Here is a 65,564-nt window from a genome sequence, read left to right as displayed (position 1 = left end):
TCCACAGTGACTGCTTTTCTTTGCTTCCGGGAAAATTGTCTTTCTCATCCAATTAGTAGCTCTCCTCAGAGACACTCGTCACCGAACCAATATCGACCAATCCCCTGCCAGTTCCATTCCTGTCCTGCCGTAACCTTCTTCAACAAATGTTTACGCCTAGCCTGATGTGTGTTTCAGGCTCGCCGGTCCGAGCACAGGCTGGAGACGGCCGAGAGGTCAGCAGCCCGGCCGGCCACATCCCGGCCGCATCCCAGAAGCCCCCCCCGCCAGCCGCTGTCCTATCAGGAGTGGGTGTGTCATCAGAACGGCGCCGACCGCGTGTACATCAACCACCGGGAGCACTACGTGTGACGGACGCCGTCGCAAGCCCCTCCCACCCTGTGACCTGTCAATCATCCAGCCCGACCAATACCAAGCTTGTCGAGTCCACTCTCTCCACTGTGTTGAACACGAGCAGCCAACCAGCAGGTGCCATGACAGGACAGCCTCTCTCTTTAACCTTCACACACCTGGTCCTCGCCTCTCCCCCGCCTCAGCAGAGAGCAGAGAAATGCCGTAGCGGCGGAAAAAAAAAACTAGCCACTCTTTCGGGGCACTTCGAAATGGCCCACTTTGAGCTCTGTAATGCCCATCAGCAGTGAGGAAAGCTGTTGTGGTTGTGGTGTTATGTTCTTTGCTGTAATTCTATCAGACATGGTAACATTGTCTGAAGGAGCTAAAACAAGTGTTACTGTATCTGAGAGTCAAACAAGGCAGTGTTTGGATTAGCACAGAAGCAAAATGTATTCGCTGTTATCTCTAAAATGTGAAAATCTGCCTGCATGTACTGTATATATACTGTAGCCGACGTGCTTGAAAAGTCTAAACTGAGTGATAGAAAAAGAAAACTCCTGCACTTGAAATTGAAATGTGAATTGTTTTTTTTTGTTATTCAAATGTTATTTTACTGTGATAATATAGAATTTCTTTCAACTGATTACGTGCCATATTGATATTAGTGGGGTTCCTTTGGTGTAGATACAATCATCTTTTATATATTTTTTTCCATTGCGTGCACTGTAGATAATATGCATGTTTTCTTGTTTGATTTTTATATTAAATAGTAAATTATACATACGGTGAGCGTTTCCGCCTCTTGTATAGCATGTTTCCATGTGGTAGCTTTGAGTGGCAGCAAGCTCATCCTGCCATCCCATAATAACAAGGTGACACTGAATTCCAACCAGGCATCTGCTTGGCCCCCTAGGATGGACCCAGTCCGTCACAACAGTGTTAATGAGCAAGGCCTCACCAGCGAGCTCTGGGACTCTCCTGGCTAGCCTACTAGGGAACCAGCCTGGCTCCAAACCACAATCAGGCCATTGTTTGTTTCCCTGTCTCTGGTGATTAAGCTGTCAGGAATGTGTTAACTATTGAAATATAAAAATGTGTCAGTTCCTGGCCAATGTCCCCCTGTTTCCACCAGTGAACTAACTCTGGGGCTCCACGGGGGGACTGTGGAGTTGTTAATGTCTGTGTGTGTCTGTGTTGAAGGGAGTTCAGGACTCTGACCTCATGGGTTTGCGGACAGTTCGATTCGAGAGTGGAGAACTGGGTTATTTAATCGGGAGAATGGTTTTGGGTGGCGAAGCATTTTTCATGCACATCACCTGTGTGTGCGTGTGTGTGTGTGTGCATGCGTGCTTATGTGTGTGTGTGTGTGTGTAAAGGTTTTGCGTTAGGGGTTTCTAGCCCCAGCAGATTAGAGCACATCCTGCTCGAGGCATCTTATGAATAGTTAAACCTAATGTTTCATTCTGGCTGGCCTTAAAGGGCAAGGAGATCCTTCAGGAATGTAACATACCAATGGAAGTGGATGAATATACATGTACTGTATGTAGTCTGTACATTTCCAGCACTCCCAACACCAGCACTGTCCCCTGCGCTCTGGGTTTCAGGAACCCTCTGTGATGGTTGATGTCATCCTCCAGACTACAGCTTCAGAGTTTTATTTATTCATTTATCCGAAGCCACGTACAAACGGCAGAGAATCTCCAGGCAGTGTAAGGAACGAGCCACGATAGAATGGACGCACTGCGCAGCAGCAGGATGGAATTTTCATTTCTGAGGTGAACCCACGATCCAGTGTGCACAAGGCACAGTACAGAATGAGGTGGCCCACTGTGCCTTATCGCAGTGGGCCACCCAGGAGCTTCATCTCATGATAGGAAGGCCTGGGAGGGCGGCGACTCTGCTCCAGAATGGTGATACAGCTGGTGTATGGAGAGGCATCATTAACAGCTCCACGTCTGCAGAGACGCCGAGGGGAGCCCTGCGTATGACAGGCGGCCGGCTCCCTGTCTGGGAGAGAGATAACCTCCCTTGATCAGGTCAGTGAAAGGCTCTCGTCACACCCGCCCACGTCAGTCTGGGGCCACGTAAGATTCCAGCAGTGAAAGACACACAGCGGTAAAATGGTGATGGTGATGATGAAATATGTGGCCCACAGCACAGGACCTTTGAAGGGCTGTAAAACTAACTGTCGACATATTTCCGTGCCGATGACTCAACCTGAGATGTTGGCGTGGTGCTGGACAGCCAGCAATGACTGTCTGCTTAACTTCATTATGACTATGGCCTTTAAAAGTTTATCCCTGTTTTTAAAACACCTCTTTCTCTCTCTCTCTCTCTCTCTCTCTCTCTCTCTCTCTCTCTCTCTCTCTCTCTCTCTCTCTCTCTCTCTCTCTTTCTCTCTGTCTCTCTCTCTTTCTCTCTTGCTCTCTCTCGCTCTCCCCCTTTCTCTCTCTTTCAGATGGTCGACGTCTGTTTCCCTTTGTTGCTCTCTCTGTCTTTCAGGCTCTGTCTGTCTGTTGGCCGAGACATTGTCCTTAGTGGCTGCACTGGCCACCTGCCATCCTTTCCTCCTGTCAGACTCTCAGTGTGCGTGCAGGCCAGTGGGTGAGGGTGGGGGGAGGGGATTTAGAGTACTGTGGGGAGAAGAGGGGAAGGGGGGAGGGGTGGGGGTTGGGGTTGGGGGTGGGGTGGGATAGGATGGTGGACAAGGGGGCTAAGCACAGGCAGATTTACTGCCCCAAAGGGGAGGGGCTGGCCCCCTTTCTTCTCCCCCCCTGAGCAGTTTGTCACATCGTTTGCTTTACGTCTGAAGGTGGATAAAGAACTACAGTACCATGGAGATGGGGCTGGGCTCTGGAATAATAGATGGCTCTGTGGAAAAGCGGCGAGGCAGACAGAAGGGAGGGGATGAAGAGAGGGGCATGGCTTCAATGGCTTCTCTGCAATTCAGTGGTGATCATGGGCAACATAGTTTGTGATGTGCCATCTGTTGGGTGTGTGTGTGTGTGTGTGTGCGTGTGTGAGAGAGAGAGAGAGAAAGACAGTGTGTGTGTGTGTGTGTGTGTGTGTGAGAGAGAGAGAGAGAGAGTGTGTGTGTGTGTGTGCGTTGCTCTGCGGGTGATAGCATGTGTGGTTGCCTGATGCATTGAGCTGGTTGTACTCACATGGCACCCTCTGGATGACTCAATCAGCCACCCTGAGAGCCAGCCCCACTCCTCCATCAGCCGGGCCGCGTCAGGGAAGAGCTAGGAGAGACCACAGCGCCGCACCAAAGTCACATCAATTATGAGTCCATCTCAGTATTGATCTCCGCCAGTTAACCAGTGACGTGTCGTTCAACAGGAGCGAAAGGACTTTGCACAGACAACGCCACAGCAGGGAGGCTAACGCCACTAGCCAAGTCCAGCTCAGGACATCTCTGTGGAGGAGGACATTGTTTACGACGGCTTATCTAGACACCACAGGCACATACCAAAACATAACAGCTGCGAAAGCTCAATTGGGTGATAGGAAAGTCATTCAACAAGGCTTGGACATGTACTGTGTGTATGGCATTCCATTGGGTCTAAGTTCCTCGTCTACAATTATACAGTGCTTAGAAAATGGAAAGACTGAGGAAAATAAACGTTTAAATACAGCAACATATTTACTGGAGTATGCTACCAACCGTTAACCTTCTGAGAGGTCATGTTGGTTGTTTAAGGACATACTAGCAACAGGAATATGAGTGCACAGAGAGGTGTCTGAGAACCTTCCAGTTAAGCAATGAGACATGTTGCCCAGGCTTTTCCCAAATCATTATTTATGAGTCTAGGCCCAGACTCATGCTGTACAGTGAGGAAAAAAGTGCCTTTTCACAGGAGTACAAAAATAGCTGCCATTATTCTTTGTTAGTGCGTGTCTAGACATTTGCAAGATCTACACAACATCTTATTGAGGCCCAGTGTGCATGTGTTTGTGTGTGTGTGTGTATGATTGTATGTACGTGTGTGTTTATTTATCAGAGGATTGATTCTGTGTAGTTGGACCATCCATCACTATCGTCATACCTCCATGTCTCCCTTAACCCCGTTATCTCATGCTCCCTTCTTCCTCCCTCTCTGTCTCTTTTCATATCCTTTCATGTCCCCCCCCACCCCCCACCCACCAGCTCCCGTCTGTGATAGCCCACCACACTCATTCACCTCTGTTACTCCGAGCTACAACACAGCAGAGGAACGTTTATGCTTGTTTCTGCTTGCCGTACAATTCTCTGCTGCTGTTAGGTGCCGGCTGAGTTCTTGTATATGCCTCTGTGCCTGCTGCCTACAATCACACTCAGTCAGTCCTTCACAGCCCCTTGAGGGAGTACATGAGATGTGGAAATCTACCTCCCCAACCCATCGTTCCTCCCCGAGGCCTCATCATGTATTTATGACAGCTGAGCTGAACTCTTCGTCTGGGTGTTAAGCGGACAACCGCACAGACCAAGGCCTGAGAGGCTGAGCCGCCCAGCCGCACGGTGTCATTTCTCTTCCCTGGTGACGTGGAGGTGGCGGCGTCGTGATCAGAGCAGGATTGGTGTGGCTCTGCTCAGACGTCTCCATACATCAGCGGGGGAGAGGGCAGTGATTCTCTCCCTCCTGCTGGAGCCTCATCTCTGGCTTAGATGCCAGCCATGAGACTGGACCATCTTCTTTCCGTCTCATATGTCACTCTGTCTGTGTGTGTTTATGAGTGTGTGCGTGTGTTTGTGTGTATTTCCATGCGGTTGGATGTGATTTATGAGAGTTTCCAGTTGCAGCATGTAATAACTGAATGTGAAATGGGGAGTTATTTGTATTTTTTTGGTTCTGTGTCAAATTTGAGGTTTTTCATGAAACTGCAGACAGCATTTTTGACAGTTTTCATGACAATTTGTGTTATTTTACAAGATGTTCCAAGGTCATCAGTGATCCAGCCAACGTTTCTAGAAGAGATCAGGCGAAGGTTGATGAGTTTTGGCTAACGTTGAAGAGATAAAAATCTGTCAACAGCCCCAACACATGAATCATAAAAATTCAGGCCTAGACGCATAACTACAAAAGTAGGACAACCAATATTTTCAGCCTTTGTAAAAAAAAAAAAAAAACTTTTAAACAAAGACTAAGTTTGAGTGTCTGTTGGCAGAAACAGCAGGCCTCTATGTCTCATCTTTAGCCAGCCATCCTGTGCAGTGTGTTCACGAGGTATCAAATCTCGGCAGGAATGAGTCATTGTGTGTGTGTGTGTGTGTTTAAACTGAACAGCAATGAGGCAACGTTGACAGGATACAGGACACAAAAAGCTGGAAATAACACAAACATACTGGTCACACAATTTAGTTTTTCACATGGTTTTAATATGCCATTAATGAATATTTGATGTGAAGGCATTCCTCACTGTAAAATGCTACAATGCCTCAATGAAGTGATTGTTTTGCTATTTTTCCATCTAAGTTTTGGATGATTCTGATAAACATTGGTTCCTAATTCTAAGCAGCGTGTCATGACCACATGAGGTACACTGGGAATCAGATAGTAACATGAGTTCAAACTCAGGCTTTCACAAACTGTTGCAGATATACCACATATGAATGAATCTCCTAGATTTTGTTCACCTACTGCCTCATCACGGCCGTTAGTGGCCCCTCCTCGTGTGTGTCTGTGTGTGTGTGTGTCTGTGTGTTCTTGTGCACGTGCGATCAGCGAAGGCTGACTCAGCAGAGCTGCGGCCCAGCTGTCGTCTAGTCGCTTGCACCCATCCCTTTGGATCTTCACAGGTCAGAGGTCATGATACGAGTCCTGCTGGGCTCCCTTTCAAGGACACACAAACACACACACACTAGAATGGTAATTATGTTTGTAACGTCACACACCAATGATCCAAAGCCATTAGGGCTCAGTTACTGAGTGTGGTTAGTGCTCTAGTGATTTCTGCTTCCATTTACACTTCAGGGGATCAGATATCAATGAAGACGATCATGTGATGAATATAGCTCCATCTTATCTGATCTAAATTGCATCTAAATGGAAGCCTGGGAAAGATTCAAAAAAGACTCAAATGTGAATCCATTTAACAGTCCCATTTTTCATACAAGTTCTGAAATATCAGCAGTGTATCCATGCTTATGATTTGACAGTGCTAACTGTATCAATGATGGCCTAACTGCAACAGCCACACCTACCTGTGGTAAAGTAATGGAATGTTGCTACGATCAACATTGTATGGTCAACTTTTACAACGCAAACTCTGGCCTTTGGAGCGATATTAACGCCGCCAATAAAGTTTATAACATCAAAACATTTGAATGCTACACAATTACTTGTTTCAGTTGACCTTTAACCCTCAACTGCAACACTGTTGCCTGTAGGTGGAAGATGCAACAAAAACAGTCAGTAAACCATGTGTGGTTGATTGTAGTGGTCTTACTGCACCCTCTAGTGGTAGCGAGGGAACAGCAGTGCAAAGACAAGCCAATCGTCGTTCCACTGAACTATTATTAAACCAAAAATTGCCATTAAGGACAAACGTTCTCGTAAAAAGTATTTGTTTATTATTATATTTAATTCTATATCACAGACTTTCAGTGGCAGTTCACCAGTTCAGCATCATGAAGTTACATCTACTACACACACTGATGCATTTCACAGATAGGCAGGTCACATGTAAGATGATATTCCACATATATGCATCTAACAACAACATACTCACAAACACATTTGAAAAATGTAATTATATGAAATTTCTTAAATATGAATTATTCATTATTGTGCTTTACAGTGAGTACACACTGTAGTCAACTCAACCGTTGGAGTGCATCACTATACCATCATTCAATATGCGTCTATTGTATAATTTACACACATGGCCTTAATAATGCTTCAACAGTCACTGCACAATACCGTCCACGTGAAGACAAAGTACAGCACGCGCTTGCCCTAATATCAGGTAAGCAATGGCCATCAAATCGATTGCACACTTTGTACTTTATATATAATAGACATTGCTTACAATGAAAATGTTCAGTCAGTAAACACAGATTCATATGATTTAAGCATGACCCAAACTGATCTCAGTCAGTTGACACATATAACATATTCATACCACGCTGTCGTGGTAGTACGCCCTCTGAATAATGTTTCTGGGGACTATAGTAGCTACACAAGTCTGCTTCTCTATGAAGCCTTTTTAAAATATCTGACATCAATATCACATATGTTACTGTATACTTCTGTTGGATTTATATCTACATTATCGCACTGTTTTCTCAGCAGGATCAATAAATAGACTGCACTGTCGGGTCACATCCTGTGGTAGACTTAGTGCTCCCTGCCTCTGCCTTCAGAGACGATCCCCATCTCTCCATTACCAACCCTCCTCACCGGGGCCTCCGAGGTGAGAGCAGGGAACAAAAACAACAAATCAAACTCCTGATGTACTGTAAGTGTCTGTGGGCCGAGCTCTGATTGGCCGGGCGTTTATGTCATCTGTCGTCCCCAGGGCAACCCAGAGCAGAGTGCTAAGTCAGAAAGGGCCAGGAGGAGAGTGCCTCAGTGACCCGACCCAGGCGCCATGTCCACCACAGCTCCCGATCACCATGCTTATCTAGCCAAAAAGCCCACACGGGGTTTCCCCAGCCGTCGTTCAGGGGGCAGGGGGGGTCAAAGGTTACGGAGGCAATCCTCCTTAGGCCGGAGCGCGAGGAGACAACGGTAGCAGAGCTGCACACCAGGCTCTGCGGGAGTCTAAAACCGGGGAACAGGAAGTCTCAGTTAACAACAGGAGACCCATCCCTCCGACACACAACACAGCCATGAGGAGGAGCTAGGCATGTTACCTGAAAACTGAGGCAGTGTGTATCTTGGGGAGGGGGGACTGTTAACCTTCCTAACAGTTGCACTGCTCCCGGGCCTGTGCTGAGGCTCCCTGAGGCGACTGGCGCAGGTGTCTCACCGTCGTGTCTCCGTACTGGATCCCCGAGCCCATCCTCTCTGGGTCCAGCTCACCTACGGCAGGGACACATCCACGCGCGGGTGAGAACGCCCCCAACGCTGACCCCCCCCCCCCCCCCCCCTTCGCTCGCGCACGTCGGGAGGACAAAGGTCTGCGCGAGGGCAGCTCGGCGGGTTACCTGACTCGATCTTGTTGAGGATGGTGCGGGCGCATTTGAGGAAGGCCTCCTCCACGTTCTCTCCGGTGAGCGCGCTCGTCTCCAGGAACATCAGCTCTGTGGAGACAACAAGGCACAGGCACGCGCCGTCACCCGCCCGCTCTCGTCCTCGCCGAGGCCAAGCCTCGTCCAGCCTGCCTGCCCGGTGTCGGGCCGCGCCACGTTACCGTTCTCCTGGGCGAAGCGGGACGCCTCCAGGAAGGTGACCTCTCGCTCGGCCTCCAGGTCCTTCTTGTTCCCGCAGAGGATGATGACGATGTTGGGACTGGCCAGCGTCCGTGCGTCCGTCAGCCAGTTCGTTAGCGCGTTGTAGGTTTCCCGACTTGACGACAGACAGACAGACAGACCAGAGATTAGGATGGCTGGATAGATAGATTCGGGCTGGATAGTAGGTTCATAGCAGGGCACACGACATTTGAACTGGAGCCATGTCTTACCTGGTGATGTCATAAACCAGCAGAGCCCCTGCTGCTCCTCTGTAGTAGCTGCGCGTCACAGACCTGGGAGGCCAAGAGCAGACTACCACTCAGAACACTCTGCCAACACGTAACAACCAAGGGTGCAAGAGCCTCTATGGTACACATCATCAGACACTACCTGAATCGCTCCTGGCCAGCTGTGTCCCAGATCTGCAGTTTGACCGTCTTGCCAGCCACCATCACCACACGTGAGCCAAACTCCACTCCGATGGTGTGGCTAGAGTCCTGCTTGACTACATGGACAACAATGCAAACAACAGGTCAGTGTGGACCGCCTTGCGGAGATTAGCCTCGGGTAGGCTTGTGTGAGTATTGTGAGCGTGTGATTCTAAATTCTACAGCTAGTGCTGGTATCTTACACTTGTTCTCTATGAACTGGTGGAGTATACAGGATTTCCCTGATCCAGCACTTCCAATCACCAAGAACTTGAAAAGGAAATCTGAAGAGGAGGGAATGATTTAATAAACATGAAAGGCACAGACATTAGCATGTGGCTAGAGGTCAGGCTAGATGGGCTCTCTGAGAGAAGTTTCTTATTTCCAGAGTCAAGGCCTCGTCCTTTGCATGAACTATCACTCTACTGCTAACACTCTAAGATGGCAAGCTAGCAAGGTAGATTTAGCTTCGTATTCGAAAGCTTTAACCAGCTAGCTACTGTAGCTGGGTACCAATTGAATTGAGGAGAGGATAGGCAATATTGGCTGCTGATGTCGAATTTCATTCACTTTTAGAGAACCCCAATGACACAATGACGACGCGACAAACAACAAATACGAAAACATAGCAAGTTAACTTTGCTCGGCTATGACGGTATATCTCCAGACGTAAGCGTAAAAATAATTGACTGCCAAGACGTGTCTATTTTGCTAGCCAGCTTATAGGCTATCGCGAAATAAACAAGCTCGAGTCAGGCTGCACACTAATACTTTCCTTACCATATGTCTCTGTCATTATCCTTGCCGGATTCAAGTTCACCAGTGGCTGAAACGTTATTTGTGAAGAGCAAAAACGATGTATAGTTAGCTCGATAGCAACTGTGTCTGATATTATTTGGCGTTTATTCTGTGGGACTCATACATCTCTGGCTAGCTAGCTGAATAGCTACATTACATTGGCCAGGACAGGAGTTAGCGCAGGCTTGATGGGACGTGATGACGATATTGCGACGTTGCATGAGTCTATTTTACCTACAACCTTTTAAAGAAGTGTTAAATGAGGTATCATCTTCCTGTGGATGAGCTAATGCTAAATTACATTTGAAGCTCTGTGTTCACCTGTTCAGCAACTCAGCAGCAGATATTCAGTAAAACGGTATGCAAGAAATGTTCAGATATTTATTCAATCAGAATGGTTTGCACAAATGGAAGAAACGTGAACAAATGCAGTTTAACACGCGTTTGTTTCAGTTACAGTAACCACACAATCAGATTTAGTCCAGCCATTCAGTATTTTGTGATTGCGATTGATTTGTGATATAAAAATCTCCCTGACCCATTTGACCAAGTGCCTTCCACTCCAAATATTGCATCTTCTTGGAGCGTAAGTAGCCTATGTGCCGAGACCAAAATCAGAGTTTTCATTCTTGCTCCCGTTAATAGACAAATATGGGAAAATGGTAACAAAAGCACTTCCATCAAACCTCCCCCCTCCCCCATTAGGTCCCTATAGCCTTATCCAGAGCAGTCCAGGACAGTCCAGGTGGCCCGATAAGACATGTGAGTGACCCCTTCCTCTGCTGCAGCCCCTTCTACTCATCACTTGGACTTCAGTTTTGGTTTGGGGGCGGGGGCGGGGGCGGGGGCGGGGGCAGGGGCAGGGGCTGGCACAGGGGCAAGGGCAGCGGCAGGGTCAGAGTCAGGAGCAGGGACAGAAACGGGTCTGATCTTTCTGTACATCCTCTTAAACCTGTGAAAACAATAAACGAGAAATATAGGCTTGAAAATGACAGTTAATGTCATGAGATTAGTAGTCTTTCATCCATGGCATCTAGAATTGTTGGACTGTTTTGACCTGAATTTTGGAAAACTGAATATTTAATGTCCCTATAGGGTGTGCGCCTACAAATAAACATGAGAAAAACTAGAACATCTTCACAGTCAAATGGGCTCACATGTTTTTGATTCTCCTCAGGAAACCCTTGACCACTCTCACCAGCCTCTTTATCCGTCCCTGTTACCCAAAACAAGAGCTAGTTAGCAAACTTCCCAGTGGATGCTGTCAAACAGTGCTTCTTAGATGTGTCCCAGTCATGGCTTCCAGGGTCGACGATGACCATTCTGCAGCCTTACCTGCTGCTTTTTGTAAAGTAGCGGAAAAGAGAAGAGGCAGATGACACCTGAGAAAAGAGAATGAATTGATGAGTCATCTGTGTGAGTCATCTGTGAGGAAAGGAATATCATATGTAGATGTGGACCGGTTGAGTCTTACCAGCAATCACCAGGGTCAGTCCATTGGTCAGTATTCCCACATGGGACAACAGGTACAACAACACTGCAAACTGAAGAACAACAAAGTGGGGAAGATAGTTTGATTTCATATGTGGAACAGACTTGTGGACCACTGAGTCTAACACGCTCCTGAAACACCAAACATCCAAATCCTTTAAGGGTACTACAGTAGAAGATGTGATCGGTGACCTCTGACCTTCACTGAATCCGTGATGCTGCCAATAAACAGCAGGCGTTTGAGCTCCGTAAGAGCAAACGCAATCAGCAGCACCGCCTTCTCCACCAACACCACTGTATCTTCATTCGTCAGAGAGCTGTCCTCATCCAGGTAGGACCTAAGGGAAACACAAACACACTCAAGTATGTACTCTAAATGAATGATACGACACTCTAAACAACAGCATGGTGGTTTCTCCTCAAGGACAGAGGTCTGGACTCACTGGAAGGGCTGTTCCTTTTCAGGGTTCCAGCGAAGGAGCTCCAACAACTTGTAGTAGAAGCGCAGGGGGAAGGTGACACACAGGATGCCCAGGCCCAGGTAGGACAGCACTGTGAGGGCACTGAGCTGGAACAGGCTGGCCAAGCCTACCACCAGCCCAGTGAACACCACTCCTGTCTTCCCCATGTTCTTCCAGTACACCAGCTCCACAACTAGCCACAGGCAATATGGGTTTATGAATGAGAGAGCAAATGAAAAGTGGCCCTGACTGTTTTGAATGAATCTATAGTGATCTAGGGAGACAGACTGATGTACTGTTGTGTAGGCACAGTTCAAGGATTTAGCATGGAATGCTTTTGTTTTTGTTTGTGTGAGAGTCAAACCCATTTTTCTTCTACACTGATGGTTGGAATGATGATATTAGTCCAGCTAAACATACTGCTGTTATGATTTAAATGATTAAGATGATTTAGAATCAAGAGTCAATAAAGAGTGATTGATATAAACCAGTTTAATATATATAAATCGAGGACAGCAATCCAGATATGGCTACTGTGTGATCCCTCATTGATGATACTGTATATTGAGGGTGACAACTGGAGCTTGCTTCCGTAGCAACCAACTTAACATACTGTGTTGACAGAAGCAGCCACAGATACAGATGTTCACCACCAAAATCACTACTTATAATACCTACTTACACATAACTACCTTTCCCAAGCTTGATGTGTGCAGTATGTCAATGATTTATATTTCCCATCAGAGGGAGAGGAAAGGAGAGCACAGACATGTTCACACACAAGCACACACACACACACACGCACACACACACACACACACACACACACACACACAGTGAGAGGCATGTGCTAGCAGATTTGTTTAGCCCTGTTAGAGCTGGTATAGCACTGCCCACAACAGCTGAAGCTTCAAATGAGCTCCCTAACCCCAGTGTAAATCTAGAGAGGTAATTATCTCATTAAAACTAACATCAAGGAATCCTGCGCCCATACATACAGCTCCTCCTCGGTCCCTATAACACTTAACCCTGTATTGTATCCACAACAGCTGTACCCGGGGTGATTCAACATGGCCAGGCCAGATTAAATCTCAGAGCAGTCATCAATCTACGGAGCCAAATGAGGAGGTGAAGGCTCCTACTGTGCAATTCTGTTAAAACAATCTTTTTTCTCGTTCATTATATGTCTGAATTCAATTCTAACTCGGTGTGCTGTTACAGTAGCGATCTTGAGCTTATCTAGCTACAGATTCTTCAATGGTCAGTCTGGCTCCAACTGACCTGGTCCTAGGAGGTCCCCTCTTTAGATCCCTCACCCCCAGCTACACTCCTCCAGCCCCTTCCTCCCCCCCTCTATAGTCCACTCTACCTGGAATCACACACCCTTTGCCAGCTTACCTTTGGTGGCCATCTCAGCAGCTGTTGTCTTGCTGCTTAGCCCTCTCCTTAAGCCCCCTGCACTCCCACTGTATGAGCCCGGTCCCCAGGCTTTTTTTGGCCACCCCAGCCCTGTCAGCAGTATAAGGTCTGGCTGGCCTAATTTTATCCTGTATTGGATACCCTGTTTGAGCTCTCTCTCTCTCTGTCGTTCACACGCTCTCTCCTGCTCTGTCTCCCCTCTCACACACACATACACACACAACTTGAGGAACATGAGACATCACCATGTGCATGGGCGCAGACAGTTCCGTGGTCTCAAGAGAGAGCCCCGGTTTAGTGTGATTGGTTGATTATACTAAATAAGTCTTCCTCCCGTCAGACAGAGGGAGAGGTTAGTAAAAACAACTGCTACTACTACTACTATTACTTACTACCCATACCCTAAACATAACATTTCAGACTTGCTGCATGCATACATGATTTTAGAGTAATGTGAAGATACTTTTCAAACCATTGATAAATAGACAAACACAATATAAAAATGTCAAAATATGGTTTGGAATTTGCATATGAAATACCTATATATATAGGTCTGATTGTTCTGAATGAATGACTGCGACCACCCCGAAGTGCGTCATTCACAGCTTTCGCTCGAGGCACGCACAACAAACACATGACTCATATCTTCTAAAGGGAGCATCATTGTGCATTAAATGAGCCTCCTCTCCTCTCCATTCCTCTCGCTTCTCACTCTCACTCTCCTCCCTTCCATCCCCCCTCTCCGTTTTTCCCTCCTACCCTCCCTGTGTCTCTCCCCCTCCTCCCCCTCTCCCACATGCAGTACTATGTGCTGCTGTATATAGAGGGCTGACGCGCCTGTAATCCCCAGGAGTAGAGGCTGGGTAATCCAGCCTCATCAAAGGTCGAGATTAACCAACCTGGAAGGGGAGGGATGAGAACTAGAGCTGCAGATAGGAGGAGAGGGAGGGAGAGAGGGAGGGAGGGAACAAGAGTGATAGCGCATGCATGACAGGGGCAAGCTTTTCCGCTTACGGATTGGTGCACAGAAATAGCCAGCCAATTGGATGGAAGGAAGGGAAAATAACAAGACTAAGGGAGAGCTGGAGAAAGAAGGAAGAGCTATGAAAAAGAGAGGGAGACGGTGAGATCACAGGACAACAGTCGAGAGGAATAACCTAGCGTGGATCAATGATGAGAAGCGGAGTGATAAAGAACCACTGAGAGAATACAGGCTGGGGAGAGGAGAGGACAGAGCGGAGATGGGCGGGGAGAGAAGGATTCGCAGCCGTCACGGAGAAAATCAATCAGCCAGACAAACAGCATCCGTCCGGTTAGCCATGCACTGAGGCCTGGAGCTGCAGGACTCCGCAAACACGGCTCAGGCTCAGCACCAGGCAGCCGGGCCTGCTGGCCTCAGCTCCCAGCAGCAGGCCAAGCCCTCGACGAGAAAGAAGATCCCCATTGGTCCACTGCACAGAGCAGCCATGAGGACAGCCAGGAAGGGCAACGTGGAGATGCCTGCTTTCGTGCGGCAGCTGGTGAAGGAGACAGAGAAGAGGGTCAGCTCCTTCTTCAAAGGAGGCCGTGGGGGAGCCGAACCAACGGAAGGGGAGGCAGAGGAGGTGATCCCCAGTCCCTACTTAGACCGCCCTGTTCTGGATAAGCTAACCGAGGAGGGCTGCTCCAGATGGGGTCTTAACTACGCCCTGGGCAGCATGCAGGGCTGGAGGGCCAACATGGAGGACTTCCACAACTGTGTGCCACAGCTCGGCGGACAAATGGCTGACTGGAGCTTCTTCGCTGTCTTTGATGGTCATGCGGGCAACTGTGTGGCCCATTACTGCTCCCAACATCTGCTGACTCAGATCCTGACCACAGGTGACGCTGATTGAGAATGATCTGTACCTCTTGGCACGTCATCTTTCATCATTGTCATTTCTCATCAGAAACAGCTTGAAAATTTGGACCTCTATATATTCAATTTATCCTGTCCTATTGAGATTGCATGATTTAGTTATTGCTATTATTTATAGCAATAACAAGTGCTTGATGTAGCTGATATTTAGTGGTAATGCTCTGAAAATGTGTAATGTCTTTGTAGTGTCGTGTTTTCATGCGTGTGCGCGCGTGTTTGTGTAGGAGCCATCGGGCCTGAGGATGATGCCGAGAAGGTGAGAGGAGGCCTCATCGAGGGCTTCCTGCAGACAGACAAGCAGCTGCACACAGTGGCCCGGCGCGAGGGCTGGGAGCGCGGTGGCACCACCGTGGTGGCCACGCTCATCTCGCCGCGCTACATCTACTTCGCCAACTGTGGCGACTCGAGGGCCATGCTGTGCCGGGGGGGGCAGGTGGGCTTCTCCACAGAGGACCACAAGCCCTTCAACCCTCTGGAGAGAGAGCGCATCGAGAGCGCCGGCGGCTCCGTGTCCCTGCAGCGCATCAACGGCTCCCTGGCCGTGTCCCGAGCCCTGGGAGACTTCAACTACAAGGGCGCGGAGAACCGGGAGCCCACCCAGCAGATGGTGTCCCCGGAGCCGGAGGTGTGTGTGCTGGAGCGGTCCCTTGCAGACGAGTTCCTGGTGCTGGCCTGCGACGGGGTGTGGGACACTATCACCAACGAGGAGCTGTGCGCATTCATCCGCAGTCGGCTGTGCGTCTGCACTGACCTCAGGGAAGTCTGCTCACAAGTCATCGACCTCTGCCTCTATAAGGTTGGTAACTGGGACAATGTGCTTGGTAAATAGAGAAAGAGATACACAATATAAACAGAGAAGCATTGGTCAACATGAAAAACTATTTACCACATTTACTAAATTACAAAAAATCTGAGATTGACAAATATATGTCCTGAGTCAAAGACACACATTACAATATTTACGCAGTTTCAAAAAAGCCTGCAGTTACACTTTTACCTTAGAATGTTTTATTATGTAATAGCATAATCCCCAAGATTAATTCTTTGGTGCAAAAAATGATTGGAAACACATCCAATACCTCTAACAGAGCCATAGACTTTTTTTGGCCACATCGGTTAAAACACACGCAAACACACACACACACACACACACATAATCTCATTATACAATGCAGAGGCCACAAGAAGGCCAGCGAGGGACAAGTTGGCAACCTTGTGCACGCGGGGTGATTGAGCTGCTCTGGCTTTGGCTGTCGTGTCACCGTCTTAGCGTGGCCTCAATGTTGCATAACAGCCCTCAAGCTTAGACCTGCCCAACGACCTGAAAATGTCACCGTTTCTCTCGCTCTCAAACCCATCGCTTTACCGCGACAGTTCATGGCGCATCTAGTTTAGCTGGGCGTAACGGCAACTGTCGGTGTTGTGGGAGAGGAACCAAAGTGGTTTTAGATTAGCAGGGTGTACGTTAGACAAAGGTTAATTTGGCCATCAGCCTTCCGCTTGAGTTAGCAGCTTTTTTTAGCTTACCCAAGCCCTTTACTCAGGGGAACTTGTTCTTCATGCAGACACAGGCACAGCTTTAGAGACTCACAAACTACAGCCAACACTAAACACAATTCACACTTGACCCTAAACAAAGCCACCTGTGGCTAAACCTGGTAAACACAGGGACTGAGCTTCTGGAGATGACAACATGGATAAAGAAGTCTACAAGAGAGAATGGGAGGGCAATGGGCCCTACTTACCACCTGAACCAATTAGCCTTCTTGTGCCTTTCAGATACTAAGCCTTTCACTAGCACTCCAGAGATGGACAAAAAGCACGCAGCTCTGATTAAGAGTGACATTATTACTATTGTCCTTAGGGACAAACATTGCCAGCATGTTATTTGATTTGCTGTCCACATTGCTGTGCAATTCAAGGCTGTGCCAGATCCTACTATTGTTCAACATGTTTGTTTATATGTTACATGTGCACTCTTATGCAAACAGCATGTCCTCACTGTGATGGAACAATGCTTACCTTTGTAGGGAAGTCTGGACAACATCAGCATCATGCTGCTCTGCTTCCCTGGCGCCCCCCAGCTGTCAGCTGAGGCACTGCACCAAGAGGCCGAACTGGAGGACCTGCTGGAGTCCAAAGTGGCAGGTGCAGAGATGACACACACACACACACACACACACTCCCCAGCCATTGAAAACACCACAGCTGTGATGTAATCGTTCTATCGAGCTTGAAGAGTATTCATACTGGCAATCCAGTACAAATCCCATTTAAAAATAACAAGTGCATTGGGATGCATATCCACTAGAGTCTCCACATTAACAGCTATATCTGTCTGAGAACTTACTGTAATCTGGGCGCTGACACGGGTTCTCTCTTCCACAGAGATCTTCGAGGAGCTGAGTGGCCGAGGGGAGGAGCCTGATCTGCTGTCTGTCCTCACGGTGCTGGCGTCCACAGCCATCCCTGGTCTACCACCTGGAGGAGGCCTGCAGAGCAAGTAAGACGACAAGAGTGTGTGTGAGTGTGTGCGTGTGTGTGAGTGTGTGTGCGTGCGTGTGTGTGTGAAAGAAATAATCAATTGCAATGTAGAAGGGGCATGTGATGGATGTAGAAAAAAGAGAAACGAGATGTATTTAAAAAACAGGAAACGTTGTTACCTGCTTGTTCTCTTACCAATGTCCTGGTTTTGTTTCAGGAGGAACTGTATTATCTCTGCGTATTATCAACTGAAAGAGGCTCACTAACCTTCCCTACCCAATGTGAGTAAGTAAGCTGCAACATCATCTAACTGTTGTTTAACTACATCAGGGATGATCTAGAAACCATCTGAATTTCAAACAAAGTGTCTCTTCCATGGTTTGACAGCAGTCTTATTTCATCTAGGGAGTAGGTGGTCCTGAGAAGCCCATCTCTTGGAGTGTGACCAAACCGTTTGTGGTAATCTGACCAATCACACGAGAGGAATTGTCAAAGGAATTATTTTGTCTCATCAACTCAGAACATCTTACAGTAACAGGTACAATGCAAACTGAAGAAACCACAGATGTAATATATTTCTACAAGGGGGATATTTTTTATGATTCTGGACATAGATCAGCATCAGCATGACTCAGTAGTTACAGCAACCAAATGTCTGCCTCATAATCATTCATTATGAACTACAGTCTTAATTAATAAAACCATGATGGTTGATGTTTTAAAAATTGGATTCATAAAAGTACTTCAGGAAAATGCAGGTCATGGAAGTACAATTGACGATGTGATATTTGGGGTTGTATTTCAGATTGATGTTTTGCGATTATTGTTATCCACAAGTTCCCAAACCTCTCAGTCCTATGTTTGGTCTGGTTTGCATGATCTGTACTGTGCTGCCTTACTGACCTCTTTCACAGTAGATTTAACATGTTACATGACAAGCCATGAACAGTTCATAAGCAGTCAGTAGACTCAGTAAAATGTTATTGTTTATCATACAAGATTTCCATGAATATGTACTTCAATGATATACTGTGTATAGCTATTTAATGTTTAAAGTAATGACTGTTTTCAGCCTAAATAAAGATTATTTGACTGATATAGAGCATTTCAGTAGATTCTTCAAAATAAAACACAAAACAAACTCCAATCAAGCTGAATTTTCATTGTTGTTATTTAAAATATTCAAATGTGTAAACAGCTGAAATTATATTCCTGAATCAGTTTAGTTTATAATATATCCACTAGGTAGAGATGTTTCTCTTCTAGATGCAACCTGGTGTTCAGTGTGTGCAAGACATCCAATCTTGTCTTCTGCGCCCTGACACTTTGTATAAAGTGATGCTTTGATAGGCATTGAGTCAACACATAACAGCTACATGTTAATAATAACTACAATATTAATAATAATACTGTAATGAAAAAGCTAGCAGATGATAAATGGCTTTTCGTATTAACACACACCTGCACACAATTTGATTAGACTCTGTACCATCCTGGTCTTTTCTACATGCTGGTTTCTTGACTGTGCTTGTATCCCACTCCCTGGTGCACTCTTTAACATAAGGGCATTTGTCCCAAGCCTCACTAAACTACATTACCTTTTAAAATATGATTTCTCACATACATCATGATTGCAGTGAACTTCAATGAGACACTGCATTAAAACGTACTGTCCCTCCTTGATCCATCTGCAGAATAATGAATGTTGTCCTTACAGCTTCCATACTATTCTTCTGAGGGATATGTAATTAAGCCACATCATTCAAACAGCGATACATATTCATCAGGTGCTCCTGCAGACTTCAGAGTGCCGAGAATGCAAATACAGAATACAGCCACCTCTCATTATTCACTGATCGTGGACGGACCCTAACGCACAACCATTGTGCTGTTTTAAGGATCCCAGGGGACATCTGCAGTGCTCTCATGAATCAGGCCTTCCTCTCAAGAGGCCCTCAGAATCTCCCACTGTCTGATTGCCTTCGGCACGAGCCAATCACTTGAGCGTGTCAGACCCCTCTCCAGACTGATGTTCTCTGAATGACACGCATCTGTCCAACGCTTATCTCCACACAAGAAAATGGGGATATTCAAGTATCGTCTGGAGTTCAGTGATATTGATGAATGTCTGGAATTCATGTCAGAGTTGGGTCTCACTCAGAAGCCTCTATCAGAATATAAGTGTCGTATATCTCCAATCATCTCTGAATCTGGTGTAAATGTATGGTCTTTGGCAGCAAGTTACTGTGGTTCTCTAAAATGGGTTTTCTTCGTGATTTATCAAGAATGAGCTTGTCACGGAAATGACCATCCAGGTCCAGAATACAATCTCCGAAGGATATTCCAAAGTCATGTGCATTAGTTTCTTCAGTGCATGTGTACTTTAAATAAAGCGTTTGTTGTCCGCCGTGGCTAGACGGGAGCAGAGGCAGGCTGGGGGGGGGGGGGGGGGGGGGGAGAAGGGTCTACCTGTCTACACTGGTCTCCTGAAGGCGGTTGTTCATGATTGCGAAGGCGCCCACCCCTCCGGAGAAGCCGTTGTGGCGGGCCTGGCTTTGGCGTGGGCCCTGGTGGGCCGTCTCGCACAGCTGCTTCTGCAGCAGGGCCAGGGACACCTTATTAGAGGCCGTGAAGTCGTTCACCGAGATCATCTCCCCAGAGAGCCGGCGCCCCACGCCGTATGCCCCGTCGGGCCCCGCCCCGGCGTCCGTCTCGCTGTCGCACACCGTCTCCACCGAGGCGTCCGTGTAGCGGTGCCGGCCCGCCGGGCAGTGGGACGGCGCGGGCTGCACCGCGTTGCGTTTGAGCCGCTGCTGGCGGAGCCTGGCGGGCGGGGGCCTGAGGGTGGAGTGCTTGTTAGGGAGGCAGGGGCAGCACAGCCTCCAGCAGCCCCTCAGCGAGGGACACGGGCAGGAGCAACAGTGGCCCGGGCACGCCAGCTTGGCCAGGATCCAGTTCAGCGTCTGCTTGATGATGATGGAGATGACGTTGAAGAGCGAGTAGATGCAGCACACGCCCATGAGGATGAAGAGGCAGTTCCCGAGGCGGTAGGCTTCCTGGGCCTCGTAGCGCTCCCTCTGGCTGCTCACCAGGTCCCCGAAGCCGATGGTGCTGAAGGCCACGAAGCAGAAGTAGAGGGAGTCCACGTAGCTCCAGTCCTCCATAGTGCAGTAGAGGGTGGAGGCGCTGCAGGCGATCAGCACCGAGGCCACCCCCAGGATCAGCATCACGTAGTAGACCGACGGCTTCCAGCCCTCCAGACTGTCCTCCTCACTGTGGGGCTCCTCCCCGCCCGACGAGCCGCCGACACCAGCTCGCCTCAGTCGCCGCTCGTGACACCAGCGCATGATATAGGCGAGCATGGTGATGATTCTCTCCAGAAAGAGGTTGAAGAACAGGATGGTAGCGGCACAGCCGATGAGACCATAGAAGATAAGGAATATTTTACCAGCTATGGTAGCTGGAGTTGTCATTCCAAAGCCTGGAAGGTGGGGAAAATCGTGTCATACAATTTGAAAGAGTAGAGAACAGAGGAGGGGAATTAAGAAAAAGACAAAGATAGATGTTTGTTCCGTCACAATTAAAGATTGCAGTGGTATCACAGTGAGACACATATTGACCTCATGCCCCAGAATAGACCCACTGGAGGAAAACAGCACCAGACTCTCCTGAAGCTCACCTTAGCCTCAACGCTCTCTCACTATTCAGAATACTCTGATCCTCCTAAAACATCCTCTTCTGCCACAGACAAACCTAAAACCACACGTTCTCATCCTGTCACAGTCTAAAAGGGGGGAGAAAAGAAAGAGCAGTTGCCCAGCTCACCGATTGTGGAGACCACTGTGCCTACAAAGTAGAAGGCTCCAGAGAAGTCCCATCTGGGCCGGAGTGCGTCCACTCTAATGCCCGCTCCGTTGGCCTCTTCATACTGACGCAGCAGCATGTGGAGGTCTTTCCTGCTCACCCTGTGGTGCCGCGTGAAGTTGGCCAGCTGTTGGTCCCAGAGACGGTGGGCGAGCAGCTCGGAGGGGCGCTCCAGAGCGGAGAAGATGGCCGCTCCACACATCAGGTAGAACAGAATGAGCCCAGCCAGGAGACAGAAACGTGCATTGTCCTCGTTTAGTGGCAGCCGAGAGCAGCAGCCACCGCGCCTACGAGCCATAACTGTGGTTGGCCCAGCGGAGAAACACCACTGCACTAACATGCACCTCCCACACCGATCTGTTCGTTCCCTGTTAATACACTACACACAGCAAGCCACCAACAACACATAATGCACTGACTACAATACGTACAAAGATATCCGTTGGAAGCTTAAATCACAGAGCTGCCGGTTTGTCCAAAAGCCTTTCTGTGATTTAAGAAAAATGACAAAATGTAAATGAGTAAATGTAAGAAGCGTTCAGGAAGTGTCCAGGTTGACAGAATAAGACAAGGATAGTTCCATACACACAAGGAGTAGTCCTATAGGCTGGTAGGGAAAAGCCAGAAGATCTGGACCGGAGGGTATTATGGGTTGGTACCAATGAGCCTTTCACAGTGAATTGATGTCCATTCAGCTGAATGGCCATACAACTGCTCTGGAAATTTCCGTCCTCCAACAAATTGTTTAGCATTCTTAATATTCTGACCAACTTATATTCTTAATATAGGTTGGTCTGTGTTCTGACCTGAAATAAATTAAACCAATGAAGATGCATAAACATAGACTCCACAAAACTCATATAGATGTTAAACAATATTCTTTAACATGCCTAAAAAGTAAAGCAGCACAAACGGTAGATTGATTCGACCGTTTTAAAATTATTTACGATTTTGGATAATGCATCATAGTAACAGAACTAATTACTCAAATTGACTAATATTAAGAAACGATTGTATTGCCTTTAAAAGAAAGCAAATGAAAACTCAATTTTAGATACGACCTAATATTTTTCGTTTAAAAGAATCAGAATCCTTCCATCCGCAATTTTGTAAGACAACTCACCGTGCGTTGAGTTCCACGGTCTTTTGAGAGTAGACTGCTTGCACGGTCAGAAGTGATCAAGTAAGACTTGGGAATTCATTTTTTTTGTTGAAAAGTGAACGGCACTATAATGTTGACATCATATATTCATTAAACACAATACTCCGGGCGGTATGTATGTGTTTGTGTGTGCGGGGGGAGCGATAGAGAATAGAGAGAGCGATAGAGAGAGCGCGAGAGAAAGAGGGAGAGAGACATTGGTCACCTTGATTGGTGTAATCATCTCTTGATTTTAGGAGCGCTCCTCCAGCCTAATCAATGTTCACTCTCGTTTCCTTCTGACTTTCCTCATTTTCAATATATTATGCTGTAATCAAACTACAGGTTGTTGTTTTTGCCATGCTTTCATTGACCATTAGCATATTTTTAATGCGCACCTGAAAGCCGCTTCATGATTAAATCAAATATAGTAAGTTGTGCACTGCTACTGGAAAGTTTTGTCTCATCTGCTCTGTAGACAGAGTGGGTGGATCTGCTTTGTTCCCCCTGATTGTTGTCTGTGTCTGTCCCTTCCTTTAATCTTGGATGTAGGGTGAGAGGCTAGGGCCTCCTCCTTTTTTGGATTCTGTTTTCGGCAGGAATAAGTGCCCAGGTGTAGAAGAAAGAGACCACATATGTAAACGTAATGACACTTGCTTTAATAACACCTGGAACATATCCTCGGACGCTATCTACGTGATTCATGTTTTTCCTATCATCTGACATGCTATATTTTAATCATAAAAAAACAATGTTGATTTAAGTATCCCCTATATACAATATGAAGAGGAGTTTTGTTAAATTATGCATTTTTTATATGTAACCTCTTCATTTAAGCATCTTTTATTCAACATATAATTAAAGAATAATAAAAGTCAATACATGGTGACATGGTTATTATGATACAACTGACAACCTACAGTGGCATGGAATTATAAGGAAGGATAAAACGGACATATATTTAAAAGCATGATTATTTTCAATTAAAACATACAGTGGAAATGTGATGGAGTAATGTAACCCAGTTGGTCTCTTTGTGGCCAACAGACAGTGTTGACATTTTCAGAAAGCACTGTAGACATATACACACAAAAATAATGACAAAAACACAAATATACCCAACACAGACAGGAAGAGACAGACTGCTAAGACAGTCTCAGAGTAGTGGGGAAGATTGAAAAGCTTGTACTCGAGCAGCAAATATCAGCACATGCTTTTCCACTTCTGTGTTGATTTCCTGCTGTGAGGCATTTGGATTCTTCTGCAAAAAGTCAACAATGCTCTGGATACATTCTCCCTGTGTGAAGGGAAAAACAGTGAGTTAACAGTGAGACTTTTACTGTATATTAACTCAAATAAAAACTTAGATAAAAATAATCAAATTCAAACAAATTACTGTGTGGCATTATGTAAACATAGGATCACGTTCATCCCATCTTGTCCATTTTAAAATTACACAAACCTTAAAGGCATCCACTTTCCCTTGTCCAGTAATACGGTTCATGAGCTCTCGTGCCACCTGAATACCTGTGACAGCCGTCAAGATCCCCTTATCCTTTTCGTCGTCAGAACGGAGCCAACCCAGAAAAGCCAACTGAGAAATTAAAAAGAACAAGGACAGATATGAGGACCAACGTAAGAGGTGCACAATTTAACATGTAAAAATAACTAGGCCCATCTTAGTCCAGCTAGACTAAAAGCCCTGATGTATTTTAACAGCTTCAACTAACCAGTTAAGTTATCATATAACTATTCTAATGTAATTTGGATAAAGCGTCTGGTAAATGTTAAATGTAATTTCTGTAGAGGTTGAAAACCACCTCTACTGAAGCCGCCATTGTTTACCTGTTGAACTAACTGCGAATTTGACATTTCACCCCCTGAGCTGGTTGGCGTTGACATATTCGTGATTTGCTGTTTTACTAAGTTTGCTAACTTTGTAATTGGTAGCACACTATAAATATTGGTAGCTAATTACTATAATCTAGAACAACGTTAACGCGATAATCTTGCAAGCAAAAAATGCAGCACACCCCTTGAAGACCAACTTCCTGTTTACATTTTCTTCTTTGTGTATTCTGATTTACGTTTAAATCATTTGACTCCCTACTGCCACCTAGTGGTTAATGTGGTCACAGGATGCAATTTACACATTGCCAGGAGCAGGGTATTCCCAAAAAATGACCTCAAGGATGCGTTAAATTATTACAAATAATATGACAGGATACTCATTGACACAGTAATCATATATCATGTTTATTCTGAAAACTAATGCAATTGAAGTTTGACAAAGTGTATCTGAACGATAAGAGCATCCAATATGCTCTACCCCAAAGCTGAATACTCAAGTCATCATTAATTTATACAGCACTGACAATTGCTTACAAACAATATAGATGTATCATAGAGTGTAAAATAAATATATCAGTCAGCTCTCTCTTGATTTGGAGAAAGTGCCTAGCTGCTTTGTGTTCACATCTTTCAGTTGTTCCAGCTGCCGTTCCCCCCGCCTGTAAAGGTATTCTATGTGCATGACATCAGTCTTTTTGAGGCGTGAGTTTTCTCGAAATTCATCCCGTATTCTGGGTAAGAAACCTGGCTTGTCCTGGCCAGCTCGGAGGAACTGTCGATAGAGAGACAACACCTGCTTCTGCAGTTTACTGTGACGCACCATAGTGTCAGGCACTGGGCTCTGAGAGTGGCTGCTGCCGGTGTTAGAGAAGCACCAACCAGAGATTTGGACTGGGGGAGGAATCTACTGACGTCTGTCAAAAGTCAAGCATCAGTGCAAGTGCCACCTAAGAAAATGGGTAAAATACATTCTCAAGTTAGATGACATTGAAGTCTTATCAACAGAATAATTAAGGTTATTAGATGATCATCTAATGAAAATCGCCTGTTTGTCCAAAGCTACCCATATAGATTATACAAATACCTTAAATGCCCTAGGCCTATTTGTAAGTTTACATTGGTAAAAAGCGTCTGCTATTGGTAAAAAGCGTCTACTAAATGAATAATTGTAACTGGTACATATTGCAACAGCTTTCAAGGTATCTGCTAGCTCTATATTTTAATCATAAAAAAACAATGTTGATTTTAGTATCCCCTATATACAATATATATGAAGAGGAGTTTTGTTAAATTATGCATTTTTTATATTAAGCCTTTTCATTTAAGCATCTTTTATTCAACATATAATTAAAGAATAATAAAAGTCAATACACAGTGACATGGTTATTATTATACAACTGACAACCTACAGTGGCATGGAATTATAAGGAAGGATAAACTGGACATATTTTTAAAAGCATGATTATTTGTAAGTTCACATGGGTAAAAAGCGTCTGCTATTGGTAAAAAGCGTCTGCTAAATGAATAAATGTAACTGGTACATATTGCAACAGCTTTCAAGGTATCTGCTAGCTCTGTGTTTGAAGGTTTGTTGGCTAGCTAACCTAAGCTTTCGCTACTTACCCTGTACCACTCAATGTCAACCTAGAAAGATGGTTCAGTTATCCTGGAAGGTTGATATACGGAGAGGATCTTTCACTTATAAATTCTAGGGGGGACTTCAAAATGATATATATTTTGTCCTCTTTTAGCACCACTGCTGCTCGACCTCAGTGAACATGTTTCTTGTTGCGAAACCTAAAGACGACGATTCTGTTACAATGGGATTACACTGCCCTCTAGTGACTTGGCTGTTTTACTTACACGAATATGAAACGGTGCCAATCCCTGCACCTAAAAACAATAGATCAAAGCTATTCGGTTGGCAGGTCATCTTTATTTAACAAAATATATCTTGCACAGCCACCGTTAACTTTGCATAAAACCAATGCACATTAATATAAACATTACAGTAGATACCAGGTTAGTAAGTGCAATTCAGTAGGCTTAAGGTACAGTACAGTATACCTTATATGGACGTGCGAAATTGTTATTTCACTCATTAGCAAAGCAGTCAGTCAAGAGGTTGAATTCGATTTGTAGTATCTGAATGAAGTGTTGACCCTTAGGCTATCTGTGTTGCAGACCTTCTTATGTCAAAGCATATGTATCACCGATAGACGCTATGATGTACAGTAGAATATAAATTGCATCTTAATTAGCCAGTAACTTAAGCTAGTAATCCACTCTAATTACTAAATATAGGGCTAAGGTTTGAAGTTGATTGGAGATTGGCACTAAGAGAAAATGCATTATCTTTACTTTATATGTGCACTAATAGATGCACTGACATCAATAGATTTGGTTACACTCAATGTGTTTTCTATTTTAAAGTCTGAGTAGTTGGAAAAGGGATATTACATAATTTTAAGTATTTTCACCAACTACATACATCATCATCTTGAACGTCTTCAACATCATGTTACAGTTCACATTTTACCACCACATACTTACTGGTATGGGTTTAACCATATAAATAACATTACAGTAGCTATTGTTTGAGAACGTTTCTGATCTATACCAAACCAATTGGAACGAATATAACATAAGTTCTAAACAGTCCTTGGACATTATTCCTAATGGATCAGAGCCCCAGGTATTCAGCCAGGAACACCACCACTACCTTGATGAGGTTCTCCACAGTCGCAGAATGGATGTGCTGCGTTGTGTCCTCCAGAGTGTGCAGAAAGGAAGGGAAGGGCGTTGCGATCATATGCAGCACGGGAACACCTGCAGGCATGGAAGGTGGACGTGGAAAGGGTAACGAGACAGGGAAGGGGAGTAGACTAATGAGACAGAGTGGAAGCCAGAGGGCACTCAGGATAATCAAGGGGAAAGAACAGTTCATAAATCTAACCCTGCTTCCCTAACCTATCCTTGGCTATATGGACTGGTGTAACAGACTCCTACTCAGACATTCAACACGTAAATATAATATCCAACAGTCGAACCATGAGTGTTTGTGTGTGCTCCCCTACCCTTTTTCAGAAAGGGCAGGTGGTCGTCGTCGACCGGACCCATCTGAATGTCCTTCCTGAAATAGCTCTGTTCTCTGGGGTGGGAGGCCAGCAGACCCAGCTTGTGGAGCTTCTTCTCTGTCGGTAGCGACACAACACCACCGCATCAGAGAGCAGGCACGAGGGAGGGGGACCACCAGAGACAGGAACAGAAAAGGGAGGAAGGTATTTTCCACATGAGTCATGGTCTACGGTTTCAGTGACATTCCACCTATTAAACGCAAATGCTAGAAGAGCAAGAAGGTCTGGAGGGTCTTCCTACCAATAAATATGAGTCGATCAAACCAGCGGACTGTGTCGTCGAAATGGCTGATGAACGTTGGGTCCGGGGCACCAATGAGATTGAACAGAACAAATAGATCCTGAGAATTAGAATGACAATTTAGCACCCATCATGAGGCTCAGAAAGGGTAGAAAGATGCAAGCTTCTCAATCATCTTAGCCTTACCAAGGCCTGAAGGAGGTTGGTGTCTTTAGCTCCAGATGGGTGGGGGTTGCGGGACATTTGGTCAGCGAGGTAACGTGAGCCATAAAGAGAGTCTGCCGGGGTCCACTCCCCAAACGCCTCCTCCCCATCAAAGAACACCAACTGCAAGGTCACCTGTGACATCTTTAGCAAACAGGAACACAAAACAGAAGAACGGACATTTCTTGAGAACCGTTCTGTCTCCACAATATTCTAGAGCTCGTGATGATATGGTGTAATCCAGCCAGAATATGAGTAAATATTCGTTATATTTGCGACTAATCCCTTGGTGTTCATTATTAAATAAGAATCCATTAATCATCTGTGACCCTGGGTCAGATTTTCTATGAATAGACTAACAACCCTGAAGAAAGGTACAGACTTCAGCTGGCCAGGCAGTGGACACAGTCATCAGTTTTCCCGCAGCTTTCTGCAAAACTGACATCCGATATCCTGCTGCAGACAGGAACTTTAGAGGATCTGGCCAGTCATCACTTTCTTCGCAGCCTTCAAAGTTTGCTCACATCCCCAATGGACAAGTATACATCTTACCTGTTGTTTAAGCCCTCGGAGGTGTATATCCAGAGCGGTGACCATCTCCAGTATCATAGCACACGGGACAGCAGCGTCACTGGCCCCTAGAAATCTCCTGAGAGGACCGTCGGGGGTTTTCGAGGTGGCAGGGATGTCTTTGGAGTCGTAGTGGCAGGCCAGCAGCAGGCGGCGAGGGGCTGAGGGGTCCAGAACTGCCAGCACGTTGGAAAAGTTGATTGGTCCCTTTGGGGTGGGTGAGTTGAAAGTGTCAATCTCCAATGACCAACCAGCTGAGAGTGACTCCAGATGGGAATAGATGTGCTGAAAGCAGACAGTAAAATACCATAGTAACAATAACAATACCAGTAATACCAACTCTGTGAAACACGGAAATAAATAGACATAAGTTAAATGTCACTTATTATGGTGGTGCCATTATTATCTGTGATTTGTGATTATCTGTGAAGTACACTTGGGAAACTATGGTGCCTATATTGAAATAAAGTCCTCTTTACCTCTCGCACCATACGGCTGCCTTTAGTGCCTGGCAATCTCTCAACCAACATGGGTCTCAGATGAAAATACCACAGCCTTCCTCCTTTCACCAGAGCCACCAGCCGCTTGACTTGGGCGATGGTGGGTCTACTGGGTTTATGACTCAACTGCGTTGGAAGATAAGAAGCAGCATGTAAGTAGGTTTTAATCATAATTCGGCCTAGTTTTGAATTTTCCTATATTTAAACATCTTCTCAACCACTTACCTTGTCCCTTAAAAGGTCTGGCTCACGAAAATGTATACTGTCGTCACCATGAATAAGATCATCGTCGCTCTGTTCAAACGATGAGAGGGAAACCCCAAGGGCTAGAGCCATGGCCAGCATCCCGCATAAACAGATGAGAAGCAGTCGAACACGGGACATCCGGAGCCCGTTACAGCGTCCCACGCTGCATTGACAGCCTCCCGCCGGTCTGTTCCTTCGAACGGTACTCAACATCTTCTTGCAGCGCATTCATACATCGTAGATCTCCATGCCCTAAATGCTGTGTGTGCGGGCACCACACAGAGAGAGTGGGGGGTTAATGTCACAAAACGACTGGACGCCCTTTGCCTGCGTATGAAACTAGAAATAAAATATGAACAGTTCGTTCAATTGCAACATTCAATTCGATTCATATTTCAAATTAACATACCACAATAATCGTATTCAGTTGTTGCTTTCTTTAACTACCTGAATCAAGCAAGCGCACCGTCATGCTGAAATATGGAATGTGTCGTAGCCTATAATTGTTGATCTCCCGGTCTGCCTAAATCACCCAGCTGTCTCTTCGGAATAGCCTTTCTATCGAAACGTAAACCTACTGAAATGTGCCGGAGATAAGAGCTGAAGCTGAGCTACTGGCTACAGCACAGAATTGTCTTGCATTGATGACTGGCGAAAATGCGCGTGCTGCGTGTTAAGAGACTGACAGCTGTATACTTAATTTAAATGTTTTTAGTTTTTCTCGTTAGATTATTTTAAATAATTACACAAAAGGAGTAAAGACCAGAGGAGTGGTAATTAGGGAACACACAACGGTAAAATATCAGTAAATATAAACAATACACGTATTATAACAATACGCATTCAAATACACAATATATACACAATATATAATAGCTTATAAGATATTATGTATTTTTGAATTTGTAAATGTATATTTCAAAACATTTCCGCCATGCAACCCTGTAGTAACGTCGGTGTCCAATGATGTTTCAATAGAACGCTCAATTTTATCCATTCAAAACTCGTTCTTACAGGAGATTGGCCGGGGTTTCCATAAAAAAATGTTTTAGGGGGGATTGGCCAGTTGTCTAAAGTCATTGTTCTTGATACAAGAGGAATTGAAGCTAACCTAGTTAATTTAAACTGCTATAATCCCCCCCCCCCCCAGGTAAGGAACTACGTGAGCATAACCTTACTAATAATACACCTACCTAACAATATCTATAGCTACTTTTATTGTAATGGTCCCTATTATTGCTCTATTTTACTAAGTACTCTACTGCTCTGTAGGTAGCTACTCGCTAGCTAGTTAGATAGCTAGCGTTAACTAAGTTCGTCAAACTCGCCTCCAACTTGTAGGCCTATACAAGCAAGCCAGTGGACTGAGTATGAATAAAGCCAGCCTAGCTACAATTGTATTTTAAATTGAAAAATTACTAGTCAACCAACAAAATAATTGCACATAGAGTAGGATCAGGTGAAGAGGAGGGACGTTTGTACTACTGTTTGCCCTCCCGTTCAAATAAAGGGCGCTAACTAGCCTGATCAACTTTCGATTCGAGAGGGCCTTATTATTTTTTTTTAACGCTAAATATATTTGTCCATCCTGCAGATATTTGTGACGCCTCCTTGCGGGAGATTTGAGTAATGGCACCTGGACCCAAGGCCAGAGAGACAACTCGGAGGAGAAGGTAAACTGGCGTTGCAGAAGTTGAATGTGACATAACGTGTGTGTCAAACTAATGAAAGAAAAACTGATGTGCAGCAGTATTTGTTCAATACTATGATTTATACTGTTCATATTTGGATTATGCCTCACAGAAAGACTAAACTTGATTGGAGCACGTGCTGGAGCAACAGTCTGAAAGAGGTGGCTGCTCTGCTGCCTATGACTGAACCCAGACGTGGCAGAGCTCTTACAAAGGTCTAGTTTCATGTTTTGATGTATTTTAATGTGTATATAAGTATTTTAGTACACATTTGAATTGGTATTAACCTACTTCGTAACTAGTAAGTAGTGATACAATATCATTAAACGTGCACTATGTGTTTCCAGTTGGTCACTTCTTCCCTTCCCCTCTTTAGAAAGATACACTGATCAACATGCTACGCTACTTTGACTTCCTTCACGATAAGATCCAGAACCTTCAGAGCTGTCTGCCTCCCCACTGCCTCCCCCAGGAGCCAGGCACAGGTACATCAAACAATCATGTCTCGCCCATCTACTGGACTGGTGATTTACTCTGAGATGTTTACGCTTCTAGTTGTTTAGTCCATATGTGTGTCCATCTAGGTTCAGGGTCCGAAAGCGAAGAGAATACCCCCTCAGAGCCCTGCACCCCTCCACAAACTCTGAGGGCAAAGCGCAAATATCTGTGTAGCCGTGCCCGGAAGAAGTCCACAGGTAGGACTCTGGTTCCCCTCCCCCCGACTTTCCTAGACCGTTGTGAGATGATCTGAAAACAAAATAAATCTGCAAGTGTGACCACGGGTCCAGGTTTGCCCGCAATAAACCCTCATATTTTTGCCCCTTGTAGAAATAAAGTTGGAGGTTCAGGATGATAGAAAAAGACAGAAGAGAGAGAGGAGTGCCAGTGGAGGTAGATCCTACACCTTCGAGGAAGATGGGCAGTCTCCTCCCATGTGGAGCATGTTCTCTGATTGGTCAGACCTCCAGCCCAGCAGCAGCTATGAGCAGTGGTCTGTGGGTGACAGCGACTCTGTTCTGAGCTCCATGGATTCAGCCTTCAGCCTCAGTGAGACTCTTCCCTTGCCCACGCCTCTGGAAGGTGCGTGTGTAGCCGGTGTGTGGTGAAACTCACTCCTCAAGTATGTAATATGCCACCCGCGTGAATAAGGGCTAGCTTTTCGTTGGCGTAGTTGGTAGTGGTGGCGCTTGGGAAGTCAGAGGTGGTAGGTTCGACTCCCGGTCGGAGCCGAGAGTTATCTATATGCCTCAGATGGAGCTTGTAAGACCATGTCTGTTACATGTGGGCTAGAAGAGATCCTATGTTTAGCTATAGCTGTGTCTGTGTGTGGGCGATCTCTTTCCGAAATCAATCGTTTTGTCTTTTAGGGAACAGTGCGGTGCTCTGGTCTCCTCAGGGAGGAAACTGCTCAGTGTGTCAGGATCTCACTGTCAGTGAGAGCAGCCCAGGCAGCGTGGTCTTCGACACGCCCCCAACACGGTGAGTTTCACACACAGGACAGTTGTACATGTGTGTGTGTGTGCATGCTGTCCATCCTTATGAGTGTGTGTGTGTTTCCAGGCCAGGATCGCTCCTTGTGAAGGACCGCATGTTGGGAGTCGTTCTGCCTGTGGGAGTGCGAAGGTTACCCCTCCTCAGCCCTGCTGCCATGTCCAGGCAGCCCCCCCCGCTGTTCCCCCTGCTCCCCCTCTTAGGAGCGGGGGACAGTCTGAACCTCAGCCCCTCCCTCCTCACCTCCCCAGCCCGGGGCCTCAACCACTGCCTGCTGCCAGAGGGCCAAGAGGAACTCCAGGGTAACACACACACACCAGCGCTCTCTCACAGCCAGCATCTGGCCCTCTGATCGGGTGTTGAAGTTCAGGGTTACAGTACATCATCCGACGGGAGGCTTTTTAATATGAATTTAAAACCGAAAGCTCAGAATGGTGCATTTTAGACCACATAGGTTAACGCTGTATCATCAACACCAACACCAGTGTTTTGGGACAGGGGCCAAACTCTCGAAAAACAAACTGCTGAATCTTTTCGCAGCCCTATTTGAGGATGTTTGGGTCACCCCCAAAACCAGCCACACTCGAGTATCCATCCGCCCACGCCATGACCCCATTGACTCGGTAAAGCCCATCAAGGCCAACATCAAGATCAATCCACCAGTATGTTACTGCACGCACTGCATATTACACACGTATGCAGTGTGTAAGGTGTCAGCTCAGCATGGTCACGCAGTCGCTGCCGCCCCCTAGGTAGGGGAGGAGGAAGCTGTCGTGCCCCCTGAAGCGTGGTTGTCGTCCCAGAGCGAGGGGGAGGAGGGGGACGCCACCTGGACCCCCAAGCTCCAAGGCCCCACGAAGAAAACAAGCAAAGGCCGCCGCCGCCGCCGCAGAGCCAAGGCAGCCACCAGGGGGACTCAGCGCGCCCCTCCCAATCTGAAAAAGAAATGCGTCAATGGCTTCATCATGTTCTGTCGCGTCAACAGGAAGACCTACCTCCGGTGAGTGACCTTTTGCCCTCTGACCTCCAGCCAGAGAGGAACCCACCTCTGTGTGTGTACGCTAACATGGCTGCTGTGTTTGGTGACAGCTCCCATCCTGGCACCCCCTCCACTGTGGTCACCAAGGAGCTGGCCAGCTTGTGGCACATGATGCCCAAGCAGGAGAAGAGAGTATACTGGTCAGTATCACCATAAGTGAACAGGAGTCACATGCTACTGGATGAGTTGTAGGAAGGAGTTTCCTTGCCATCAACAACTATAATGCGGTTAGAACTGCATTTCTAGTCCTTGATTACCTGCAGCCTTTACCGCACGTTCGTATATCACTGTAGGTGAAAGTGTCTGATGGAGGGGAATATATGTGGGAGTGCGGTTCTGATCTGTGTTCTCTCTCTCTTCCCTTCAGTCTGAAAGCTCGCACGTTCAGCCGCCAGCAGAACCGCAACGTAAGGATCGAGGGTATGGAGGAGGAGGAGGAGGAGGAGGGCAGTGTGCCCAGTCCCCTCCACATGCTGCTGGCTCACAGAGACCTGTGTGCTGCTACCAGGGGAGGGATCTAGAACATTCTCCACATTCACACACTCAGGCCACAGCACGTGTTATAAAGGGCCAAAACACTCACCGATATTAAAGCGACTCTATGTCAGCGATGATGACACTTCAGTACCATACTTGTTGCTGGGCATGAGTGCATTTTGCAGTGGTATCCAAAAGACCATGTGTTTATGACCATATGCATCCTGCACTGGAAGTTTATATTTATTATGGGCATGTTCAAATCAACGACACTGGTTTATTCATGAGCCACATGGTTAATTATGAGTTCTTTGTGAAGACATTAATCAACCTTACTCTGCAGAAGATTTAGCACACATAAACTAACAACACATTTTAAAAGGTTGCGGTTGTTTTTCTAAATATAGTTCCTGTAATGTTCAAATCTTTGATATCTTTAATGATAAGTTATCATTAAATGATATTCTTCTGTAGGTTTTGTTGGTTACAATGCCAAGCCAGTTTTTTATTTGCTACCTGGGTTTGTAATTAATGTCTGTATTTTATAATGCAAAACACCAAAGGAAGTACACCGTTTATAGCATAACAACTTACACCATTGACTGAAAGTAAAATGTATTGTCTATTTATACATGTTCTTACAGTACATTTATATTTAACATTAATACCAACGCTGTCCTCTAGGCAGGAACTGAGCGCAACATGTTTTTAAAGTTCAACCAATTGTGAAGTGTGTTAATTGTGTTATTATATTATATATTATATTGTGTTACTATAACTTTTTATTATCTTAAACTGTATGTGACGTTTGTTTTGAAAATAAAGTTAAATTTGTTGCCACAAAGTCTGAAAAATCGATCACATATTGATTCAAGCAAAGACCTCCAACTTGTACAGAAGGTTTAGGTCCAAATGTATATCTGTGACAGAAAGACAGGAAAATATGTCATTTATGTAATATTTAACATTTAATAAAATCTGAAAAAGATAAGATAACCATTTAAAGAATAGCTGAAAAGAATAGAAATATGAAATGTTTCCACTGTAGTTTTATATTTAAGGTTTATAGAAGCCATTCTTCTGCTCAGAGAGCAGACTCATTTGCATGTTAGTAAGTAAGTCAAATGTATTTGTATAGCACCTCTCAGAAAAAAATCACAAAGCGCTTTACAACAAAATGCACACCACAAATTAAGATACAACATTTAAAAATAGAAAAACATGACAAACGACCATAAAAACCACAAAAAGGTTAATCATTGTGATCAAACTGGATGTGATGTTGAGAAGTAGCAGAAGCCTGAACTGCAGCTTTTCCTTAGCTTTTAAACCCCAGCAGACCTGGGTCCACTTTGTCCATGCTTGATGCTTGTCTCTTCATTACTTCCTGTCTGTTTGGGTCAGTGTACCCGGTGCCACATTGAACCACAGGGTAAGCTTCCGGAGCTGTTCATTGGCTGCGAGAGACTCCTCCCACAGGCGCTGGTTGGTATCCCGCAGAACCGTCACCTCCTCCAGAAGGGCCATCTTGTCCTGCCTCTCCTAACAGAGCAGAGAGCAAGATGGCAGTTAACCACAGTTTAGGGGGAATGGGAGACAGGAGGGTCAGGTAGATGTAGTTACGGAGCATTGATCCAGGTTTTTTCCTCACCTTTTCCAGGTTGCTTTCCAAGTGTCTCAGCAGTGCCTCAAGGTAGTGGAGTCGTTTGGAGAGATCACTGGAAACCTCACTACAGGATAAGATGAATGTGTTAAGATACAATTATTTCAAATGTGTGCGTGTGTGAGGGAGAGAGAGGCTATGGATACAGTACCTTCCCAGGTTTCTGTGGTGAGGAGGGCAGTGATTGGACAAGCAGGAGGCAGTATTATCCAATGATCCATGTGTATGAGGCTTGTTGTGAGACAGCTGGTTTATATTCCTCCGCACTTTAGCAATAAACAAGAAACAAAACATAAAACTAAGGTATCAAAATTCATGTTGATATTCCGTTTCAGCAAAATACATGGACACACCAAACAAACACACACGCACGCACACACACAAGAAAACTCTTCCTTACTATCACAGGCTTTGGCAGCATTGACCAGGTTGCTCCACTCTAGGCCCCAGGCTGGGTCTGGCTGGGGCAGAAGTTCAGGTTCCCAGTCCGCTATCAGGGAGAGGTCAGAGGCAGACAGGTTGTCCAGCTCTGGGCAGTCAGACACAGGGGAGCAGGCCAGGCTGGAGTCCAGTGTGCCACTGCCTAGACTGTTCCCAATGGATGGGCTTCGAAGGCTCTGACCGTACGATTAGGAGAGGTTGAGGCAGAAACGAAAGCCAATTAAATGTGAGTAAAAACAGGCCCTTGATTGTGCAAACTCCAGCTGAATTGAAAAATGTTACTTTTCATCAACTTTGCAGCATAACTCACTGTGTTACTCTCAGGGTCACCACTGGAGTTATCTGGTGTGTCCAGAATGATGAGTCTCCTCAGGTCCTCCTCCAGGTTGCTCTTGTGGCTCTGCCGAGGAGAGAGGGGCTCTCGCAAAGAGGCTTGGAGCCTGGGCTGACCAAATACATTCTGGGAGGTCATGTCCACCTGCCTGCCAAGAAATTCCGCAAAATCGCATAAATGCATCGGTCCTGCTAATGCTCAACTTAGCCCAAATTAGTAGTCAGCTCAATCTCTCTCAAGACGGAATTCATTCCCTTATAAACTCCAAAGTTACTCTCTCTAACCATAATACCACGTCATACTGTGGCAGAAACATGGATATGAACAAATAATCCAACTAGACAATACACTGTTCTTACTTTTGCAATAAATTCTGAAATTCATAGAGACACTGAACCTTTTGATGCTGTTGCTGACAGAGTGGTTGTCGGTCTCAGGGGTTTTGCTGTCTCTCCTGGTCTTGTCTCTGGACTGCAACACAGGAATCGTCTTGGGGTGGACAGGCTGTGGGCTGGTCTGGTTCTTGGTGGACGGATCCTTGTGGTTTTCTCTGGGCTGACCCTCGTCCAGGTCCTGGTCTTTGGGGATCTGGAGAGTCTGGTTCCGACTGCTCTGGCTTGAAGCAGAGGAGCTTGAAGTGATGGTGGCCCTGAGCTTGCGAGGTTTGTCCACAGTGGAGGTCTTATATCCCTGAGGAAAACTGTGGACCCTGCAGACAAAACAAACACACACATAGCAGAGCCACAAGTATGGCACAAACACAAATACACTCAGCACTAACAAACACACACTACAAGCAAACACATAAAAGCACAGCCAGGCAACCACCAAAGACGTCCAGACACAGAACAGGCACACATAATCATGCATTGCATGCAGTCAGGATCCACCTTCTATGACATGTAAAGTCCATTGAGACTTACCCAAGTATTAACCCAATTAGCTATGGTCCTAACTGGTTCCACAATGCCCCACCCATTGTGTTTGTGTTTGTCACACAGTTAGAGTTCCAGAGGAGAGTGTCCCACATTCCCACTAAACCCCTCCCCCTCCTCCCCCTCCTCCCCCTCCTCCCCCTCCTCCCCCTCCTCCCCCTCCTCCCCCTCCTCCCCCTCCTCCCCCCGTGGGAGCCCCTGACTCTCAGCTGACCCGGAATCTTCACACACAACACATTATGTTATCCACACATTCATTCAATCCCTCTCTCTCCCTCCCTCTCTCTCCCCCCTCCCTCTCTCCCTCTCTCCCAGATCTCACTCACCAAGGTCGAAAGACAGCCAGCCCCTTTCGGGGCAAGGGCAGGGTGTGAGCATGGTAACCCTGCCTCGGAGGCTTGACAGGGACTGCTCCAGCTGGACTCACATCTCCAGGGTTGGGGTCTCTAGGGTTTAGGCCAGTTCTCTGAGGAGGGGGGCTGTACGTGCCCCAGCTATGCAGGGATCTAGGGGGGGTTCTGGGACAGGCATAGTGAGATGTGTCCTCTGGTTGAGCTCCACTGGGAACATGGACAGCGGGATTGACAAAGGCCCGGTTACTGAAAAAGATTGAGTCAAGTCCATGGTTAACACCCCTCTCAAGGAACCAACCCTCCTGGGTGGGACGAGAGGAGGCCATGATATGGAGCACTTCCTTTTAGGAGTGGAGACAAAACAATGCCTTGACCCTGAGAGAGAGAGAGAGAGAGAGAGAGAGAGAGAGAGAGAGAGAGAGAGAGAGAGAGAGAGAGAGAGAGAGAGAGAGAGAGAGAGAGAGAGAGAGAGAGAGAGAGAGAGAGAGAGAGAGGGAGAGAGGGAGGGAGGGAGGGAGGGAGGGAGGGAGGGAGAGGGAGAGGGAGAGGGAGAGGGAGAGGGAAAGAGAGAGAGAGAGAGAGAGAGAGAGAGAGAGAGAGAGAGAGAGAGAGAGAGAGAGAGAGATTGGAAAATAGATAACTGGTTCCCCAGTAACATGTTCCCCAGAGCATCATGACAATGTGACACAGCCAGAAAGAGTGTTAAACCATAGTCAACATCGGACCATACAAAAAAGGCAAGAATGTTGGGTGTGTCTAACACAGTAATTGTGTATGTTGGTAAACCAGGCACATCCAGCTGTAACCTTGTGCAGTCTAGTTATCTTGTCACAAAGTAGGGTTCAGCTACTCTGATGGCTCCATGTGAGAGGGCCAACTGTCCCTGACTAGTCTAGAACAGAGACAGGCTATACGCCATGTAGAATAGAGGAGGGATTGTTCACTCTGAGCGCCTGTGTGCAGTCAGTGCTCTCCTTGTCAACACCAAGCTGCATTGTGCTGAACTAGCAATCGATTTGTTAAACTCAGACTAAAACTATTAATTTGTAAAATGTCACCTTGGTACCTGGTAGGAGCAAGAATGCGTCCACGCAGCAAGCATGAGTGAAAGTCTTTTTTCAAATTAACTGTTGCCAATATAATTGCCAATTTTAAATTTCCATAAAACTCTAAACACATATCACAAAAATGACAATAAAAAAAGAATATAACAATATTCGTTAGTAGTAGTGCTGCTAAATTCAAAATCTAATTTTTTCATACAACTTCAAGCACAAATCATAACTGGGATAGAGGGGTGATGAAAATGATTGAGTCTCCGTTTACATCCTCAAAAGTGCATTAATTATTGCTGAAAAGACAGAGACCTAAATATTCTCAAATATTACTGCACATGCTCTGCGTATCATTCTGCAAAAATGTATACACACCACTACTTACCAATACTAGTCAACATTAACCCTCCTTATCAAACAAAAGTTCAGGAATCACACAGTGCTCTGCCTCAGTGCCTCTACAATTAGCTGACTTGTGTGTCTGCGCGCGCACGAGTTTGTTTGAGTGCGCACTGAATGGTGAATAACTCATCTGACTCGAAAAGTGGATACACGCAGAAGCCCGTATTCATTCAAACTCAGCTTGGCATCGCCAGACCAAGTATGTTTCGGGATTATATATATATATATATATATATATATATATATATATATATATATATATATATATATATATATATATATATATATATATATATATATATATATATATATATATATATTATTTAAAGTAGGATAATGTCTCCTTCCTATAATTTGTGGTATTTGTTCTGCAAATAAAAAGCCTGAATACGTTTTTTATTTGGATCCCAGCCTTTTTTTCATATAACGAATGGTGTCGTTCAATAAACAACAATAGCGTTCCATCGTTGTTCGTCACTAATATTCGATTGTTCTATTACATTTATAAAAGTGTAATTTAAAGGAACACTTCAGAGAAGATGAACTGTCTTGTTGCTCCTGTATAAAAAACGGTTACTTTTTCTGTAAACATGGGACCCATAAGACGAATTATACCAGACTGGACAACATTTTTACCACAGCTGAAACAAACAATACAGGTATATCGTTAAAATATAGTTTCACTAATGGTTACTATAGTCTGCTTGAGTGTGTGATGACATTTCAATTTTATTCTACAGGAAAATGAGAATCAGAAGGTCCAAACCAAGTCCATCGAGACTTGTGTAGATGAGGAACAAGAAGCTCCAACCTACTTGGATGCCTCTCCAAGCACACAGTTCCACTACACCTGCGCCCCCAATTACCTTCAGAGTGTGACAGTTTTCTCAGGCAGCAGCGGCACAACTGTGGTTGGCTTCCAATGGGGACACGCCCTGCTTAGGAGCAAGGTACGTAGCCCTAGGGAATTGATAGAAACCCAGAAATCAGACACATATGCAGAGTGGTGACACTGAAGACTTGTATTTCGCTACCCTCTGGGTGGAACCTTCTCTGAACCTCCCTTTCTGTCTGTAGATGGACATGTGGGCAGACAATGGGAAGGGCCAGTTGAGGCACTACCTGAGTGTTCCCATTGAGAAGAAGTACAGAGTCGAGCACCTCGTGTTTGTTCCAACCCAGCGTGTACTGGTGGGGGCCTGCAATGACATGTGTCTGAGGGTCTTCACTGACATCAACCAGAAGATGAGGGTGCTTTACCAAGCGTCCTGTCCTGCCATCGTGATCTGCATGCACTTCTGCCCGGAGACCAACCAGCTGCTGACTGGCAGCATGGGCCTCATTGCCTTCTGGGGCTTCAGGATCTCCCCGGACATTCCTCTGGGGCTGGTGAGGGTGCTGGACTGGAACTGTTGCTCCCTGAGCAGGAACACCCTGGTGGGGGCCCTGGTGACCGAGCCCCAGACCTCCTCCGTCTACGCCCTCTGCAGCAACCGCATCAAGGCCTTCGAGCACACGGGCCAGAGGGAGCTGCTGCAGTTCAAGGGCTGCAGCCGAGGCCGACTGCGGTGCATCGCCACCGACGGGGTGCAGAGGTACATCTACACGGGGGGCGCTTGCGGCTACGTGCAGATATGGAGCAGGGACATCGCCGGGCTGCTGCATGAGTTCCGGGCCCACACCCACCCCGTGAGCTCCCTGCTGCTGCGCTCGGACACCGGCAGCTTTCTGACGGCTTGCACGGGCGGCTGGGTGAAGGAGTGGAGCTCTGTGGGAGACCTGCTGTTTAAACTGTACGTGGATGAGCCTGGAGGGGTTCTGAGCCTGCTACTGCTGGGGAAGGACTGCCTCCTGTGTCAGTCTCCCTCGTCCATGGTTGTCTGGCAGCTGCGCAGCCTGTACCGCCTCTACACCGACACCGGCTGTGACTTGCAGACGATCCAGAGGGTGGAGTGTGGACGGGACAGGGCCCGGTTGCTATCGGTGACTGATTACGGAGTGGCAACACTCATGTGCCCTGTCAGCGGGCAGCTGCTGATGCTGTCCTGGCCCCTCGCACACCTAGAAAACGCCCTGGGCTTTGCTTACAACCCCTGCAGGGAGGAGCTATTTGTTGCCTACGGGGCACCGGAGGTCCTCGTGCTGGACACGTCTCAGAGTCCCTGTTCAGCCAAGCACCTCATCTGCACCTCCACGGACTACGACGACAGGGTGACGTGCGTAGAGGGAGTGCAGGTCGACGGGGCGGGGTGGCCTGGGGTCAGCTGCCTGGTGTTCAGCGGCCACCGCAGTGGGAAGCTGCAATTGCTGTGCCCGGGTGAGCTGCACTGCCAGGTTGAACAAGCGCACTCGGGAGCCATTACCCAGAGCAGCAGCCTCCCAGGGCTGGTCCCTGTGCTGTGCTGCTATGGCACCGACAAACAGTTTAGCGTGTGGTCGGTCCGACTGGAGACAGAAGGGGTGAGGCTGATCCTGAACAGCAGAGTGAGCTGTTGTTTCACCCCACTGCTCTCCCGCCTGCTCCCGGGCTGGGTGTGCGCCATCTCTCCCCACCATAACCTGCTGCTGCTCTCCCTGTCTGGAGGGGTGGATGTCGAGAGGGAGAGGAACCCTGCGGAGCCGGTCTGCTGTCTCGACTACTGTCCCCTCCTGGGTCTCCTGGCCTTGTGTGGTCCTGGTGGAAATGTGGAGATATGGGACTGTACGGGCAACATGCTGAGTGAGATGAGGCTGGGCTTGGCTGTGAGCCAGGTGTGCTTTGCCAACACAAGGGGGGATATCCTAGTCTGTTTCCGAGGCAGCATCTACCTCATCTCCAGCCTGCACTTCCTGCCTGTCAGGCTACTGCAGGCTTTGCTAGAGCAGGGCTCAGATGATGAGATCCCAGAGTACCCCATACCCTTCCTGCCCAAAGCCCCAGAGAGCTACGATGTCTCCAGGGTGCCCAGAATATACCCTGGGTCTGAGGGGAACATGTCCATCGCCGTCCCTTTGGTGAAGACAGGGAGTGAGGAGGCTGAGCCACCTCCCCTAACATTGAAGAGGAAACAGTCTCTGGTCACAAACTTAAACCTCACACCCAAAAGTGCAATACTCAGAGGTAAGTGTTACTGTAACCTCACAGCCACAAAGACTAACATTTAAGGTTCATAACAAGAACATATACTAAAGTATGTAGGTTAAATATGTGTTTTTATAGGTGATGTTCTACATTAAATACAAAACAAGGTTACTTAAAGTTTCTAATTTAACACGTTTATTTTGGTGGATAGTAGTGGAGTGGACTGCCCCTGCCAGAGGAAGACAGGTGGTGGTGGAGGATCATGTAGCTGAACATAAACCCAAACAACAGGCTGATGTCTGGGATGATACCCCACCCATGGCTCAGGCTACAGAAACAGAACACAATGTATTGGTGTGGCCTGTCGCTCCAGATGGATATCTTCCTAACTCAGTTCTTCGGGGTCGAGGTCAGAAGCAGGAGTCTGCGCTGGTAGAACCTAATGTTCAAGCTTTTCAGTTGAAGCTCAGGGAGGAAAAGGATGTCAAAACGTCATCTCAGACATCAGACATTCTATATTTTCCCCAAGCTGCAAAAAGCATCCAGTATCTCAATTTCCCATTGCCAAAAATTATTTGGAATGACCCAGTTATGGCGGAGTTGGAGGCTGAGGCTGAGGCTAAGGCTGAGGCTGAGGCTAAGGCTGAGGCTGAGGCTAAGGATACGGCTGAGGCTAAGGCTAAGGCTGAGGCTGAGGCTAAGGATACGGCTGAGGCTAAGGCCGAGGCTGAGGCAGATGTGATGGACATGCACGAGAACCTAAAGACAACGCTCCAGACCCTTACAGACAACCTGCTGCAGGCAGACATTGACACCTTTGATAAGCACAGCCAGGACCTGCAGGAGTTGTTCCAGTCTAACAGTTTGAACCCAGGACAGAAGCAGCTTGTCAAGAAGTTGTTACTGGACCAAGCTCACAGTGAGGTGCCCCAGTGGAAGCAGCTGCAGAACTGGAAGAACCTGGTCACCTTCAATCTCATTTGTGAAGGGGATCAGAGCTTGCTGGCGTTCCCACTTCTCAACCCAGATCCTGAGATGCGTGACCTGGCCCAAGACACACTTAAAACAGTCTTCAACATCACAGACAAGACGACACTCCAAACGGAGCTTCAAAAGCACATGACGTGAGAGACTTTTCTTCCCGTGCATAGGCCACTGTTCTGAATTCTGTTCCATGTGGCTCTTGATATTGTCTGAAATTAATTCATTTGCTCCTCTGTCTTTGCAGTCAGAAACAGGTAAAGGAACTGCTGGACCAGCTGAATGAGGACTTGGAGGTTATAGTGGACGTGGACAGGAAGCCAGAGGCCAAAAAAACTAAAGAAAACCTGCCCCTCCCCCTGCCCCTGCCCCTCCCCCTGCCTCTGCCCCTCCCCCTGCCTCTGCCCCTCCCCCTGCCCCCTGCCACTTCAATGACATGTAAGTATAATAAAAAATATATACATATACTGTATGTATATATTTCAGTTATATAAAAACATATCCAACAAATGGACTTCCCACATCTACAATCCTGGACTCTATTCCTTTCAAATATTTTGCAGGTATGATACCCATTACTCAAGAGATATCAGTTTTATCAGTTATCAGCATGCCGGTTGAAGATCAAGGTACCTTATCCATTATATTAAAACAAAGTATGAACAATTTTAGCAGTGAAAGCAGAAGTGCAAAGCAGTACATAGTCTTTGCTCATGATCGTTTACATAGTTCTGTCAATATCAGTCCCTCCAGAACAACCACAGCGAAAGGCAGACTTGCCCAGTGTCAGACACCCAGTCAAGGAGTTACCCCACGTGGAGATGAAGAACAGCAAAGCTCTGGTCACTAAACCTGAAGTGCAAGTGAAGAAGAAATCTTCTTTCCTTCCACCTGTGTCTCCTCCCGGTGAAGCCAGACAACAAGTCCACTCAAAGTCCTTTAGTCTGCAGGCGACACAGAGGAGCGTAGTTGAGGTTAAGATTAAGAAACAGGCGGCGCTGGTACGTGATGATCCTCTGATGTACCTTTACAGTAAGTCCCGAAGGCTCTCTGAAGCCCCTGCTTGCTCTACTTCCGTCCCTGGGTCTATGATTCCATTGCTGCCAAGTGACATGGATCTGGGTTCCCCCGTGATCCAGCAGGCGTCCTCCTCCCTCCAGACCCCGCTCGCTCCCTCACGTCACCCTGAATACTGCCGCATTCAGCCCAGCTGTGGCGAGGGGGACGCCAACTGGAGGGAGAGCCTCCACAAGTTAGTCTCGCTCTACGGCTGCCGCTCCAAGGGTGCCCCGCCTTCTTCCACATGTCATCAAGCGCCCCCTGTCTCCCTCGTTCCCTCGGAAGCTGTGTCCCCAGCCCCCACAGCCCCCGAGGCCCCCTCCAAGCGGGCTGGACAAAGTGCGCTCGGTCAGCGGGTACTCCACAGGACCCAGCTGAGGGAGACGTGGGAGAAGACACCAACTCAGTTCCAGCATGAGGTCCCTCTCCCCTGGCAGCTGAGCAGCTACACCCTGTGTGCGCGGGGGAAGAGCAGGTACGGTAGGCTGGAGCTGGACTGGGTTCGGAGCCCGGAGGGAGACGTCCCAGCACGACACATACCAGCCTTCCCTTGTCTGACACCTGCCTGCCAAGCACTTTGAGGACCACAGCCGTAAACACCAATGGAAGTGAAGATAATAGAATTACTTGGAATATATCATATTTTTTACACTACAGAAAGAAAATATATATGCACTTTTACAGAAAGATTACTTTTGTTACCACTACAGTCCTTGCTCTATTACCAGTTTCCAATTAATAAACTCTGGTTTGCTAATTATTCTGCGTATGTCACTGCATGTGGTTCATTCTGGTGTGAAACATGGCATAGGAACAACTGTCTGGAGAAAGAAATGAGTTGGTCCACATTTTAATGGCATCCACTTTAACAGTCTGATCCAAGAAATGAATAAATTAACTACTCTCAGTACAGTACAATATGAATCCAGAAAAGTCCTTTGATTCAGGCTCTTCAAAACTGATCAACTTTCACTCTCAATGCTATGAGTATTAACACAAGTATGGTTGTACATGGTTATCACATTGCCACGTCTTTGTTGTATGATAAATTGGAAGGTAAAAATAGTGGAAGAAAAGAAAAAAAAGAGCTAATTCTTAAATAAAAATGTATTTACATCTAAAGCCATTCGATTTCTGTATGAAAAATAACATGGGTTAAAGCACTGTGCCATATCTCTAGTGAGATGATACACGATGAGTAAAACTTGCAAGATGACTCAGGGAACCATGAGGTTTTGTCTCTACAGCTACACAAACTCCTGTCTCGCTCACATAGAGGAGCACAGACACAGCGTTCCATTATCAACACGTCAGCTACGTTTCTTTCTGCACAAAAAATAAAAAAAGGCAGTGTTTCAATTGTCTTCATCATGGTTAATCTCCCAGCTAGCTGTGCTCATAATCGACTTTGACCGCCACATACTGTACTGTGGGGCATTCTGCCTTTTCCTCACACCTAAACAGTTATTTACAGCGGTCCAAGTATTCCCAAAGGTCGCCACAGAAGTGAAGTCCCATGGTCTGCACATTAAACATGCACCCAGTAGAACAGGGCCAGAGCGTTTCACACACGGTGCTGGTGGGGAGGCGTGGTTGGCACAGAAGGGTCCTTCTGTAGTAAGACTGGGATTCAGGTGACAGGGAGCAAGCTGGACAGGATATCGATGAGGTTGTCCAGCCCCCACAAGTAGCCGTCCTCACGGTTCCCCTCCACCCAGGGGGTGCGGTGGTCCAGGGTCAGGGGAGGTGGCAGAGGAACAGTCTTTCCAAAATCAATCATCCAGACCCCTACCTTCCCTGTGCCATCATGCACAAACAGCAGGGAGCTGCCCACAACCTGGAGACACACCAGTGTTAGCGCCTTAAGCTACATTACAGTACATTTTTAAAGCAGCATCATTCGTAAAAGACTTTGCTGCACAAGACTGGCAAACGACAAAACATCTTACTTCATAGGTTCTGAAGAAGTCCGAGGTCTCCAACACCATACGAAGCTCCTTCAGCCGTTTCAGATAACCCCTCTGACAGCAGACAGGAAGAAGGAATAACAAGGATTTTTGTGAGAAAAGGGAGACTTGAAAACAAGCATGAGCATTTGATGGAGACAGAAATCAGACTCACCACGATTTGGATATTACAGTCTACGAAGTCCTTCAGAGCTTCCATCACCTGCTCCCTGCTCTTGGTCCTTTTGAAGTTTGTGTTGCACACTCCCTCTGTTTTCTTCAAACGGATGTGAAATGGTTTATGGTCAATTATACTGTGACTGCCTCTGTCTTAGGGCCACAACGCTGCAGCACTTTAATGACTCATTTAATTTAGCTCCTTATTTTATAAGACGACATAAGTTACTTCAAAGTTTACTTGAAATCACTTTCTCAATTAGATTTGGTTCAAGTTCATCCACTTTGGCTCCTCTCTTATGGTACTTTAGCCGAAGAATCAGAGTGGATTGAAGGATACACCCCGAGTACATCTCTGTTTGTGTATGTATTCATTTTGCATCCAAGAGTGCATGCCTTAGGTCATACCTTGACCCCTTCGATGCGGAAGCCCAGGGTCGTTGTGGAACTCAGGGTCTCCCTCCACTGCATGTACCTGGTCTTCAGCACAGCCTGCTGGGCTCTCTCCTGGGCCGTGGGCACCTCCGGGTCCACAGCCACCATCTTCTCAAACATGTCCTTACGCGGCTGCGGGCGCTCCCGCGCCTTCAGCAGCTCTTCCTCCAGGTACGTCCTGGGAGATCACAGTTTCATCTCACACGTTTACATTACATTTAGCAGACGCTCTTATCCAGAGCGACTTACATTAAGTACAGGGACATTCTCCCTGAGGTAATTATGGTGAAGTGCCTTGCCTAAGGACACAATGTAATTTGGCATGGCTGGGAATCGAACCAACAACCTTATGATTAATAGCCCGACTCCCTAACCGCTCAGCCATCTGACCACACACACACAGACACACACACACGACAACGCTGCTGCTTAAACGCGTGTGGGGCTCCTCCGTCACGCCCATGCTCGCTCACTCACCGGCTGCCCATCTTGCAGTCCATGATGGAGGGCGAGTTGAAATGCGCCAGCAGGTCGTCCATCATGTTGTAGTCCTGCTCGGCCCGCTGGACCACCCCGTGGTAGGCTGGTACGAAGGGCCTCAGGGTGTCCTCCATCAGCCTCTGCAGGCAGCGCTGCTCCCCCTCACAGAAGCGTTTCAGCAGCATGCCACAGTCTCCTGCATGGAAGCTTCCTGCGACACAGGAAGTAGAAAGACACATTGAAAAAAAGGACGTTCGACATTTTCCGAGCGGGTGTCCGTCCTTTATGAGACCACCCATGACATTTGCTGCGCAACACCTGCTGTGTGAGGGAAGCCATTGAGTCGAGCCGAGTAAGACAACCCACCTGCATGTCCAACCACTTGTACCCATTGTTGTGGTTTCTTGTGCTGCACTGAGAGGGCGTGCAGGTTCCCTGTGGTTTTGGGTTTCTTCCATGTGGTGTTCTGCATGAAGAAAGAGAGAGAGCAAAGGTGCCGAACATTACACCACAGAGCCCCATTCAAAAACATACATACATGACATACCCTCTCTCTCTTGCTCACACACACACACACACACACACACACACACACACACACACACACACACACACACACACACACACACACACACACACACACACACACACACACACACACACACACACACACACACACACACACACACACACACACACGTCATGTTCCTTGGCTGCTCTCCTGGGACATAACCGAAAGACAGAATCTCAGACTTCAGACTTCGTCACACAACTTGCGACCTGTAGGTGAGCGTCTCCATGGAGACGGCTATAGACTAGCAGATCGAGCAGAGACATGTCGGGGAGAGGTCGGGCTCTAGTCTTGTGCAACAGCTGCTCTCATTCATCAAACATTTACAGGCTGGGCTTGTTTTGCACAAAAGCGGTTGTGAAAAGCTTGGACAACGCCCACCAAACCTCAAAGTCATGCAGTGAGCAGTTATGAGATCCAGTCTTAGTTCGAAGATATCTATTCCAGTTAAATAGGATGTGATACACAATTGATATGTCTAAACTAAGATCTGACAGACCTTGGGAGTCAAGCATTATTTATTTTTTTCATGAATGATGGATATTGAGTGAAGGGAAGTAAAAGATTACACTGTCACATGTCCAGCATTTGTGCATCAGCATTTCAGGATGACACTATACACTGGTCTAGACGGGTTTGGACACGATTTCACCATTGCGTTCGTATCTAACAGGATCAGGTCATACAGTATGGGCCCTGTAGCCCAACATTCTCCCACATAATGAACTCACCCGATGGGGTTCATCTACACAAGCAGATACATTCGTGTGATTTTCATAGTTACTGCTTGCACCATCCTCTTCGTAATCCTCGAAAGACGAGGTGGGCGACAGTATAGATGAGGACGCGTTTGACAGTTTCCTGAGTAGTGACGAGGCAGGCGAGCCCCCGAACCCACTGTCCGAGCACACCGATTCTTCCTCGGGATGGGGGCCAACGGAGAGTCCGCCAACTCTCATGGCCTTCAGTTCAATACGGCACGGGTTTAACTCTCGAGTGACAACTAACTGTGGAACATGTTCACGTGCCTTTTCGCAAACACAGGTGATAGCGCCATTATAGTTGTTTGAGTCTGTTTTTTCCTCTGTCGACCAAACTGCCGGATCCGCAAATGCGCCGGAGCAACTCACTTCATTTTCTCCCATGCTCCTCGAAGCTGTCGCTACTGGCGTTTTGGTCATTCTCATGTGTCACTAGAAGGTCCCGTTATTAAATGCCACTGATGCAATTTAGCTTGTTCAAAAAAGCCACTGGTACGGCGCGTTACCACTTTACTAGCAAGCCTGAAAGAAAACAATAACCTGGCTGATCTCAGCAACTCCTGCCCCTTCCACCAAACCCGTGTCGTTCGAATAATCAGGAACAGATTTCCTGAGTAACCGTCCATATACTTCACTCAGCCAATTATATTTCTCGAAATGCCAATCTACATCAAAATGATGTCATTTATGACAAGAAGCTAGCTAGTCCAACCAAAAAAATACCCGGAGCTGCGTTGACGGAGCTGTGTGTGTGATGCGGCGGCCTGTACACATTTTCTTTCACCACACGAGGGTACTAGTAAGCACTTCGTCGTAATATTGACTAACAAAGAAGAAGTTACCATGGGACACAGGAAGTAAATAAATATCAGAGGGAGATCTACCAGGATCAGCTGAAGAGGCAGCTAGCTATGTCTTGCAGCAGAAATGTTAAATTAAGATGCTTGGAATTTAACCTTAATTTGGAGATCATATTGACGGTACAGCATTGTCTAGATTATGCTCAACCAGCGATAGTGTAAAGTGTCAAGACTCATGTTACACAGTTTATCTAATTGAAACAGTATTGGTCTAGTTACAAAGCTTATATCCTTACATTAACAGACACCAGGGACAGCTTGTTATCTTACTAATTGGATTAACCCAGCGAGCTACCAGACTGTAACATGCTAAGCTGTATATTGAAATGCATGTTAAGACATTTTTGAATGCAGTTATTTAGTTTTTCAACATTCCAGAATCAACTGGTGGTCAACTGGATGTTGGGTAGGATGCAGTTATTGAGTCATTTCTATCAAGCTCACCTATTCCATTGGTATTAAGGGGAGTCACAACAAATCAGTAATGCATCCTCCAGATGCTTCAGGTTCTCACCATTGGCCCCTGTCTGAGCTACTTGGTCAGCGGAGGCTGTTAGGGTTTTCCATTCTGCTGGCATGGCTTGTCCTTTTCCATCTGCTGGTGAATGTGTGGCTGCTCTGCATCTTCACCAGTCTCTTGGTGGTTCTTGGAGGTTGGCTAGGGATCCGTGCTGCGCTCGACGCAAACAGCCTGCTCCACCTGGAACACTTCGTCCCCATAGGAGGGCTCCAGCCGACCCTGCACTCCCCTGAGAACGAGTGGAGGCTGGACCACGAGATCCACAACGCGGTCCACAAGGCGGTTCGGGACTTTGTCTCCTCGTGGTACCGCACCCTGGTGTTCGAGGAGGGGGGGGAGTTTGAGCAGGAGGTGCAGGATGCCATGCTGGAGTCTGTGATGGAGCTGAAGGAACGAGCCCTGCGCGTGGACAGGAAAGCCCTGGTCCAGAGGGCCCTGGAGCTATGTGGCTGCCACCTGCAGAGCTACATGACAGCCAGGGAAACGCAGGCGGAGGCTAACAAGCTCCAGAGAGAACGTAGCAGCCTGTGGGAGCTCTACAGTAAGGCGGACGCCCCCCACCCTGCCCTGAGCAGCCCGGCTACAGAGCTCAGTTACGCCAGGGCCGTGGTGAACCTCCTCCTCCATGTTCTAGTCCCGTCCCCACACCTGGAGACCAGGACGGGACGCTACATGGTGGGGGAGCTCGTCACCTGCAACGTGTTGCTGCCCCTTGTCAGCAGGGTGTCGGATCCAGACTGGCTCAACCTGACCATTGTGGACATCTTCACCAAGTCACGAGAGCGGCCGGGGGATGACGCAGAAGAGCTCTCTGGGACTCTGTATAAAAGCCAGACCCGGCACGAGTCCTGGGCCACCTGTTGCTCAGAGTCATCAACTTTAGATGAACAGGACACCCCCAGCAAGAGTCAGTTTGACCTGGCCGGTGTTTCTTATGACGCCAATCTTCACGAGTCATTCTATATGTCGCAAGGTTTGAAAGAAGAGGCTCTGCAGGACAGCATGGTGAGTCTGGTCAGCTCTGGTCAAGGAGACAGCTGCTCCGCGGGGCTCCTCAATCCCTGCCAAGCCAACTGCTTTTATCACCGGACAGACTCTGACCAGGAATCCCACTTACTGGATTCCAAGAAGCATTCCTTTGACTCCCTTCTCCGCATGGACTCTGAGGAGGACCAGGCAGACAGCTACTGCGAGTGCACTTCGTCAACAAACTTTTGCAGTGTGCTGGGTTTCGAGGATGACCTGTCTGGATGTTTTGGTCCCCTGAAGGCCCTTGGGACCAGGGCGACAGTGCCCGAGGAGCCTCACTGGCCGGCCGGCATGGCGGAGGACCTACCTGCGGTCTGCGCTGCAGGGGGCCTGGGCCTGACCCCCTTTAGCTTTGAACCCCCGATCAGCCTAGATGGACCTGCCACCATCCAGAACCTGCGCATCACTGGTACTGTCACTGCCAAGGAGCACCGTGGTACTGGTAACCACCCCTATACCCTCTACACTGTGAAGGTAACATTTCGATGAACGCACAAACACATTTACACCCACATACAGTCTGTTTAAAATAGGCTTTTAACTGTTTGACTTGGACTAAGTGTACCGTTACAGCATACAACGTACGCATTTAAATATTAACAATGATTCTGTTGTGTTCCTCAGTATGAAACCCTTGTTGATGCCGAATGCCTGGGCGCTTTGCAGCCTGTTGCTTACCACACGGTGAATAGGCGCTACAGTGAATTCCTCAACCTGCAAACTCGGCTGGAGGTGAAGCCTGATCTCAGGAAGATGATAAAGAGCAAAGGTCCTACCTTCAGCATGGATACCATGGATGTACAAAGTAATTGAGATGCAGCCTATGGATTTAAATCTCACCAACTTCTACATTTCAGATATCAAAGGCCCCAAGAAGCTTTTTCCTGACCTCTCATTTGGAAACGCAGATCTTGACAAGGTGGAAGTTCGGAAGAGCCAGCTGGATACATTTCTTAAAGTAGGATGTAACTAAATCATTTTCTCACCAGCAAGAGTATTAAAGGCTTCATTTGTTACAATATCATTTGACTGTCAGCTGTCTAATCCTTATTTGGTTTTACAGCAACTGAGCACCATCCCAGAGACAGCCAACAGCGAGGAGATGCAGGAGTTCCTGGCTCTCAATACAGACGCCAGCACAGCTTTTGAGAAGAAGCCCTTTGTTATGTCAAGACTTGATAAGGTGAGCTACAACTAGGCAGTACAGTTTAACAGGTCAATGACAGGATATGCTTTGTAAGAAACCCTCTGTGGCATGGCTGCTGTTGTAGATGGTGGGAAACGCTTTAGACACCCTGAAGACAGCCTTCCCTCGCTCTGACCCCCTGAGCCCCTCTGAAGACCTGGATGGAGACAGCAGCTCTGAGAGCAGAGTTCCCCCAGACAGCAGGAAACCCAGGTGAGAAGATGTCTCAGTAACTGCCAGAGCAACTAAATGTAGAGTGTACACGGCTCCCATTGATTGTAAGCTGCTGGCACCACATTACAGTGGAGAGAGTGTTTGTCTGAGTTTGAGCGTTCAGCCTACAGTGTTTGTTATGTTTGATGTGTCAGGTCACGGCTCAGGTTCTCCAGTAAGATCGCACCTTCTCTCAACATACCTGACCTGCAGCCCAAAGTGACCTACTCATTCAGCGAAGACAGCACTGTAAGTTATCAAGTTACAGCAATTTATGAACGGCAGGCACTAAACATATTATGATATCCCAGACTATATGCATTTACCTCGAGGACAATTGCTCCTCATATTCCATCATCTGTAAAGAATATCACCTATTTTTAGAACTGTTTTGTTCAACCGCCCTCCTTATCCTGTCTGTGCTGCGTCATTGCAGGTGTTCAACGGCTTATCCCTGTCTGGCCTGGAGAGCTTTGTTGGAGAGCAGGAGAGGCTTCTGCGCTGGCCTCCTGGGACCGCGCCCGGGGAGGGGAGGAGGGCCAGCCAGCCGCCCGGGCCTGACCGGAGGGGAGGTGGGACCTGGGAGAGGAAACCTCGTGGGACAGGTAAGGCTCACCTACGCAGAGAGGTTTGCTGCACCCTGCAGGACAATGAGTCTGTGGAGCATCACGCATTCCCAACGGTAGTCTCTCGATCATGATTGGTTGAGAGTGTGCGGGGTGCAGTTGGGGTGTGAGAAGCTGCCGCTTTTCCACTGGATGGCAGTAGTGCTTCACTGTTCCATGCTAGAGCTCTCAACTGGGTTTTGGTTGACGCCTCGTGGTTTTTATATATATATTTATTGATCATCTGATATATCGCTATTGTTGCACCGTCCCTGGCAGCTGAGGTGTGGTTACTGTGCACCGTGCCGTACTTTCGACATGAACCATTTGTACGTGGCTTTGCATAAAACGAATAAAACGGGAATGTATCGTGCAGACCTGTGTGTGTGTGTGTGTGTTGCAGACACGGCCGTGGCAGATGTGGCCCTAAGCATCCTGTGCCTACTGATGAGGGCGCAGTGGAGCTGGCTGTGCACCGAGAACATCCAGAAGACCATCCGGCTGCTGTTCGGAACCTTCATCGAGAGGTAACACACTGCAGAGCGCATCTCCTCTACCCTTCCATACAACTTCCATAGCTAACCCTAGATTGTGTGGAAGAAGTGGTTAGCACAAAAAAAACGACATGGCTTTCTGTTGTGACCAGAGCAAGTGTTGTCAGTTGGGACTAGTTGGTTTCCTAATGGTTCCAGTGTGGACTGAGGTCCTGTCTGCTCATGCATCCTGACAGGTCTTCTGTTATTTCCCTTCAAGACATACAGTGGGCCTTTGACGTATTTCCAGGAAGGGTTTCGTGCGATGACAAGTAAGAGGTTTTCAGCAGTAGAGTAATGCATGATAAGTATCTGGAATTCCATAAGATTCTGTCCAAAAACTAAAAGGATCCCATTGAATGGAAGTGATTAAACAATGGATTTGATCTTTTAGTTTTGTTTCACAACAAATGTGTTTGGACACAGTGTTCTGTACATTAATTATATAGTCATGTTTTGTTTTAGAACATCATTTGGTTAAAATTTGGTTGCTGTTATGAAATGCTCCTTTTTAAATTTTATTCCGGAGCTTTCTTAATAACTTGTCAAGTTGCCTGCAATTATTGAAGAGTTGAATGGTTTGTCCGTGCCAGGGAAAATAGAATCTGTCTATGAAGTCATCACAGATTGGATTATGAGAAAAAGGGACAGCTAAGTGTTTGCCAAGAAAGCTGTGTTTTACAAACCTTACAGCTGCATGGAAAGCCTTATAAACCTGCTTTCCAACATTGTTCACAGAGGCCTCAATGATGTATTTCTGCATGTCATACAGCATAATGCTTCCAACAGGAGAGTTCTTCCCTCTGAGACATAACCTGCCAGTCCAGAGGGAGAGTGCCTCCCTTAGGGCCTCTCGTCAGTAGAGGTGTCTCCTTGTATAATGCAGGTAGTCATACCAGACCAGCATGTGGTGAGGCTTTGTTCCTTCTCCACTAAACTCGCCAACCCTAATATTTGTTTGCACGCACAGTGAGCAATTTTTCACTCAGCCACACTCTCCCACTTGATACCCTGACGCTATGGCTCCTCACTCTCTGAGGCCTACGGTTCGGCTTCGTATAGTAAAGTGGTGCCCCCGGTTAAAGCCTCTTTGTTACATGGACACTCTTAATCTTGTATTTTTTTCCCGAGAAGCTGTAAAACCTGGTATTTTGATTGAGGAACATACATATTTTATGTGCTTAGTTACCCTGGTTAGTACTGAAACGTGTTGTTTTAATGATCTAAGAACTGTATGCATCATAAAAACAAAATAATGTGATATTTTTTATGTTTGTGTGTAATCCGTCTACCTTTTAGCCGGCGGCGTTTTAACGATCATAATTGTAAACAGTTTTTTGGGGCCCCACGTGTTAACAAAACATCTACCCTGGAAAGGTGCTGTTGGGATTTCAGCCTCTGGTGCCCTGGGTAGACCCTCTGGTCCCTGGGTAGACCTTCTGGTGCCCTGGGTAGACCCTCTGGTCCCTGGGTAGACCTTCTGGTGCTCTGGGTAGACCTTCTGGTCCCTGGGTAGACCTTCTGGTCCTCTGGGTAGACCTTCTGGTCCCTGGGTAGACCTTCTGGTGCCCTGGGTAGACCCTCTGGTCCCTGGGTAGACCCTCTGGTCCCTGGGTAGACCCTCTGGTTGCCTGGGTAGACCTTCTGGTGCCCTGGGTAGACCTTCTGGTCCCTGGGTAGACCCTCTGGTCCCTGGGTAGACCTTCTGGTGCTCTGGGTAGACCCTCTGGTGCCTGGGTAGACCCTCTGGTGCCCTGGGTAGACCCTCTGGTCCCTGGGTAGACCCTCTGGTGCCCTGGGTAGACCTTCTGGTGCTCTGGGTAGACCCTCTGGTGCCTGGGTAGACCCTCTGGTGCCCTGGGTAGACCCTCTGGTCCCTGGGTAGACCCTCTGGTGCCCTGGGTAGACCCTCTGGTGTCCTGGGTGAGAGCTGAGAAAGAGGCCATCTCCACGGCTGTGGCTACAGCCCTCTCCAGTCTTCTGCAGTCCTTGGCCCAGGGTTTATTCACTGGGGTCACAATGTTGACAGTAGGCTCAAAACATAAGCCTGACAAAATGGTGGTTACTCTATTTTCTCTGTGTGATGTAGTTGTTTGTTTTCTGAGTAGAATAATTATAGAAAACCTATTTTGTGTTTACTCTGTCTGGGGAAGGATCTCATAACACAAAGTTATGGTCGTAATTGATAGTGAGATGATGACCTGGTCTTTAAAAAGCCTCCCAGGTTCTGCTTATTAAAAGGTGTCTGGGCACACAATGTTCTGAATCTGTATTTATCCTCACACAGTGCTTGGGTTTGGACTGGGTCATGAGGTCGACCTCTCTGTAGGAATGACCACCGGGAAGGGAATTGGTTTGTGTAATTCCATTTGGCAGGACGCACCAAGGGTGTGAGGCCTGATATGACCCTGTCGTAGCTCCACATCAAATGAACTCAACAACCATGAGGACCCCGTGCAGATTAACAGGCTGCCGTTGTTAAAGGGAGCACTTTTCCCTAGTAGGGACTTGTTTCCACGCGCTCTGTCTAGTGCAGCATGCCTGTCATCCGTATAAAAGACGGTATATGATTTGTGTAGATCCACAGGGGAATAGTACTCCTTGGCTCCACCTCCACTGAGGATTTACTGTCTGGGAAGCTTCTCAACATTCAGTCATATAGAGCTAAAGAATGACGTCAAAGTCTGAAAGATTCTGGACATATTTAGTGATATGTCCAGCTCTTACCTCCTCTTCCTGCCCTGTTTATAGTTGAGACACACTTACTGGCCAGAAATACTGAATCAATGGAATGACATGTTAAATCATTTCAAAGGCTCCACCACTTTAGTTTCAATAAATACTATCAGTAAAAAGCATCTTTGATTAGTGAGTGATGACGACATGGATGAGTGTTCCATGTTGACTTGCTGTATGCTGGACCCAGGTCAGCGTATGACCTAAGCTACTGAGTTATTTAAGTGCCTTTACACATTTGAAACCTTTTGCCATGGACAATACTCCTGGTTATGGAATGCTGTATCGGTTAGAAAATATTTAGGTCTCTGTCTCTCTCTCTTTCTTTGTCTGTCTCTCTCTCTCTCTCTCTGTCTTTCTCTCTGTCTCTCTGCCGCTCTCTCAAACACCCACCCACACATACTTACACCCCTATAAAATTACCGCTCCCAAAACAGAGATTTTTCACCTTTAGTGTGCAGATTTATGTGATTCCAGGACACCCAAGCCTATACTCTGCACAAGGCCTAGCAGGTGCTGGGAGCGAATGCAGCCAGAGCACTGCTACACGGCGATGCATACTTTGGCATTGCGGCTGTGGAACAGTTCTAAGGAGACATGTTACACAATGCCTCCGATCTGTTTAATGTCTGCACACACACTCACTGCGGTGTTTCATCCCTGTGTGTACACCCTGCACTGCCTAAATGGAACAAGCTACTGACCCAGCAATGGGCAGCGCACGTGGCCTCCCTCCCTCCCTCCCTCCCTCCCTCCCTCCCTCCCTCCCTCCCTCCCTCCCTCCCTCCCTCCCTCCCTCCCTCCCTCCCTCCCTCCCTCCCTCCCTCCCTCCCTCCCTCCCTCCCTCCCTCCCTCCCTCCCTCCCTCCCTCCCTCCCTCCCTCCCTCCCTCCCTCCCTCCCTCCCTCCCTCCCTCCCTCCCTCCCTCCCTCCCTCCCTCCCTCCCTCCCTCCCTCCCTCCCTCCTAAATAAAAAGAACTTGGCGAAGAAGAAATAAGACAAGCTCAGTGTGGTCTTGTGAGATACACGGTGGCCTCAGAGGGTTATTTTATTCATGTGACCTCAGCTTTTATCTTAGGTGTTCCTCTTTAAGACCTCATGTAGATGAGCTCGGTGTGGTGTTAAGTGTCTATACATGGCCCAATGTGACCCCACCTCAGGCCATGATAGTAAACACCAGACACATGATGTCAGATGCCTGGTTGACAGGAGTCCACGGTTAATATGGTTATGTTCCCGAAAAAATGTGTTACAGAAACCTGACTCGGGCAGGGTAATATTAGGAACGTTTGCAGTGAACGCTCTCACCATAAACTGTCAATGACGTTAAGTCAGTTAATGTGTCTTTTGAAATGCACCCCTATCAGCTACCCCCGGAACTGAGATCTGCCCCAGCTGTAGTGTACGTTTTCTCTGACCTCTCTCTCTCTCTCTCTCTCTCTCTCTCTCTCTCTCTCTCTCTCTCTCTCTCTCTCTCTCTCTCTCTCTCTCTCTCTCTCTCTCTGTCTCTCTCTCTCTGCTCTCTGCTCTCTTCCTATCACCAGACCACAACCAAATGACGGTTTATTTCTGCCTTGACCCCTGTCTCCTAGAGAGCAGTTTAACGAGAGACACCAAGGGCACGGTCAGGTTCTTTTTTTTCCTAAAATGGTAGCAGCAGTGTGCTTTGCTGTTTGGCCTTGCGGTTTGGCCTGTACTTAATGACCAGAGATTTTTCAGCCGAGTGAGTGAGTGATTGTTCTCTCTCTAATCACCCTGCGGTTCTGTTCTGACAGAACCCGCGTACGGCGGGGAGTTGAAGGCCTGTGAGCTGGGCTCACCGCTGGAACAGGAAGCCTGTGTTTATTCCGTACACACACTGACATGTGGCAAGCAGGTGCTCCATTGTCTGGGGGTCGGGAGTTCGGTTCTGGATGCTGTGAAGGTGATCAGCTGCTCGGAGGCAAAGATGCCCGTTAGCTGGAGGCACGCTAGGCTAGGCCTCGTGCCCAAGGGGCTCGGCTATTAGGAGGTGAATATGATGATGGCGTCTGTGTGAAAGTAGGCTCCAGCACAGCCTGTTAACCGGGCCGCCTGAGCTGTTGTTGTGTGCAGGAGAGTGCTGCCTCAGATCTCCTGGCCTTGCTGTTCTGCCAGTAGTAGTAACTAGACTGGGCTGGATAGGTTGTAAAGATGTTGGGAGATTCTCTCTGGAAAATCTCTTATACTGCTGTCTGTAAATCACCCATAAAACTCAAGAAGGTTTGTTTGGAGTTGTGTGTCCTGTAGGAGGGTGTTTTATTAGATACAGAGTATTTGGATGGGCGGCTTTGGTTGGATGAGCTGTCATCATCGGAGCAGCTGTTCCCCCCCGCAGTCAAGCCTTGCTTTGGGAAGTGGAGTGTCCTGCCTGCGGTGTCATTTCCTACCACCAGGAGGCAGCATATGCCTATACCAGCACCAAGCTCATATTTCACAGGACGTGTAGGATGGACTTTCTAGAATAGAATCCCCCTGGACACGGAATATAAGGCACGTGGAGACATTTTTATTTCACATTTTAAATGTTTTCTTTATTTATTGACTTGTGTTTATGTAGCACATTAGTTAAAATATACAAAGGCACCATTGCATCATTGTTCTCAGACGGTATGACAGGGTTTGGCATTTGGTTGTAGTTGTGCGAGATGAGCAGGTGGTTTGAGTCAGTCAGCAGCAGCAGCATAATAGGAACCCGCAGGGCCCCAGTGATAAGGTTGGGAATGAGGCCTTTGCGTCATTGACCTGATCCTTTGGTGCCAAAAGCCAGACCACACAAACGGACACTTGCATCGCTTTGACTCTTTCATAGACTGTCTATAAGGCTCCGGCTTGTTCCGCTGTGTGCGGGCAGCCCGGGCAGGGAGCAGACACCACCTTGAGGCCAGACCAGTGCTGTTGGGAAAAAGCTGTGATCCGTAACACCGGCCTGTGTCTATTCACTCTCCCAGCAGGAGGGAGACAGAGGAATCAGCGCTGCCAGCAGACACACACACACACACACACACACCGCTGCAATAATAGTTTCCATCTTCACTGTACCGACTGATGTAACAGTGTGATAACAGTTGGTGAGTTTCATTTAGATTCTAGTGATGTATGTGAATGTTTTTCTTCCTAGCCTGAGGAGCAGATTTAATTTACACAATGAAGCTCTTTTATTATTTTATTATGAAGAAAATAAAAATAACGTTTTACAAAAGTGAAAACGTTTTGTAAAAGGTTACACTTTAGCATACTGAACTCGCAATATTACATAATAAGTTAGATCACAGAATTTTTTCTGAAATTCAGTTAACTAATAAACGAAAATGTCACATCTAAACCTTTGATGAGGATACATAATATCTGACTACTGTTTGTAAGGATTCCTTAAAATATGTCTTATATAACTTTTATTTTTCTAGAAAGACAGTTGGGAAAGACATTCTTGTTTTATATGATTGGCATTGAAATATGTCTATGGGCCAAAATAAATAAAAAGGTATTGCTGGTATCTAAGGGCCTCTCAATTTACGGCCTGCATTGGCATAGGAACCCTAGAGCCTTGTCATGTAAAACACATTTTATATCATCTACTTTTAGATAAGAATGTGCCACACAGTGCAGTGTTAGTTGTGTTTGTCTGACGATTTAGACCTTCCATCAGTTCAAGACTGGAAACTGAAGGTTTTAGCACATCAGGCAAGTAGATACTCAAAGCGAGCCTTTTGAAGCCTTCTGTGCTTAAGACGGTCAACTAGAACATTTGTTCTGGGCTTTAGGCACAGGTGTTTGTACTTACTGTACAGATAGAAGAACAGCATCATGTACTGAGTGGACAGGACAGGAGACAACGGGGCTCCCATAACACGAGAAAGGCGACCCATAAAGCTTAATGCAGTGTCACTGACGAGAGGACATCTAGCTAGCATGAGTTGGTAGCCGTGAGGGACTGGTGATAATATTACGAAAGCAGAGCCATGTGCAGGTGAGGGCTGGAACATTCGGAGAAATCCGATTTCTGAGAAGTAAAAATGCTTGCTGTGTGTCTGGTCTGTTGGAGGGTGTTCTGTTTCCCAGCCCTGTGCTCTACCACACACCCCTCAACCCAAGCAGCAGGCTCCCAATTGCTCCGCTCCCAAACTCCTGGGTCACTAAAATAAACACCCACTGCCAATGGTGGGATGCTAGCTACTATTTCTATTCTGGAAACAATTCCAGCCACCTATGCACCCATCCTCCCCAGCTGCAGCTGCAAGAGTTTATACACGTCGTTCACAGCTTGTCATGTTTTGATCTTCAACCAATCAACCGTCGCCGTTATCATGTGGTCTTAATGAGCCCACGGTGCTGCTGATGATGTAGAGGGAATGATGTAGAAGGTTGATGACAGCTGTCTTAGGTCAGGCACCTGTGCTAATGCGGTGCCAGACTGTTGAACCTACCTACAATTGCCATGGTCGGCCTCTGACCCTACCTACTACTGCCACTGAACATCTAGGTTCCTAAACCTTGGTGCTCTGGCAGAATAACAGCTTCTCCTCCTGGGACACCGATGGCAACGTGGCTTCATATCGGCTAGTTGACAGCCTCGACTGCAACCGCTTGGACCGGCCTCACCGCCTCTCTGACTTTCAAGAACGGGCCATGGAAAGAACAGTCGTGTGTGGAGTCTGAGACGGGCTTCCTTCCACCAGAGCAGCTGCAGCCTGCAGCCCCTCTTACGGCCCAAAGACCAGGAAGTCAAAACAGCTGAAACATGTAATTAGATCAGACACTCAAGGATCGGGAACAATAGGGCAGCTAGTGTGGGGGAAACGTGATTGAAGGAGACATCAGCTTTTATTTTTTTTAAACACTCAAATGGTTTTCGTGGATTTATTTTTTTGCGTTACGTAACCGCATCTGTAATGCGTTACTTTAGTTTTCATTGGTCTTGTCTTCCTTCTCTCTGAAATGATGGATTGTGAATCTAAGGTCTTGTATAATCCTTGTAGGGGGGAGGGGGCAAAAACAGAGCAAGGATTAAATGGTTGCACTGTACTGTGTATGCAACTATAATTTTGGGGCACTAAATTGGATTTATGACTTTAATGTGGTTTTTGGGTCTTTGTTCTAGTCCGGGCATCCGGTAGTTTCCGTCCACATTCTTGGACAGGAGCCTCTTACACATTGTTCTGGGACTCTTGAAGTACACTTAATGTATTCACAAAAGTGTAAATCCTCACTTTTACCATGGTTTATAGAGCATTAAGGGAAAAATTGAAAACATTTAGCTAGTTTAGAAGAAAAAAATTACTCCATGCGCAAAATCTTGCCATGCTGCTTCTAGCTTTATTCAACCTGTGGTGGGCTTAGGTCACTTTTTCTGGTGTCTGATGCAACACTACTTTCACAATCATCCGTTTTACCATGCTGCATATCATTTTCAGCTCAGCTTTCAAATTATTTTAACTCAGCGCATGTGTGCTTCATGAGACGAGTGTCGTTGCCACATTTGGTTGCCGGGAGTTTCAGACAACTGTGTTTCATCCGTCTCTTTCCTTGTGCACCACTCAGGTGGCTGGATGTGGGCGTGGCCCACCTGACCAGCGCCCCCTGCTGGGTGATCTACCTGCAGGTGATGCAGGAGGCAGTGTGGCCCGGGGGAGCTCTCCCCGCCCAGCCCCGCTCAGAGCGCAGCCCCGCTCAGAGAGAGGAGACCAAACAGCAGTGTCTCAACTGTCTCCTGCAGCTGCTTCCAGGTTAGTTCATCCAGGCAGGGGCATTGCACAAAAAAAACTATTGGGTCTGTGTTGCTTGGTTGGCACTGTTTTCCTAACTTGTGTTTCTTGCCTGAGCTCAGAGTTCATCACTGACATGCTGGGGACAGAGAAGTACAGACAGAGCTTGGAGACAGTGCTGGAGTCTCTGCAGGACCCCCACATCAACAAGTAAGTCCCCTCTCCCTTCCCCTCCTCCCCAGTCACAAACACGTGTGTGAGATGTGACGTGTGCCTTCCCGCACGGCCGTCTGGACCGGGCGGGAAGCGGTCCACGTCGGTTTGAGCCGTCACCGACCGCACCGAGCTGTGATCCGAGGCAATCTGTCGGCCCGGCTCTGTGGTTCTGCGCAGGCACCTTGTCTACCGTCTCTGTGGTTCTGCGCAGGCACCTTGTCTACTGCGTCTGTGACCTGCTGCTGGAGTTCCTGATCCCCGAGTCTTCCGAGGAGGACTTCCAGAGGTCTCTCCTGCACAGCCTGTCTGGGGACGTGGAGAGGGTGTCTGCATCAGCGTGAGCGGGTGTGACCTGACGGCTCTCCCTTCTTTCACCCCAACATCCTCTTGGCAACCCCCTCTTTTAGAGTCTCTTTTGTCCGGAGTTCTTTCATTAAACGATAGATGAAGCATGCACACCTGGTTCGGGGCTATGCATTGGGGACATAATACGGCACTTGTTAAAGGATTTACTCTATCTTTCAACTAACCCCCCTCCCCCGCCCCCCCCCCCCCCCCCATCCCCGCCAATGAGGACTTTCTCATCACCGTGGTGACCAGGGCCCTGCCTGCTGGGTCCATCATAATGGGGCCAGGAGTTTACTGGAAGTGCTGCTGACGTCAGTATTGACCCTCCTCCTCTCGACGATGAGAACTGGAGTTGATAGAGGGATAAAGGATGACATTGAATGTAATATTTTAACTCAGTAATGTTGATAATGTTATTGGTTATATTTTTATATAGAATATTATTTATTCATGTATGTATGTATGTATTTATTTATAGTTTTATGAAGACACATTAGTGTTTATCTGAAAATATTTGATAAAGATGAAGGAGAAAGTTCTGTCCTTTTGGTACAGTATGACAGCCTGATGTTTTCATGTAAAAAACCTGATGTTGAAATAAGTTAATAAGTTGTAAATTAATACTTGATATGCATACTGTGAATATAAATACAATTTAATAAATAAAAAATGTCCTTGAGGATTTTGGATTGACAGTTTTACTACCAGAGTAAGTCTACTGTACTTGCAGGCTGCTGCAGTGCTGTTCCATCAGAAGGCACATCTCTGTTCTCAGGATTTCTACTGTGTTTTACTTCATCTTACTAGCCTGCTATTAATCTATTTTTGTAAACAAAAGCAGTGGTGAGTATTCTACAGTGACCTAGTTGTAGGAGATGAATGTCCAGAAGGTGAAGTTGTATGCAGACAACAGAAACCCACCTCTGTGTTATTATTAATAAGGTTAAACCCAATGTGTCAGGCAACTAGTTTATCCTTTTGGCCTCTGAAAGTGGTTTTACCTAGATGAACTCTGCTTGTGTTAACTGTTAATGCTTTTGATCATACAACATAGTTAGAGTGCATCTGTTTTGATACACTGTCAAGACTGGAGACGTTTCCACAATTAGGCACATTCTTTGTCCTTCAGATTGTTATTACTACATTGACTACCTGTCTTTAGGCTGAGCGCTGATTTGTCAGATCAGTGACAAGCTAAATGAGACATTTAACCTTTCCCAGAACTGGTTTCTATCTCTAAGAAAAACAGAACAGTTTACAGCCACTCGTGACTCCTAATGGTCCTCAGAATGTCTCCATAACTTCACTCCTCCATCAAGACCCAAAAGTCTGTTGTGGCTCCCCAGTTTCCACGGCGTCTGGCTTGAATACTTTGGAGCCCAGATTGGATGTAGTCGTGGCTGTCTGTCAAGCTGGGGAGACAAGCCAGCGCTATGAGATGATCAAATGGAACCGAATTAGGCTTTATTGTATAATCATTCTTATATGGATAGTTCTAAAATGCCTTGGAAAGTAATCCAATTCATCTGTTGTCATCCACTCGATTACTTTGATTCATTTCCTAAGACTGTGCGTATTACACACACCAAAACATACACACTTTACAGTCTGTACAAACACTATGCTGTTAATATCATCTTCATGGTAAACAGTGTTTTGAATTGAGCTATTACATAATTGAATAGCCAAATCAAGATTAATAAAACCCAGATAATATAAAATGTTTCCTTTCTTCGTAATTCCACACTCAGATCTACTATAGAAAAGCAAGATCATTAAAGCATGCAATTGGATAAAAGGTCGTCCGAAGCGATGTTTTCTCAGTTAAATGCTGCCAAAGCACACTGATTGGATCAGGGTGGTATGAACTACTCCTCAGAGCACACTGATTGGATCAGGGTGGTGTGAACTACTCCTCAGAGCACACTGATTGGATCAGGGTGGTGTGAACTACACCTCAGAGCACACTGATTGGATCAGGGTGGTGTGAACTACTCCTCAGAGCACACTGATTGGATCAGGGTGGTATGAACTACTCCTCAGAGCACACTGATTGGATCAGGGTGGTGTGAACTACTCCTCAGAGCACACTGATTGGATCAGGGTGGTGTGAACTACTCCTCAGAGCACACTGATTGGATCAGGGTGGTGTGAACTACTCCTCAGAGCACACTGATTGGATCAGGGTGGTGTGAACTACTCCTCAGAGCACACTGATTGGATCAGGGTGGTGTGAACTACTCCTCAGAGGTATGCCGGCTGATGGAGATAACCGGCCTCCCTCACAATGGTTGGCATGACAATCAGAAGAGTGTTGTTTGAGGACATACTGGCAGCTTGGAGACCACACGCCTGTCCGGTTTTCTGCAGAGACTAAGTCAGTCATTCGAATTACAGCATGAATGCACCTGTGTTTTAATGTTGGCCCATGTTATTGACTCTTCTCTCTATGATGCCTATTTGGTTAGCAAATGTCGGGATACAAGCACTTGACTCCTTTTTCAATTACCGTAGTGCTTCTGCAACTCCATAACCATAAAAACAGTCTCAAAACTCTTTAACAATATTTAACAAAACTCTAATGCAGGCAGACATGGTATGAAACTTAAGGCCTGTGGTATACGTACAGATCATCACTCCTGCAGTTTCGAGCAAACTAGATCATCAGGAGCCTTTGCTAATCATGGATATGGTCATTTGCTGTACAGGAATGTCATGCTCCTCTGACTGCAGACAGACTCCAAGGATTCATTCCACAGACAGCGGTAGCAGATTCCAGAATGTTTTCCGAACAATTAGGGG

At 46.9% G+C, this 65,564-nt stretch overlaps 11 protein-coding genes and 2 long non-coding RNA genes across 23 annotated transcripts; 5 read left to right on the top strand and 8 right to left on the bottom strand.

Moving 5' to 3' along the window:
* Positions 1-6,863: 6,863 nt before the first annotated feature.
* LOC146288159 (ras-related protein Rab-4B-like) lies at positions 6,864-10,207 on the bottom strand. The gene is made up of 8 exons (XM_084698070.1): positions 9,919-10,207; positions 9,342-9,422; positions 9,101-9,215; positions 8,941-9,003; positions 8,671-8,825; positions 8,465-8,560; positions 8,171-8,339; positions 6,864-8,078 (listed from the first exon to the last, which is right to left on the bottom strand). The coding sequence occupies exons 1-7, from the start codon at positions 9,932-9,934 to the stop codon at positions 8,221-8,223; spliced, it is 645 nt and encodes a 214-aa protein (XP_084554196.1). The 5' UTR covers positions 9,935-10,207; the 3' UTR covers positions 6,864-8,078; positions 8,171-8,220.
* A 90-nt stretch (positions 10,208-10,297) lies between these two features.
* Positions 10,298-13,439, bottom strand: rtn2b (reticulon 2b). 2 transcript variants are annotated; one of them, XM_084698069.1, is made up of 8 exons: positions 13,287-13,387; positions 12,571-12,590; positions 11,871-12,081; positions 11,627-11,765; positions 11,411-11,480; positions 11,272-11,318; positions 11,094-11,152; positions 10,298-10,888 (listed from the first exon to the last, which is right to left on the bottom strand). In XM_084698069.1, the coding sequence occupies exons 2-8, from the start codon at positions 12,572-12,574 to the stop codon at positions 10,738-10,740; spliced, it is 681 nt and encodes a 226-aa protein (XP_084554195.1). In that variant the 5' UTR covers positions 12,575-12,590; positions 13,287-13,387; the 3' UTR covers positions 10,298-10,737. The 2 variants fall into 2 exon arrangements, with proteins under 2 accessions (XP_084554195.1, XP_084554194.1); XM_084698068.1 differs by lacking the exon at positions 12,571-12,590 and having other exon boundaries at positions 13,287-13,439.
* A 1,047-nt stretch (positions 13,440-14,486) lies between these two features.
* Positions 14,487-18,742, top strand: ppm1nb (protein phosphatase, Mg2+/Mn2+ dependent, 1Nb (putative)). 2 transcript variants are annotated; one of them, XM_084698066.1, is made up of 6 exons: positions 14,487-15,167; positions 15,429-16,000; positions 17,235-17,352; positions 17,593-17,707; positions 17,906-17,969; positions 18,094-18,742. In XM_084698066.1, exons 1-5 carry the CDS (start codon positions 14,774-14,776, stop codon positions 17,952-17,954), a joined length of 1,248 nt encoding a protein of 415 aa, XP_084554192.1. In that variant the 5' UTR covers positions 14,487-14,773; the 3' UTR covers positions 17,955-17,969; positions 18,094-18,742. The 2 variants fall into 2 exon arrangements, with proteins under 2 accessions (XP_084554192.1, XP_084554193.1); XM_084698067.1 differs by having other exon boundaries at positions 17,906-17,973.
* A 1,411-nt stretch (positions 18,743-20,153) lies between these two features.
* kcnk12l (potassium channel, subfamily K, member 12 like) lies at positions 20,154-21,850 on the bottom strand. 3 transcript variants are annotated; one of them, XM_084698494.1, is made up of 3 exons: positions 21,514-21,850; positions 20,566-21,169; positions 20,154-20,511 (listed from the first exon to the last, which is right to left on the bottom strand). In XM_084698494.1, exons 1-3 carry the CDS (start codon positions 21,848-21,850, stop codon positions 20,154-20,156), a joined length of 1,299 nt encoding a protein of 432 aa, XP_084554620.1. The 3 variants fall into 3 exon arrangements, with proteins under 3 accessions (XP_084554620.1, XP_084554621.1, XP_084554619.1); XM_084698495.1 differs by having other exon boundaries at positions 20,596-21,169; XM_084698493.1 differs by having other exon boundaries at positions 20,154-21,169.
* Positions 21,851-23,331: 1,481 nt separating this feature from the next.
* LOC146288155 (uncharacterized) lies at positions 23,332-24,749 on the bottom strand. Its single transcript, XR_014755198.1, has 3 exons — positions 24,539-24,749; positions 24,156-24,287; positions 23,332-23,990 (listed from the first exon to the last, which is right to left on the bottom strand). It is a non-coding gene; the product is annotated as an uncharacterized LOC146288155 (long non-coding RNA).
* A 175-nt stretch (positions 24,750-24,924) lies between these two features.
* sdhaf1 (succinate dehydrogenase complex assembly factor 1) lies at positions 24,925-26,363 on the bottom strand. Its single transcript, XM_084698472.1, has 2 exons — positions 26,168-26,363; positions 24,925-25,491 (listed from the first exon to the last, which is right to left on the bottom strand). The coding sequence occupies exon 2, from the start codon at positions 25,365-25,367 to the stop codon at positions 25,122-25,124; it is 246 nt and encodes an 81-aa protein (XP_084554598.1). The 5' UTR covers positions 25,368-25,491; positions 26,168-26,363; the 3' UTR covers positions 24,925-25,121.
* A 140-nt stretch (positions 26,364-26,503) lies between these two features.
* Positions 26,504-30,029, bottom strand: qpctlb (glutaminyl-peptide cyclotransferase-like b). Of its 2 annotated transcripts, none has more exons than XM_084698640.1 (8): positions 29,890-30,029; positions 29,422-29,701; positions 29,176-29,322; positions 28,679-28,981; positions 28,109-28,270; positions 27,923-28,022; positions 27,622-27,738; positions 26,504-27,373 (listed from the first exon to the last, which is right to left on the bottom strand). In XM_084698640.1, exons 2-8 carry the CDS (start codon positions 29,668-29,670, stop codon positions 27,228-27,230), a joined length of 1,224 nt encoding a protein of 407 aa, XP_084554766.1. In that variant the 5' UTR covers positions 29,671-29,701; positions 29,890-30,029; the 3' UTR covers positions 26,504-27,227. The 2 variants fall into 2 exon arrangements, with proteins under 2 accessions (XP_084554766.1, XP_084554768.1); XM_084698642.1 differs by having other exon boundaries at positions 29,852-29,966.
* Positions 30,030-30,137: 108 nt separating this feature from the next.
* meiosin (meiosis initiator) lies at positions 30,138-34,984 on the top strand. Of its 4 annotated transcripts, none has more exons than XM_084698636.1 (12): positions 30,138-30,236; positions 31,037-31,115; positions 31,246-31,348; positions 31,510-31,618; positions 31,697-31,828; positions 31,962-32,213; positions 32,501-32,612; positions 32,694-32,926; positions 33,165-33,286; positions 33,377-33,624; positions 33,714-33,803; positions 34,031-34,984. In XM_084698636.1, the coding sequence occupies exons 2-12, from the start codon at positions 31,072-31,074 to the stop codon at positions 34,182-34,184; spliced, it is 1,599 nt and encodes a 532-aa protein (XP_084554762.1). In that variant the 5' UTR covers positions 30,138-30,236; positions 31,037-31,071; the 3' UTR covers positions 34,185-34,984. The 4 variants fall into 4 exon arrangements, with proteins under 4 accessions (XP_084554762.1, XP_084554761.1, XP_084554763.1 ...); XM_084698635.1 differs by lacking the exon at positions 30,138-30,236 and adding an exon at positions 30,387-30,592; XM_084698637.1 differs by lacking the exon at positions 30,138-30,236 and adding an exon at positions 30,390-30,592 and having other exon boundaries at positions 31,718-31,828.
* A 145-nt stretch (positions 34,985-35,129) lies between these two features.
* On the bottom strand, positions 35,130-39,503 carry LOC146288151 (signal-induced proliferation-associated 1-like protein 3). Its single transcript, XM_084698639.1, has 8 exons — positions 39,307-39,503; positions 37,840-38,241; positions 36,976-37,287; positions 36,555-36,726; positions 36,204-36,420; positions 35,955-36,069; positions 35,792-35,870; positions 35,130-35,682 (listed from the first exon to the last, which is right to left on the bottom strand). Exons 2-8 carry the CDS (start codon positions 38,190-38,192, stop codon positions 35,521-35,523), a joined length of 1,410 nt encoding a protein of 469 aa, XP_084554765.1. The 5' UTR covers positions 38,193-38,241; positions 39,307-39,503; the 3' UTR covers positions 35,130-35,520.
* A 342-nt stretch (positions 39,504-39,845) lies between these two features.
* Positions 39,846-42,820, top strand: LOC146288150 (WD repeat-containing protein 87-like). Its single transcript, XM_084698741.1, has 5 exons — positions 39,846-39,982; positions 40,064-40,273; positions 40,401-42,423; positions 42,596-42,732; positions 42,779-42,820. Exons 1-5 carry the CDS (start codon positions 39,914-39,916, stop codon positions 42,818-42,820), a joined length of 2,481 nt encoding a protein of 826 aa, XP_084554867.1. The 5' UTR covers positions 39,846-39,913.
* A 548-nt stretch (positions 42,821-43,368) lies between these two features.
* Positions 43,369-44,248, top strand: LOC146288149 (uncharacterized). The gene is made up of 4 exons (XR_014755146.1): positions 43,369-43,508; positions 43,613-43,803; positions 43,929-43,994; positions 44,110-44,248. It is a non-coding gene; the product is annotated as an uncharacterized LOC146288149 (long non-coding RNA).
* A 1,010-nt stretch (positions 44,249-45,258) lies between these two features.
* itpkca (inositol-trisphosphate 3-kinase Ca) lies at positions 45,259-49,535 on the bottom strand. Its single transcript, XM_084698091.1, has 7 exons — positions 48,765-49,535; positions 47,829-47,928; positions 47,460-47,673; positions 46,956-47,160; positions 46,546-46,647; positions 46,374-46,445; positions 45,259-46,261 (listed from the first exon to the last, which is right to left on the bottom strand). Exons 1-7 carry the CDS (start codon positions 49,218-49,220, stop codon positions 46,055-46,057), a joined length of 1,356 nt encoding a protein of 451 aa, XP_084554217.1. The 5' UTR covers positions 49,221-49,535; the 3' UTR covers positions 45,259-46,054.
* A 120-nt stretch (positions 49,536-49,655) lies between these two features.
* Positions 49,656-62,945, top strand: snx19a (sorting nexin 19a). 3 transcript variants are annotated; one of them, XM_084698088.1, is made up of 12 exons: positions 49,657-51,677; positions 51,828-51,972; positions 52,061-52,161; positions 52,267-52,386; positions 52,475-52,602; positions 52,758-52,851; positions 53,039-53,207; positions 53,611-53,734; positions 53,938-54,012; positions 62,035-62,219; positions 62,321-62,408; positions 62,626-62,945. In XM_084698088.1, exons 1-12 carry the CDS (start codon positions 50,139-50,141, stop codon positions 62,753-62,755), a joined length of 2,898 nt encoding a protein of 965 aa, XP_084554214.1. In that variant the 5' UTR covers positions 49,657-50,138; the 3' UTR covers positions 62,756-62,945. The 3 variants fall into 3 exon arrangements, with proteins under 3 accessions (XP_084554216.1, XP_084554214.1, XP_084554215.1); XM_084698089.1 differs by lacking the exon at positions 53,938-54,012 and having other exon boundaries at positions 49,658-51,677; XM_084698090.1 differs by lacking the exons at positions 62,321-62,408; positions 62,626-62,945 and having other exon boundaries at positions 49,656-51,677; positions 53,961-54,012; positions 62,035-62,174.
* The last annotated feature ends 2,619 nt before the right edge of the window (positions 62,946-65,564 follow it).

This window comes from Hypomesus nipponensis, chromosome 5, assembly GCF_054491055.1.
Source record: "Hypomesus nipponensis isolate SF chromosome 5, ASM5449105v1, whole genome shotgun sequence".
Classification (NCBI taxonomy): Eukaryota; Metazoa; Chordata; class Actinopteri; order Osmeriformes; family Osmeridae; genus Hypomesus; species Hypomesus nipponensis.
The sequence above is the reverse complement of the archived record's forward strand: the minus strand, read 5'-3'. Positions and strand labels throughout refer to the sequence as shown.

Coding starts and splice junctions, on each gene's coding strand:
- LOC146288150 (XM_084698741.1), top strand. CDS start 39,914: ATGGGACCCATAAGACGAATTATACCAGACTGGACAACATTTTTACCA. Junction 39,983..40,063: donor AGCTGAAACAAACAATACAG/GTATATCGTTAA, acceptor TTTATTCTACAG/GAAAATGAGAATCAGAAGGT. Junction 42,424..42,595: donor CAAAAGTGCAATACTCAGAG/GTAAGTGTTACT, acceptor TTTGGTGGATAG/TAGTGGAGTGGACTGCCCCT.
- kcnk12l (XM_084698493.1), bottom strand. CDS start 21,850: ATGGCTCGTAGGCGCGGTGGCTGCTGCTCTCGGCTGCCACTAAACGAG. Junction 21,170..21,513: donor CACAGTGGTCTCCACAATCG/GTGAGCTGGGCA, acceptor CCCACCTTCCAG/GCTTTGGAATGACAACTCCA.
- ppm1nb (XM_084698066.1), top strand. CDS start 14,774: ATGAGGACAGCCAGGAAGGGCAACGTGGAGATGCCTGCTTTCGTGCGG. Junction 15,168..15,428: donor GACTCAGATCCTGACCACAG/GTGACGCTGATT, acceptor GTGTTTGTGTAG/GAGCCATCGGGCCTGAGGAT. Junction 16,001..17,234: donor TCGACCTCTGCCTCTATAAG/GTTGGTAACTGG, acceptor TTACCTTTGTAG/GGAAGTCTGGACAACATCAG.
- qpctlb (XM_084698640.1), bottom strand. CDS start 29,670: ATGCGCTGCAAGAAGATGTTGAGTACCGTTCGAAGGAACAGACCGGCG. Junction 29,323..29,421: donor CAGACCTTTTAAGGGACAAG/GTAAGTGGTTGA, acceptor CTTCCAACGCAG/TTGAGTCATAAACCCAGTAG. Junction 28,271..28,678: donor TCCGAGGGCTTAAACAACAG/GTAAGATGTATA, acceptor TGTTTGCTAAAG/ATGTCACAGGTGACCTTGCA.
- LOC146288159 (XM_084698070.1), bottom strand. Junction 9,216..9,341: donor CCAGTTCATAGAGAACAAGT/GTAAGATACCAG, acceptor TTGTCCATGTAG/TCAAGCAGGACTCTAGCCAC. Junction 8,561..8,670: donor CCGCTTCGCCCAGGAGAACG/GTAACGTGGCGC, acceptor TTGTCTCCACAG/AGCTGATGTTCCTGGAGACG.
- itpkca (XM_084698091.1), bottom strand. CDS start 49,220: ATGAGAATGACCAAAACGCCAGTAGCGACAGCTTCGAGGAGCATGGGA. Junction 47,674..47,828: donor ACAAGTGGTTGGACATGCAG/GTGGGTTGTCTT, acceptor CCTGTGTCGCAG/GAAGCTTCCATGCAGGAGAC. Junction 46,262..46,373: donor ACTTCTTCAGAACCTATGAA/GTAAGATGTTTT, acceptor GTGTGTCTCCAG/GTTGTGGGCAGCTCCCTGCT.
- snx19a (XM_084698088.1), top strand. CDS start 50,139: ATGCATCCTCCAGATGCTTCAGGTTCTCACCATTGGCCCCTGTCTGAG. Junction 52,603..52,757: donor CCAGACAGCAGGAAACCCAG/GTGAGAAGATGT, acceptor TTGATGTGTCAG/GTCACGGCTCAGGTTCTCCA. Junction 53,735..53,937: donor TTCGGAACCTTCATCGAGAG/GTAACACACTGC, acceptor GCATCCTGACAG/GTCTTCTGTTATTTCCCTTC.
- meiosin (XM_084698636.1), top strand. CDS start 31,072: ATGGCACCTGGACCCAAGGCCAGAGAGACAACTCGGAGGAGAAG. Junction 31,829..31,961: donor TGCCCGGAAGAAGTCCACAG/GTAGGACTCTGG, acceptor TGCCCCTTGTAG/AAATAAAGTTGGAGGTTCAG. Junction 32,927..33,164: donor GGGCCAAGAGGAACTCCAGG/GTAACACACACA, acceptor ATCTTTTCGCAG/CCCTATTTGAGGATGTTTGG.
- sdhaf1 (XM_084698472.1), bottom strand. CDS start 25,367: ATGGTGCGTCACAGTAAACTGCAGAAGCAGGTGTTGTCTCTCTATCGA.
- LOC146288151 (XM_084698639.1), bottom strand. CDS start 38,192: ATGGCCTCCTCTCGTCCCACCCAGGAGGGTTGGTTCCTTGAGAGGGGT. Junction 36,727..36,975: donor GTCAGCAACAGCATCAAAAG/GTTCAGTGTCTC, acceptor ATTTCTTGGCAG/GCAGGTGGACATGACCTCCC. Junction 35,871..35,954: donor CACCACAGAAACCTGGGAAG/GTACTGTATCCA, acceptor CTTATCCTGTAG/TGAGGTTTCCAGTGATCTCT.
- rtn2b (XM_084698068.1), bottom strand. Junction 11,481..11,626: donor GCATCACGGATTCAGTGAAG/GTCAGAGGTCAC, acceptor GTTGTTCTTCAG/TTTGCAGTGTTGTTGTACCT. Junction 11,319..11,410: donor ACTGACCCTGGTGATTGCTG/GTAAGACTCAAC, acceptor CTCTTTTCTCAG/GTGTCATCTGCCTCTTCTCT.